Source organism: Triticum aestivum, chromosome 2D (assembly GCF_018294505.1).
Source record: "Triticum aestivum cultivar Chinese Spring chromosome 2D, IWGSC CS RefSeq v2.1, whole genome shotgun sequence".
Taxonomy (NCBI): domain Eukaryota; kingdom Viridiplantae; phylum Streptophyta; class Magnoliopsida; order Poales; family Poaceae; genus Triticum; species Triticum aestivum.
The window spans coordinates 631076069-631148157 of record NC_057799.1 but is presented as its reverse complement, the minus strand read 5'-3'; the positions used below and the strand labels follow the sequence as shown (position 1 = coordinate 631148157).

The window sequence follows — 72089 nt, the reverse complement described above, 5'->3', positions numbered from 1 at the left end:
AGATGTATGTGACATGGAAGAGTAACCCATGAGCCTAATTCCTTGAGCATTTGCAGTCCAAAGCAAATCTTAAACTATGCACAAATTTAGGGGGAGCTCTTGCTTATCACATACTTCTCAAAGCGACGATGTTTTTCAATCTTATTATCATTTGTCGAAGCTTTGATCTATATGTTGTCATCAATTACCAAAAGGGGGGAGATTGAAAGTGCAACTATCCCTAGGTGGTTTTGGTAATTCATAACAACATATAGCTCATTGAGCTAATGCTATTCCAAGACAAATATTTCAGGAAAGCTCAATGAATGGCATGGCATGGCATGGATGATGAAACTGGATGCCTCAAAATATTAAGGACAAAGGATTGGCTCAAGCTCAAAAGCTCAAGACTCTGCATTTTACATTTTAGTGATCCAAGATCACATTGAGTCTATAGGAAAAGCCAATACTATCAAGGAGGGATGAGATGTTGCTTAATGAGCCTCTTGCTTCAAGTGCTTAGTGATATGCTCCAAAAACCCTCAACTACTTTCTCACATCCACATATGACCTAAACCCAAAGTCCAAATCGGTCCTACCGATTCTTTCTATCCGGCGCCACCGAGTTCAAATGTCATAGTCACTGCCACAAACCATAGGCAAATCAGTCTCACCGATAGGGATCTCGGTCTCACTGAGATGGGATTGTAATCTCTCTGTTTCCCTTCGTAACGTTTCGGTCTAACCGAAGTGAGCGATCGGTCCCACCGAGATTGCAATGTAAACTCTCTGTTTCCCTTTCGTAACATTTCGGTCTCACCAAAAAGAGCGAATCGGTCCCACCGAGTTTACCTGACAAACTCTCTGGTTAGCTAATTACCAAAATCGGTCTCACCGAGTTTGTGTAATTGGTCTCATCGAGATTACGTTATGCCCTAACCCTAACCATATCGGTCCTACAGAGTTGCATGTCGGTCCCACCGAAATCACTAACGGTCACTAGATTTGCTAAATCGGTCCGACCGAGTTTCTTGATTCGGTCCCACCGAGTTTGGTAAATTGTGTGTAACGGTTAGATTTTGTGTGGAGGCTATATATACCCCTCCACCTCCTCTTCATTCGTGGAGAGAGCCATCAGAACAAACCTACACTTCCAACTTACCAGTTCTGAGAGAGAACCACCTACTCATGTGTTGAGAACAAGATATTCCATTCCTGCCAGATGAATCTTGATCTCTAGCCTTCCCCAAGTTGCTTTCCACTCAAATCTTCTTTCCACCAGATCCAAATCTTATGAGAGAGAGTTGAGTGTTGGGGAGACTATCATTTGAAGCACAAGAGCAAGGAGTTCATCATCAACGCACCATTTGTTACTTCTTGGAGAGTGGTGTCTCCTAGATTGGCTAGGTGTCACTTGGGAGCCTCCGACAAGATTGTGGAGTTGAACCAATGAGTTTGTAAGGGCAAGGAGATCGCCTACTTCGTGAAGATCTACCGCTAGTGAGGCAAGTCCTTCGTGGGCGACAGCCATGGTGGGATAGACAAGGTTGCTTCTTCGTGGACCCTTCGTGGTGTTGGAAATATGCCCTAGAGGCAATAATAAATGTTTATTATTATATTTCTTTGTTCATGATAATAGTCTATTATTCATGCTATAATTGTATTGTCCGAAAATCGTAATACATGTGTGAATACATAGACCACAACTTGTCCCTAGTAAGCCTCTAGTTGACTAGCTCGTTGATCAACAGATAGTCATGATTTCCTGACTATGGACATTGGATGTCATTGATAACGGGATCACATCATTAGGAGAATGATGTGATGGACAAGACCCAACTTAAGCATAGCATAAAAGATCGTGTAGTTTCGTTTGCTAGAGCTTTTCCAATGTCAAGTATCTTTTCCTTAGACCATGAGATCGTGCAACTCCCGGATACCGTAGGAGTGCTTTGGGTGTGCCAAACGTCACAACGTAACTGGGTGACTATAAAGGTGCATTACGGGTATCTCCGAAAGTGTCTGTTGGGTTGGCACGGATCGAGACTGGGATTTGTCACTCCGTGTGACGGAGAGGTATCTCTGGGCCCACTCGGTAATGCATCATCATAATGAGCTCAATGTGACTAAGGCGTTGGTCATGGGATCATGCATTGCGGTACGAGTAAAGAGACTTGCCGGTAACGAGATTGAACAAGGTATTGGGATACCGACGATCGAATCTCGGGCAAGTAACATACCGTTTGACAAAGGGAATTGCATACGGATTGATTGAATCCTCGACACCGTGGTTCATCCGATAATTTCATCGTGGAGCATGTGGGAGCCAACATGGGTATCCAGATCCCGCTGTTGGTTATTGACCGGAGAGGCGTCTCGGTCATGTCTGCATGTCTCTGTCACGGCCGGATTTTTGGGATATAAATTCCCAGAAAAACGGCCTGTGTGCTCACCAGCCCCAGGATTACTGTTAGCTGATGAGGTACCAACTTGATACAAGAATTCCAAGCAAGGAACAAAAATATGTAGTACAAGACCATTTAGGCCTGGGAGTACAACACTTGGTTTCTAATGGTTGAGGGCGGAAGCGGTTGGAAACATCTGCGTCTATGGGGCTCCATTTCCCACAAGAACAGCTGACCAGTCTCCTATCTTCGCGAGGCTGCAAACGTCAACAGCGTAGGTTCCGAGGTTGTCACCGCGATGCTTAACTCCAAGCAAGGAATCTGGCCAAGACAATAGCCAGGGACAAGCCAGTGAGTACGTTTGAATGTACTCGCAAACATTAAGAACACGGGTATAATATATCAAACATACTCCAGGTTTAATAGATGATCATACATCCGTCACGAAATATACAAAAAAAATCATGATGCACACATATGGATAAAAATATACCAAAATAAAATACTGGGTGCCAAACGAGTGTCTGAATGACTCCTCGAGCGGAAAAATGCAGAATAGTAATACTGGTGCCAAACGAGTGTCTGAATGACTCCTCGAGCGGTAAATGCAGAAATAATAATACTGGTGCCAAACGAGTGTCTGAATGACTCCTCGAGCGGAAAATGCAGAAATAATAATACTGGTGCCAAACGAGTGTCTGAATGACTCCTCGAGCGGAAAACGCAGAAATAATAATGCCGCAGTCGGGCGTCTGAGCGACACCACATAAAGGGCTTATAAAAGAATAATCACAGTGAATATCCAGGAGGTAGAACCATCCCAGGGATACTCAATAATATACGTAATATAAATGGTTAGTCCAAAACAATAAAGATCATAATCCAAGGGTGCCATAATCATAAACAAAATTTAGTACAATCGTTTCTCCATCCGAAAACCGATAATTTAGTCAAGCCGTATCTCCATCCGAATTCCGTTACTAAGCTCTAATTAAATCGTTCTCCATCCGAATGCCGTTACAGAGACTCAACTCGGGTTGTGGCCTTTACTTAAGAACAGGACTATCTGACAGGATATATCCTCTGCAGAGGGAGTACCATTTTCCACGAGTAACGGGATTACTCAGTCCCTCGGGACTAATTCCGTCTACGGTCTTTTGATTGAAAACACGCCTGACCTGCACACACCAGCTTAACTCACCAGTGTCTGGAATCACCCACGACACCTGCCAAGCAAAACTCTAAGTGGGGAGGCTACAACCTCGACGTAGCATGGGATCACAAAATTTATACCGCGCGCAAACTGGGGAAGCTATCCCCTTCGGCTACAACCGAAACACCCATGCCCCCGGACCGAATGACAGGCTTTAATCCGTGGCCACGGGACCTTCATCACGGCCTCTCTGTACGGTGTGTGCTTTGGAAAGGGGTTGACAACCTACTGAACCATACCCTGTCCCCTGCAGGGACAAGTGGTGGTACCGACAAAGGAAGCTACTGAACAAGACTCGGTCTACAACCGACTCAGGTGATCCAAGTATCCACCAACAATATTACCACTAGTGAAATAAATCACCACTCCTCGAGCCTCACCATGCTATGCCGGGCATACTCGTCTCAACGAGGGATTAGGGACAAGCTCGTGTCTACCCAAGACCACGACTTTCCCGCTTCCTACCGGTGTGCAAGAGAAGCTCACGAGGGCGATACAAATCCTTAGGGTATCCATTGCTGGCCACAAACAATCTCCAAAGTGCACTCATGCACGAGACTACATCGATACATAAACTGTCACATCTACTCCAAGTCAAAAGGTGCTGTGATCGCATCAAAACACCACAACAAATATTATGCCAGAGTTCAGAAATGCTTGCCTTCAAGAGTATGCAAAGGATGCACTTTATTGGAAGCTTTCCTTTTTCTCCAAAAATCCTATTTTGCAAAATACACAAATACAAATATTTCAAACACAGTACCAAAACCTGTCTCAAATATTTTTGAAATAAATCTTAAAATAAACTAGATGAAATTTGAGAGAGGTAGGAAAAAGAATCAACTCATTTGGAGTTTTATTTTAAAAGTTATAGCCAGTCAAAGTTTGGTCAACTCTGTTTTTAAATAAAACCAGAAAAAAAAGGAAAACGTTTCAGCAGAAATACGCTTTCGCAGCAGAGGAAACGCACTCGGGGGTTTTGCGCCTCCACTTAAACAGAGAGAGGGCGCTGCGTGGGTCACTGACAGTGGGTCCAGAGGGCCCACTGGTCAGGTTCGACCGTTCCTTCCCTCCTTCTCTTCTCTTCTGCCCGACGGGAGCGGGGCTCCGGCGATCGCCGGCGACGGACGGCGGCTCCTCGAGGGCATCTGCGGGCGGGAATGGAACGGCAAGACCGAGGCGGTCCTCGGGGTGGTTGATGGGTCGGCGGAGGTGGAAGGAGTCGCCGGCGGCGAGCTCCGCGGCGGAGGAAAGCTGCGGTGGTGAAGTGCTTTTTGTGCTCCGGTGGTCTCTGATCGAAGATGAGTAGCTGGGCAGCTCCGCAAGGACCAGAGGGAGCGACTGGTGGTGCTGGTTGGGCGAGAGGGTGGCCGGTTGCGACGAATCGCACCGGAGCTTGGCGGCGGCCGGGCTGGCCGGAGTTGAGGGAGACGGCCACTACTGTTCGATTCACTACGCGGGAAGCTCTACGAGGAGTGTCTGAAGTCGCGTGAGTGCTCGGAGGGGCTCGGGGACCCTTTATATAGCGTGACGAGGCTGGCTCCGCGGTGGCAGCAGATAAGATCGCCGGCGACCGCTTTCCTGTAGTTGCAGGGCATCGTGGCGGCGACGAACGCGTTCCGACGAGCGGGAGGATAAGCACGGCCTGTGCTCCGGGGCAGCTGTCGTGCGCTGGTGGCTTGGGCGGCGCCGAACATGGCAGAGGCCACTGCCGACGCCGGCGTGCCGCCAGGGCGCGGCCAGCGGCGCAGCAGGGCGCCAGAGAGATCGTGGAGCAGGGGGGCGACTAGTGCGTGGCTCAGCGATGCAGAGGGAGCCAGGGTCGGGTCGCGTCGCGTGCGGCAGTGCGGCGTGTCGGCGTAGTGCGCGCGCGTGCAAAACGTGCGCTCTGGGCGCGCCCAGAGCACGCACGGCACCTGTTCGACGCAATGCCAGCGCGCTCTAGAGCTCGAGGGTGGAGCTGGCACTGCACAGGACGGAGGTAGGGGTAGCAAGGCACTCAGTGGACAAGGTGGGTAGGTCAGGGGTTCAAGTCCATAGTGCAAACCAGAGAGCTTGCCAAAAGTGGCTGTGCACACCAGGTGTTCGACAGAATGCCAGATGCACATAGGCAACTCTTGGAGTGGCCAAAAACTCCAGATCAGTGCCTCCTTAGACACAGGAGATGGTGGTAGGGTCAGTTTGGCAAAAACAGAAAGTTGATAGTGCAAGCTTTGCAAAACTCCAGTTCTGGACAGAAAACAGAAGGGTTTAGGGCATGCACTTCAAAACCTCCAATGAGCCCAATCTCTTGGACTTAAGAGTTTGGTAGGGAGGGCTACAAGTAGGAGAAAGCTCAGGGTCACTAGAGCAAGGAAAAATATGGTTGCAGTACAAATCACCAATTTGGACCAGAAAGCAAAAGAGGTTGATCCACTCAAATTTTCCAAAGAACATCATTGGGTTTTTGCTTGAAGATGAGTTGTATGCATCCACTGTCATCTCCAAATACTTGGAAGAATTTTTGAAGAAATATTTAAATGGGTTGCAGTGCAAAAGTGCCTACTGGACCAGATTGGAAAAATTGGTGTAGAGCTCAAAATCTCCAATGGCCAGAAGGTATCTTTGCATAAAAGTGATGTGGAAACATCACATGACATCCCCAAATTTTGGTGGAATTTTTAAAAGCATTTGTCAAGTGGTTGTAGTGCAAATAGGCCCCAAATGCAAAAGGAATCATTTTAAAGAGATAAAGCTTTTTGAATAAATAAATCTTGCAACATTTGAATCCACTGATAAATAATGGTTTTATAAAAGAGAGTAAACAAATCCAACAATACCTTTGAAGGTTTCTCCCACTAGAGGCAAAAATCCAAAATCACAAAAGGTAAAACTTGACAATTTGGAAAAGTTTTATTTCCTGGCAACATTTTAATAAATAAAACGAGGCCAAAATTTTGGGGTGTCACAACACTACCCCCCTTAAGAAAAATCTCGTCCTCGAGATTTGTTAAAAGCTGTTTTGGACAAGAATTGTTTTTGAAATAAAATTGCTTTTATCAATGAAATCCTCTAGTTGCACAAAAACCAAAAGGCTACAGTGAGAGGGCAATAAGTGGGGTAAAACCACAGTGTGCTACACTGGCGCAGCGTGGAAAAATCCACGGTTAGGGAAAACGAGATATTTCTACTGGATACAGTAATTTAGAATAAATTCTAAATTACTAAAATACGCTGGTCGCACCCGGGAGCACCGTGCTCTCTCTGGCTGACAGGTGGGCCCAGGGCCCACTGTCGGCCTCTTCTCCTTCCTCTGGCTCTCTCTTCTCCCTCGCGCGTTCTCCCGCGCTTCCTCCACCGGCGATGCCTAGCTCGTAGGGCATCAAGGCCGTACCGGGGTAGTGCGCGGCGTGCGTGCTGCCGGTGCAGCGTGCACTCACCTCGCGGGCCAGGGCGCTGTCGGTACTGCTCGCGGGCTTGCCTCCGAACACCGGCGGTCGAGCGACGAGTGGCGCTGGTGGACCTCGCCCACCGTACACCGATCTCGGGCTATAAAACGATCGCGGTGCTCCTCTCTTCTTCCTCACACCCGGCCTCGCTCCTACTCCTCCTTCCTTCTTCTCCATAGCTGCTGTCAGGAGCTCGAGCCGAGGCTCCAATGGCGGAGGCAATGCCGGACTGGTATGTGGTCCTGGTGTGTGGGGGCTTGGCGGTGCTGCTGGGGTTCTCCGTGCTCCTGTGCGCGATGATCCTGGACGATCGTCGTGATGCTGCCGCACGAGTGTTAGCTCTTCGCGGTGGCGGCGATCATGTGGATTAGGCGCGGCATCGGGGCTGACTGCCGTCGGAGTGCTGGGGCAGCTCGCGCCCGAATGAACACTCACAAATCTCTCTTACCGAGACTGTGGTGCCCTCGAGTGTGGTTAGATAGGCGCAAAAATGTGTTCAAGGATTTGTAACAGTGCTCGAGGTCGAGGGGTTGCTGCTGAGAGTCTGCCGCTACGATGTAGCGCGAATAAAAATCTATGTTGTGAAAATATATACGCAGCAGTGACTCGGAGAAAGAAATCCCCTCGAAAAACATGTTGCGAGAGAAGAAATAATTAAAACAAAACTAACAGCCGTAACACTGCTCACAAAACAGGAACTAAAGAAAAATCGGATCCGTCGCACAAAGATTTTACGGACATGCTGCATCACATAAATACAAGTACTGGGACAATAAATACATCGGAGGCGTTTACATGGAAAACGGTAAAGCGACAGGGTCCTGAGAAAACGCCTCTGGCACCGGGGCACACTCCTCTTCTATCGGGGGAAGCGGGTTGACCAGTCGATGAATGCGTCCTTCTTGGTCAGGCCTCAGTGGTCTGCCAATAGCGATCCGAGGATTTAAATCAGCGAGGCTCTGGAGATAACCCATTACTCGCTGAGTTAAACGCTCCTGAGCGATGACGTACTGGGCAAGGTTGGCTAGTACTGGATCTCTCTCAATGCGCCCACCGGGAAAAGATGCAACTTCTCCGGGTGCTGCACGACTCGGAAAATAATAGTATCCTCGCTCGCTGGCATAGGGTACTGCGAATCGAAGACGAGCGATCGCCTCGTACGCAGCAGCTTCTATAGCCATATGCGGAGTCGGCATGGATTTCCCCACGAAGGAGACTTCCGTGGGATCTTGGTTTGGGTAGGCGGGAGGGATGTGCACCACTGCCCAATATTTCGAGGTGGATGGAGTGATCCTCGATTTGAGCAGCTCGTACTGGGGTGGACGGGTGGCACTCATAGTACTGCAGGTAAAGTCCCACAATAATTTGACAAAACTGCCGGGGGTTGCGTCTGGGGTTCTCAGATAAATACTGGGGGTCGACATGGCAAGGAATGGCTGTGAGCGCTGCGCACAAAGGTGAGGGGTGCTCGGCAAGGTCGCGAAGTGGCCTTTATATAGCACCGGGGCTGGGATTTCTACCGGGGTGAAGGGTAACTGATTGCCGATCCTGTACTCGGGTCAAAGCCACAGATATACCCATCACATAAATGGGACGCATTACTGTGGGAGCCGACGGGGTTGGTCTAGGTAGTTGCGCCCGAAAAATAAAAAAATGCAATTGTACGCCAACGTACCCATGCATAGCTACTACTCCAAAAATAGGAGCGCTCAAACAGACAGCATGCAATACAAGCGCTACAAGGTCACACATTACAAAGCGTAGGAAAACTAAGGCTCGATACAACTTTGAGCGACTTAGTCTACTTCGTTAATGTCTAAGAGGGCTGGCCTTGCGGACGCCGATGCTTCTCCACGGTTCTCACCGTCAGGATTTGCTGGTTGAGGCTGAGGTGCTGCAGGGTCGGGGAGATGGTGATGACCATCCCGGGGGTTGTTGGCCCAGATCCCGCTGGAATGGGTCTCCAAAAGGCGGCGAAGCGCTTCTGGGGTCACCAAAGTGCTCTGGTGGATGGCTGGAGCAGACCTCGGGGGATCGATCGGGTGTCCGAACAGCACGACTGGGTTGTCGGTGTCGGGCTCCGCTTCTCTCCTCGCCGGGGCTCGGCGAACCAGCTCTCCACGAGCTGCGATCAGATCCAGAGTGACCTGGTCGAACAGTTGCTCTAGTGCGCTTACATAGCGCACCAGATGCAGCAGCGCAGGATCCGTCTCGTGGTCTCCGTTGGCAACTTGGGGCGGCCTACCATACCCGTCACGACTGGGGTAGTAGTAGAACGAGCGACAGTTAACTCTGGGCGACAAGTGCCGGAGTTGAACTATAGCTTCTCGGGCTGCCAGTTGGATGGCTTGTGGCTCAAAGGAAGTTGTCCTTCCAGTGAACCTGTAGGGGCGTTCTGGCGACAGACCCCTACCGTAGATGTGCACAGTGGCCCAGTACTGACGGCTTTCACCGTACATGGGTCCTTGGTACACAACATACTCAGGAGGCTCTTCTAACGCATAGGCACGGCGGGTGAGGTTTGCGAGCATGGTCACAAAACCTCCAAGGTTGGTCGCTGTGGTCTCATTGTGAACAATGGGGCCAGGCATCGTGGCTGGGTTTGGGGGAAAGAGGCTGTGCTGTGCCGTGGCTAGCGTGCCCTTTTTATAGGAAAAGGGGACGGAGTCTTCCTCCGCACGCTTGCGATAGAGACGGGTTGGGTGTCGGTCACTGGCGCGTGATCGACGGGCTAGGCTGATAGGTTGGGCACCGTCCGCCGAAAAGGCGTCGGGTCACTGTGGAGCTACCTTACGCGGGAAGCTTGACCGGGGGTTAGGCCAAGGTCTGATGGTTTGGTTAACCTAAGTTTATCGACCTGGCTAAGATAGGATTAGCCAATGGTCAGCCTGGCTCTGATACCAAGTCTGTCACGACCGGATTTTTGGGATATAAATTCCCAGAAAAACGGCCTGTGTGCTCACCAGCCCCAGGATTACTGTTAGCTGATGAGGTACCAACTTGATACAAGAATTCCAAGCAAGGAACAAAAATATGTAGTACAAGACCATTTAGGCCTGGGAGTACAACACTTGGTTTCTAATGGTTGAGGGCGGAAGCGGTTGGAAACATCTGCGTCTATGGGGCTCCATTTCCCACAAGAACAGCTGACCAGGATAACTCCTATCTTCGCGAGGCTGCAAACGTCAACAGCGTAGGTTCCGAGGTTGTCACCGCGATGCTTAACTCCAAGCAAGGAATCTGGCCAAGACAATAGCCAGGGACAAGCCAGTGAGTACGTTTGAATGTACTCGCAAACATTAAGAACACGGGTATAATATATCAAACATACTCCAGGTTTAATAGATGATCATACATTCGTCACGAAATATACAAAAAAAATCATGATGCACACATATGGATAAAAATATACCAAAATAAAATACTGGGTGCCAAACGAGTGTCTGAATGACTCCTCGAGCGGAAAAATGCAGAATAGTAATACTGGTGCCAAACGAGTGTCTGAATGACTCCTCGAGCGGTAAATGCAGAAATAATAATACTGGTGCCAAACGAGTGTCTGAATGACTCCTCGAGCGGAAAGTGCAGAAATAATAATACTGGTGCCAAACGAGTGTCTGAATGACTCCTCGAGCGGAAAATGCAGAAATAATAATACTGGTGCCAAACGAGTGTCTGAATGACTCCTCGAGCGGAAAACGCATAAATAATAATGCCGCAGTCGGGCGTCTGAGCGACACCACATAAAGGGCTTATAAAAGAATAATCACAGTGAATATCCAGGAGGTAGAACCATCCCAGGGATACTCAATAATATACGTAATATAAATGGTTAGTCCAAAACAATAAAGATCATAATCCAAGGGTGCCATAATCATAAACAAAATTTAGTACAATCGTTTCTCCATCCGAAAACCGATAATTTAGTCAAGCCGTATCTCCATCCGAATTCCGTTACTAAGCTCTAATTAAATCGTTCTCCATCCGAATGCCGTTACAGAGACTCAACTCGGGTTGTGGCCTTTACTTAAGAACAGGACTATCTGACAGGATATATCCTCTGCAGAGGGAGTACCATTTTCCACGAGTAACGGGATTACTCAGTCCCTCGGGACTAATTCCGTCTACGGTCTTTTGATTGAAAACACGCCTGACCTGCACACACCAGCTTAACTCACCAGTGTCTGGAATCACCCACGACACCTGCCAAGCAAAACTCTAAGTGGGGAGGCTACAACCTCGACGTAGCATGGGATCACAAAATTTATACCGCGCGCAAACTGGGGAAGCTATCCCCTTCGGCTACAACCGAAACACCCATGCCCCCGGACCGAATGACAGGCTTTAATCCGTGGCCACGGGACCTTCATCACGGCCTCTCTGTACGGTGTGTGCTTTGGAAAGGGGTTGACAACCTACTGAACCATACCCTGTCCCCTGCAGGGACAAGTGGTGGTACCGACAAAGGAAGCTACTGAACAAGACTCGGTCTACAACCGACTCAGGTGATCCAAGTATCCACCAACAATATTACCACTAGTGAAATAAATCACCACTCCTCGAGCCTCACCATGCTATGCCGGGCATACTCGTCTCAACGAGGGATTAGGGACAAGCTCGTGTCTACCCAAGACCACGACTTTCCCGCTTCCTACCGGTGTGCAAGAGAAGCTCACGAGGGCGATACAAATCCTTAGGGTATCCATTGCTGGCCACAAACAATCTCCAAAGTGCACTCATGCACGAGACTACATCGATACATAAACTGTCACATCTACTCCAAGTCAAAAGGTGCTGTGATCGCATCAAAACACCACAACAAATATTATGCCAGAGTTCAGAAATGCTTGCCTTCAAGAGTATGCAAAGGATGCACTTTATTGGAAGCTTTCCTTTTTCTCCAAAAATCCTATTTTGCAAAATACACAAATACAAATATTTCAAACACAGTACCAAAACCTGTCTCAAATATTTTTGAAATAAATCTTAAAATAAACTAGATGAAATTTGAGAGAGGTAGGAAAAAGAATCAACTCATTTGGAGTTTTATTTTAAAAGTTATAGCCAGTCAAAGTTTGGTCAACTCTGTTTTTAAATAAAACCAGAAAAAAAGGAAAACGTTTCAGCAGAAATACGCTTTCGCAGCAGAGGAAACGCACTCGGGGGTTTTGCGCCTCCACTTAAACAGAGAGAGGGCGCTGCGTGGGTCACTGACAGTGGGTCCAGAGGGCCCACTGGTCAGGTTCGACCGTTCCTTCCCTCCTTCTCTTCTCTTCTGCCCGACGGGAGCGGGGCTCCGGCGATCGCCGGCGACGGACGGCGGCTCCTCGAGGGCATCTGCGGGCGGGAATGGAACGGCAAGACCGAGGCGGTCCTCGGGGTGGTTGATGGGTCGGCGGAGGTGGAAGGAGTCGCCGGCGGCGAGCTCCGCGGCGGAGGAAAGCTGCGGTGGTGAAGTGCTTTTTGTGCTCCGGTGGTCTCTGATCGAAGATGAGTAGCTGGGCAGCTCCGCAAGGACCAGAGGGAGCGACTGGTGGTGCTGGTTGGGCGAGAGGGTGGCCGGTTGCGACGAATCGCACCGGAGCTTGGCGGCGGCCGGGCTGGCCGGAGTTGAGGGAGACGGCCACTACTGTTCGATTCACTACGCGGGAAGCTCTACGAGGAGTGTCTGAAGTCGCGTGAGTGCTCGGAGGGGCTCGGGGACCCTTTATATAGCGTGACGAGGCTGGCTCCGCGGTGGCAGCAGATAAGATCGCCGGCGACCGCTTTCCTGTAGTTGCAGGGCATCGTGGCGGCGACGAACGCGTTCCGACGAGCGGGAGGATAAGCACGGCCTGTGCTCCGGGGCAGCTGTCGTGCGCTGGTGGCTTGGGCGGCGCCGAACATGGCAGAGGCCACTGCCGACGCCGGCGTGCCGCCAGGGCGCGGCCAGCGGCGCAGCAGGGCGCCAGAGAGATCGTGGAGCAGGGGGGCGACTAGTGCGTGGCTCAGCGATGCAGAGGGAGCCAGGGTCGGGTCGCGTCGCGTGCGGCAGTGCGGCGTGTCGGCGTAGTGCGCGCGCGTGCAAAACGTGCGCTCTGGGCGCGCCCAGAGCACGCACGGCACCTGTTCGACGCAATGCCAGCGCGCTCTAGAGCTCGAGGGTGGAGCTGGCACTGCACAGGACGGAGGTAGGGGTAGCAAGGCACTCAGTGGACAAGGTGGGTAGGTCAGGGGTTCAAGTCCATAGTGCAAACCAGAGAGCTTGCCAAAAGTGGCTGTGCACACCAGGTGTTCGACAGAATGCCAGATGCACATAGGCAACTCTTGGAGTGGCCAAAAACTCCAGATCAGTGCCTCCTTAGACACAGGAGATGGTGGTAGGGTCAGTTTGGCAAAAACAGAAAGTTGATAGTGCAAGCTTTGCAAAACTCCAGTTCTGGACAGAAAACAGAAGGGTTTAGGGCATGCACTTCAAAACCTCCAATGAGCCCAATCTCTTGGACTTAAGAGTTTGGTAGGGAGGGCTACAAGTAGGAGAAAGCTCAGGGTCACTAGAGCAAGGAAAAATATGGTTGCAGTACAAATCACCAATTTGGACCAGAAAGCAAAAGAGGTTGATCCACTCAAATTTTCCAAAGAACATCATTGGGTTTTTGCTTGAAGATGAGTTGTATGCATCCACTGTCATCTCCAAATACTTGGAAGAATTTTTGAAGAAATATTTAAATGGGTTGCAGTGCAAAAGTGCCTACTGGACCAGATTGGAAAAATTGGTGTAGAGCTCAAAATCTCCAATGGCCAGAAGGTATCTTTGCATAAAAGTGATGTGGAAACATCACATGACATCCCCAAATTTTGGTGGAATTTTTAAAAGCATTTGTCAAGTGGTTGTAGTGCAAATAGGCCCCAAATGCAAAAGGAATCATTTTAAAGAGATAAAGCTTTTTGAATAAATAAATCTTGCAACATTTGAATCCACTGATAAATAATGGTTTTATAAAAGAGAGTAAACAAATCCAACAATACCTTTGAAGGTTTCTCCCACTAGAGGCAAAAATCCAAAATCACAAAAGGTAAAACTTGACAATTTGGAAAAGTTTTATTTCCTGGCAACATTTTAATAAATAAAATGAGGCCAAAATTTTGGGGTGTCACAGTCTCCCGAACCCGTAGGGTCTACACACTTAAGGTCCGGTGACGCTAGGGTTGTAGAGATATATGTATGCGGAAACCCGAAAGTTGTTCGGAGTCCCGGATGAGATCCCGGACGTCACGAGAGGTTCCGAAATGATCCGGAGGTGAAGAATTATATATAGGAAGTCAAGTTTCGGCCACCGGGAGAGTTTCGGGGGTTACCGGTATTGTACCGGGACCACCGGAAGGGTCCCGGGGGTCCACCGGGTGGGGCCACCTGTCCCGGAGGGCCCCGTGGGCTGAAAGTGGAAGGGAACCAGCCCCTAGTGGGCTGGGGCGCCCCCCTTGGGCCTCCCCCCATGCGCCTAGGGTTGGAAACCCTAGGGGGGGAGTTTCCCCCTTGCCTTGGGGGGCAAGGCACCCTTCCCCCCACTTGGCCGCCGCCCCCCCTTGAGATCCCATCTCTTGGGGCTGGCGCACCCTCCCAGGGGCCTATATAAAGGGGGGAGGGAGGGCAGCATACTACAGCCTTTGGCGCCTCCCTCCTCCCCTGCAACACCTCTCTCTCTCTCTCGCAGAAGCTCGGCGAAGCCCTGCCGGAGACCCGCTACATCCACCACCACGCCGTCGTGCTGTTGGATCTCCATCAACCTCTCCTCCCCCCTTGCTGGATCAAGAAGGAGGAGACGTCGCTGCACCGTACGTGTGTTGAACGCGGAGGTGCCGTACGTTCGACACTCGGTCATCGGTGATTTGGATCACGGCAAGTACGACTCCGTCATCCACGTTCATTGGAATGCTTCCGCTCGCGATCTACAAGGGTATGTAGATGCACTCCTTTCCCCTCGTTGCTAGTAGACTCCATAGATGCATCTTGGTGAGCGTAGGAAAATTTTAAAATTATGCTACGATTCCCAACACGTGGGTGGAGCCCTCCGTGGACTCGCGCAACCGTTACCCTTCGTGGGTTGAAGTCTCCATCAACGTGGATGTACGATAGCACCACCTATCGGAACCACGACAAAAACATCCGTGTCTCCAATTGCGTTTGAATCCTCCAAACCCTTCCCTTTACATTCTTGCAAGTTGCATGCTTTAAATTCCGTTGCTCATATACTCTTTGCATGCTTGCTTGAATTGTGTGAAGATTGCTTGACTTGTGCAAAGATAGCTAAAATCTGCCAAAATATAAAATTGGGAAAAGGTTAAGTTTTTAATTGGTCAAGTAGTCTAATCACCCCCCCTCTAGACATACTTCATGGTCTTACACTCCTCAAGTTTAAAGGAAATCCCTTTGATCGGGTGTCAATTCACTGACGAATGAACAACCCCCTCCCACCTTGGTCAGATTGGATCAAGCCTTCTGTACAGTTGAATGAGAGCTGAAATTCCAAGGTGCCAAATTGCTTCCGCAATCGTTCGCAATGTTTGATCTTTGTCTGCTATTGTTGGTGGTTTGAGGGTGCAGTTCAAGGTTGCAAACGAGTTAATTCTTCGACTGGTCAGTGATTTAAAAAACGTTAAAATTGTATATAGAAAAATGTTGACAATGTATTAAAAAAAATTTAAGCATTTGAAAATGTTAAATGTGTATAAAAATCATTCTCATGTAAAAAAATATACAATGTGTGTGAAAACAATTAATCATGCATTTAGTAAATGTCAATCAAGCATTTAAAAAAAGTTAAACAAGTATTTAAAAAATGTTAGTCAAGCATTTTAAAAATGTTAAATGTGTATAGAAAAATCATAATTACATATTACAAAAATAGTAGCTTTGTATTTAAAAAAATTTAATCAAGCATTTTAAAAATGTTAGAATGTGTTTTGAGAAAATGTTGACCATGTTTTAAGAAAATGTTAATCTTAACTTTAAAATTCATCAATCAAGCATTTGAAAAATGTTAAAAATCTGTAAACAAAAAATGTTGACCATGTATTAGAAATATATTAAACTTGTATCTAAAAAATAACAAACATGTATTAAAAGAATGTTCTTGACGTATACATTATTAAAACCAAAAGAAAAAAGAAAAATAAAACAACCAATGAAAACTGAAAATACAAAAGAAATCAAAGAAAGAAGAGAAAAAAACGAAGAAACAAGTGTAAAAATAATGGAAAACAATGAAACTGGCAAATAAAGAAAAGAAAATCAAAAAACCATTGAAAACCAAGAAAGACATTAAAAATCAAAAGATAGAAAGATAGAAAGAAAAATGGCTGACAGGCATGAAAGAAACAAATGGGAAACAAAAGAAAAACAAAAGAAAAAACAGAAAAAACGAAGTACGACAATGGAACAAAGGAAACCAAAGATTCTTTGAAGAAGAAACCAGAAAACCAAAAAAGAGAGGAAAAAACGCAGATGAAGATATCAGCGAATGATCTACAAACGAACGAAACGAGTACATGCTATTGGGACAGACCATACACGCGCAATGTGCAGGAAAAGATTCAATGAGACGGATGCCGAAATCACTAATTAAATGGTATTCTTTAGAAAGCCACCCCACCTCTCCAGGTTGCGACACGTCAAGTCACTTGTCGCAACCTGAGAATTCTCCTTTTCTTTTGTAGATTCACTTATTCAAAACTTTTTATCCCTTTAATCATGCGTCCAAATTTTAAACTGTTTTCACCGTTGGAATCCTCGTGTCGAGATCTTCGAAACTACATTCCATGTTGATACAAGCTTTTTTTCATGAAATAACCAAAAAAAAAAGCACATTTTTTTTTCATTTTTCCCTTTTCTGGAGGGGCACGCGAAAGCAAATCTGTGCTATCATGAGAAGTAAAATATGTGCCTCTCCTGAAAGCAAAAAACACATTTTTCTCTTTTCCGAGAGGCACATCGCGGTAGAAATATACATGTTTTTTCTTTTCTTCGAGAGCCATTGTCCCTCTCGTTGGGCAAATCTGTGCCTCCGCAATAAGTAAATCTGTGCTTTTCGCGGAAACAAAAAAACACGCTTTTCGTGCATTTTTTCTGAAAATTGTTTTTGTTCATTACCCATGGAAAACCGGGTAAAAACCGAAAAGTCAAAAGAAGAGAAAAAAATCATTTAAAACTTGAAAACACGTATAGAAAAAGAAAACCGAAAGAAGCACCCAGCACACGACGCATAATGGCGGCGCGCTCTCAAGCCCACAAAAAACGACCCTTGCGGAAGTGCTTCTTGATTAGTTGCTCCCGACAAATGCAAGTCTGGCTACCTGCGAGATGTATATCATTCCCGGAATCTTAGCAGGAGAAAAAGAAAATCAGGCCGCCTTTTTTATTCCCGGAATCTTGCGAGGTCGACAACGGCCCATGGCCGGACCGCACACGGCCCGTGACGCCATTTTTACACAAACCACCCCGGATTCTTACGAAACTCTTCCCTCCATTCAAACCGACCTCGCAAGGCGCATCGCAGTCCAGGCTATAAAACCGCGAAAGCCCGAGCCGCCAGGTACCCAGGCGCAAAAGAGCCATCCTCCTCCTCCTCTGCCGCTCCCCACGTCCCACCCCCCAACAGGCTAGGGTTTCTCCAATGGCGATGGCGGCGGCGGCGGGCTCTTCCAGGCGCGTGCGGATGGACGACGACGAGCTTACCTTCGAGACCTCGGCGGGGCTGGAGGTCGTGGGGAGCTTCGACGCCATGGGCATCCGCGAGGACCTGCTCCGCGGCATCTACGGCTACGGCTTCGAGAAGCCCTCCGCCATCCAGCAGCGCGCCGTCGTCCCCATCATCGCCGGCCGCGACGTCATCGCCCAGGCCCAGTCCGGCACCGGCAAAACCTCCATGGTCTCCCTCTCCGTCTGCCAGCTCGTCGACACCAACATCCACGAGTAAGCCATTGCCCATCCCCCCCCCCCCCCCCCCCCCCTCCCTCTGCTACCCTCGCTCTCGCTGGATCGCCTTGGATTGCCATCGGCCGCTGCCACAACTCGTCTCAGTCGCCTAGATTCGTTCGTGCCGTGTGCGGGACCGCCCGTGTTCTGGATTTTGTGGTGGCATGTGTGATTTTGCAGTAGATTTGTGGGTGGAATCTGTTAAAAACATCTGCATACTAATAAACTGTTATTATACTGTATTATATTAGAGTTTCTTTATAACTGTTATTATATCATAGTTTCTTTATTTTTAGTTCTGTTAAACTGTAATATTCAAATCTCCCGGTACTGTTCTTACACTTTACTTTACACCTGGATAGTGTTGTTATTACAACTTAGAATTCTTGTTAAAATGTATTTTTTCTAAGATCAAAGCTCACTGTAATGTTCTTGTTAGAATGTATTTTTCTAAGATCAAAGCTCACGGTAATGTTCTTACACCCTGGTTTAGACTTGGTTATCACAGTAATGTGGAGTAGTTTATTTTGTATTTTTAGTTATGCTAAATTTTAATTTTCAAAGACTACCTGCACTGTTATTACACTGGTCTGTTATTGCAACTAGCTTTATTTTATTTTTAGTTCTGTTAAAATATAATTTTCTAAGCTGCAGTTCTTACACTGTGGTTCCACTTGGATTTTATTGTTATTGCAACCTAGTTTTATTGTATTTTTAGTTCTTTCTAACTGTAATTTTCAAACATCCAATTACTTTGTTCTTTAAATGCTAAAATGATGTTGTACCTGCAGTTTGGGTAACTGCTATTTTAGTTGATTTTACTGTAGTTTCAAAAAAATTGAGTGCTCCATTTGTAATTTCTCTTTGTTGTTTTTTTGTCCTTCCTCACTGTAAGACCTGCTGCAGTTAGATTGTGTATCTGTTCTTCCTAGGTTAAAAACGCAAATGCTCCTGTATTGGGTCAATTTCAGGTTGCATCAATCAATTGTCTTCTAAGTTCTAACTACATCATCTCCCCCCTTGCAACTTCATTTTTTTTGTCACTGTAGAACTGCTGAAAATTCCTACATTTTCATCATTTGTTTGTAGTAATTTGATGTAAAAGTGCACAAGAGCTTGCTACTGTTAAACAACATAGTGTCCTGTGTATATGCCTTCCAACATATGTTTGTAGGAATTTCTTATTCTTTAGAACTGTAATTGCTTGTTTATTACTCTGTAACTTTAACATTTCCTACCATCAGTGATTCTTTCAACATGAAAGAAGATGCAGAGGAATGATTTGTTTTTCAGGGAGTTGAAGGGAGGCTAACTCCAGGTGGATGTTTTCTTTCAGGTAACTCTCCTAACTTGTGGTTGTTTTGTCTGATGCAATAGCTTAAATTTGTTTGTCTCCTCCGCGATCAATTCGCTTGATTTGCTTTCCTGATGTCGCTTTTCTTAAGGATGCGCATATCTCTTGGCATAGGTCTGGGCTTTCCTTGTTATATGGGTGAACATTGTGGTTCCCCATCTGTGCTAGCGCCACCACATATTTGTTTTCTTATGCATTTACCAGTGTGTTACTGTGCGATTCACCATTGTTTACCTCTGTAGGGCACTAGCTTTGGTAATGTATATATAAAACACCTGCTAAGGAAGTGAAAGCTCAACTTAATATTGGGTACAATTTTGATGATGCAGGGTGCAAGCATTGATACTGTCACCAACTAGGGAACTGGCCACACAAACAGAGAGGGTGATGCAAGCTGTTGGGAACCACATGAGTGTCTCTGTGCATGCCTGTGTCGGTGGCAAAAGTATCGGTGAGGATATTAGGAAGCTTGAGGCTGGAGTGCATGTTGTTTCAGGAACCCCAGGGAGAGTATGTGATATGATCAAGAGAAGGACGTTGCGCACAAGAGCCATCAAGCTCCTAGTCCTGGTTAGTTTGCCATTGCCATACTGCATTTGTTTGTTTTTTGTTTGCTCTAAGTTTTTCAAGTGTTAATATTCTTTCATATTAGGATGAAGCTGATGAGATGTTGACCAGAGGTTTTAAGGATCAGATTTATGATGTCTACAGATACCCCCCCCCCCCCCCCCCCCCCCAGAACTTCAGGTTGGTCATTGAAGTTAAACCTTTCTCAAACTTCTCTTTTGTCTAGTTTATCAGTCTGTTCTGTCATCGTGCTGATGTGTTTTTACTACCTAATTCAAGTTGTCACCTGCTTGTATTTGTCTCTTTCACCTTTGGACTTGACTTTTTCCTTGTGCAATACCCATGTCTTGCATCTGTACTATAATCATCTTGCCAGTAGCTAGCCATGAATGTTTTTTTTTAACTATAGGGACAGATTTGTGTGCTCCTCGATTTATTGTTCCTTTCTGCCGTTGTTCATTTTTTTCAGCTTGTTATTGGTTGAGCATTTGTAACATTCTCTGCAGGTTGTCTTGATCTCTGCAACTCTGCCCCATGACATCTTGGAGATAACTAGCAAGTTCATGACTGATCCAGTCAGGGTCCTTGTGAAGCGTGATGAGTTGACCCTAGAGGTAAATGTCACCACTTGTTTTGCTTTAGTGTATTTTGTCTTATTTAGCACTTACATTTTTCATGTCATGTTTGTAGGGCATCAAACAATTCTTTGTTGCTGTTGAGAAGGAGGAATGGAAGTTTGATACGCTGTGCGATCTTTATGATACACTGACCATCACCCAAGCTGTCATTTTCTGCAATACTAAGAGAAAGGTAATGCGTAGCTCAGTTGATTGCTGTTGGTTACACTATGTTTTGTAGCGATGTGCTTCTTTGACTCCAAAAAGTGTATAAAATCTTGTCCAGATTTGTTAACCATGTCCAGTTGACATAATTGACGGTTCACAGCTTGCTAAACGATAGTTGTTCCCTTTTGGCCAGGTGGATTGGCTTACTGAAAGGATGCGCACCAACAACTTTACCGTATCAGCTATGCATGGTGACATGCCTCAAAAGGAAAGGGATGCGATTATGAGTGAGTTCAGGAGTGGCACGACCGGTGTTCTGATCACAACAGATGTTTGGGCTCGAGGGCTGGATGTTCAGCAGGCAAGTCTTGTTGCCCAGTTTTAGCTTTTTCATTTGTTGTTACCCTTAAGCACGCTGTTGAATGATTCTTATTTTGGTTACTGACTGAATGAATTTGCCTTTGTTCAGGTCTCTCTTGTCATTAATTATGATCTCCCAAATAATCGTGAGCTTTACATCCATCGCATCGGTCGCTCTGGGCGGTTTGGGCGCAAGGTAAAGTTACACACCCCTGTGCAGAACTTGAGTCAGCCCTCTTCTCCTATGTACCGTCGCTTAAAGCAATAAAACTAACAAGTAGTAATCTGGCGATATGTAATGAAGGTTATTTTTGTTTAAACTATGGAAAGTGAACATGTAGCGTGTGACTCTTCTGAAACAAATAAATGTTTGCTCTCTGCATCCCAAATGCTGCCGACTCAGTTTATGTGCTGGAGCAAAATGATTTTGATTGCACAATTAGTACTCTTGTTGCTTGACATATGTTTTTGAAAATGATGTGCAGGGTGTGGCGATCAACTTTGTGCGCAAGGATGACATCCGTATCCTGAGGGACATTGAGCAGTACTACAGCACGCAGATTGACGAGATGCCGATGAACGTGGCCGATCTGATCTGAGCACTGGACCGGAGCGGTGATGTTTGGCCATGACGTATTGCTGCCGCTGCTACTTGGTTCCGTTTGTTGCTTATGGGCGGGTAGTGAACATGGAGTGTTTTATATTCTTTCTTCGAGAACCAGACGACATGGCAGACACTCTGCTTATTTGAATCTCGTATTTTAATTAGGATTTGGCTTTTACTACACTATAATGTTTTGGCGCTGATGATATAATGCCACGATCCTGTTACTTTCTTAAACCCGTTTGATTGGGTTCCACCTGCATGTTGTGCTTTTTTTTTTGTTGAACATGCATTTTGCAAAGTTCTAATCTACTCCTATAAAAGCATGGAAGGACAGATCCAACTCATAATCTAGAAAGTCTAATCACAAAATCTAAAGGTCCAAGACCTTTCAATGTTGAGCGCGTAGCACCACGGTAAATTACAGACGCTGCCACCGCAGAGAAGATTGCCTAAGCTCCCCGGTTGGAGCGCCTACTCCTACCTACCACAACGCCGCCTGGGAGCCAGCGGCGGTAGAATCGGGGAGCTCCTATAGGCCGCTCGCTGCGGCAAAGTGCTGGCGCTTTGCACAGGAGAGGCTAGCGTGGGCCGGCCCATTTACAGTGGCATGCGGCGGTGCGTTCCCGAGATGAAAAAATAAAAACATTTTTCGAATTCTCGTACAAATTTTGTAAAACAGGAACATTTTGATGATGTGAACAAATTTGAAAAAGGGGAACATTTCTTGAATTTGTGAACAGAAAATAAAAATGTTTACTTTTTAAAACTTCCAGAACATTTTTTGAATTTGTGAACAAAAATGAAAAACATGAACTATTATTGAATTTGTGAACAAATTAGGAAAGCAGGAACATTTTCTTCAATTCCCAAACAATTTTTTAATCTTGAGAACAAATTTTGAAGCAGAGAACAAACTTGAAAAATCCTGAATAAATTTGGAAGTGTGAACAATTTTTTTGAAGTACGAACTTTTCTTGAATTTTAAGAACATATTTTGAAACGAATAACAATTTTGAAAAATCCCGAACAAATTTGGAAGCGCGAACATTTTTTTAATATGTGAACAAAAAATTGAAATCCGGTACATTTTCTGAATTTTGAAAGTTTTGTACTTTCTTGTGTAACAAGAACAGATTTTGAATTTTGAGAACATTTTTTGGAAACACGAACAAAATTTAAATTTTTCAATTTTTTTTAAAAAAGAGAAGAAAAGAAAAAGAAATAAAAATGAAAATCGTAAACATTTTGTAAAACTGCGAACAAGTTCTGAGAAAGAAAAATAAACTTGAAAAAGAAAAAGAAACAAAAAACAAAAAACGAAAAAAATAAAAAAAAACAGAAACGAAAAAAGAGAAATGAGAAAACAATGAAAGCCGGAAAAGAACCAGAAAAAAACGATATAGGAAAAAACCCGGTTCAGGGAACCTTCTAGAAGGTTTCCAAAACCGGTTGGACGCATTATGTATAAGTGGGCCGGCCCAGGTTTGTCGCTCGCTGCGCTGCCCTGTGCCGTAGCCCGACATTTTGCTGCAGCGAGCGGCGAATAGGGATTTCTGTAGAATCGGCTCCGGGGTGGTCGGGCATCCACATGTCGCCCCCAAGCGCCGATATCGGCCCATTCCTGGCCGCGTTTCGGCCCACTTTCGGTGAAAAATGGTCCGGTATCGGCGCGAATCGGCCCATATTCGGCGTAGTTTTTGTGTCACATGCATCATAGCAAACTAATACAAATCAAAATAGTTCAACAAATAGTACAACAACAAATAGTTCAATACAAATTATATAGTTCAAGAAATAAAAACTCATATTTCATCACACGTTGAGCTAGGCGTCGCCCTTGATCCTCCATAGGTGCTCCACCAGATCTTGCTGCAGTTGTTGATGCACCTGTGAGTCTCGGATCTCTTGACGCATATTTGAGGTAGGCAGTCCAGGTTGCCGGTAGCTGGTGATCAACTTCGGCTAGAGGTCCCTGCCTGTAGTATGGTTCAGTGTCAAACATTGGCTCTTCCTGCTCGCTCTCGATGATTATGTTGTGCAAGATGACACATCAAGTCATGATCTCCCACATTTGATCTTTCGACCCGGTCTGAGCAGGGTACCGGACAACAGCAAATCGAGATTGGAGCACACCAAATGCCCGCTCGACATCCTTCCTGCAAGCCTCCTGCACCTTGGCAAACTGGGACTTCTTGCCTCCTGGCACAGCGTTTCAGATAGTCTTCACAAATGTAGACCATTTCGGATAGATGCCATCTGTTAAGTAGTACCCCTTGTTGCAGTGCCGCCCATTGACCTCGAAGTTCACCGGAGGAGAATGACCTTCAATAAGCTTGGCAAAGACAGGGGAGCACTGCAGCACGTTGATGTCATTGTGAGTTCCTGGCATACCAAAGAAGGAGTGCCAAATCCAGAGGTCCTATGTGGCCACCGCCTCAAGTACCACACTGAAACCGCCTTTGGCGCCTTTGTACATCCCCTGCCAAGAAAATGGGCAGTTCTTCCATTTCCAATGCATGCAGTCGATGCTTCCAAGCATCCCAGGAAATCCTCTTGCTGCATTCTGTGCTAGGATCCGAGCAGTGTCTTCCGCATTGGGTGTTCGCAAGTATTGCGGTCCAAACACTGCCACCACTGCCCTGCAGATCTTGTAGAAACACTCAATTGTCGTGGACTCGGCCATGCGCCCATAGTCGTCGAGTGAATCACCGGGAGCTTGATACGTCTCCAACGTATCTATAATTTTTTATTATTCCATGCTATATTATATTCTGTTTTGGATGTTTAATGGGCTTTATCACACACTTTTATATTATTTTTGGGACTAACCTATTAACCGGAGGCCTAGCCCAAATTGCTGTTTTTTTGCCTATATCAGTGTTTCGCAGAAAAAGAATATCAAACGGAGTCCAAATGGAATGAAACCTTCGGGAGCGTTATTTTTGGAAAAAACGTGATCCAGAGGACTTGGAGTGGACGTCAAGAAACGAACGAGGGAGCCACGAGGCAGGGGGCGCGCCTACCCCCCCTGGGCGCGCCCTCCACCCTCGTGGGCCCCTCGTAGCTCCACCGACCTACTTCTTCCTCCTATATATACCTACGTACCCCGAAGACATCCAGGAGCACCACGAAACCCTATTTCCACCTCGGCAACCTTCTGTACCCGTGAGATCCCATCTTGGGGCCTTTTCCGGCGCTCCGCCAGAGGGGGCATTGATCACGGAGGGCTTCTTCATCAACACCATGGCCTCTCCGATGATGTGTGAGTAGTTTATCTCAGACCTTCGGGTCCATAGTTATTAGCTAGATGGCTTCTTATCTCTCTTTGGACCGCAATACAAAGTTCTCCTCGTTTCTCTTGTAGATCTATTCGATGTAATCTTCTTTTGCGGTGTGTTTGTCGAGGTCCGATGAATTGTGGGTTTATGATCAAGATTATGTATGAACAATATTTGAATCTCCTCTGAATTCTTTTATGTATGATTGGTTATCTTTGCAAGTCTCTTTGAATTATCAGTTTGGTTTGGCCTACTAGATTGATCTTTCTTGCAATGGGAAAAGTGCTTAGCTTTGGGTTCAATCTTGCGGTGCTTGATCCCAGTAACAGTAGGGGAAACGACACGTATTGTATTGTTGCCATCGAGGATAAAAATATGGGGTTTATATCATATTGCTTGAGTTTATCCCTCTACATCATGTCATCTTGCTTAAAGCGTTACTCCGTTCTTATGAACTTAATACTCTGGATGCATGCTGGATAGCGGTCGATGTGTGGAGTAATAGTTGTAGATGCAGAATTGTTTCGGTCTACTTGTCTCGGACGTGACGCCTATATACATGATCATGCCTAGATATTCTCATAACTATGCTCAATTCTATCAATTGCTCGACAGTAATTTGTTCACCCACCGTAATACTTATGCTATCTTGAGAGAAGCCACTAGTGAAACCTATGGCCCCCGGGTCTATTCTCCATCATATTAATCTTCCGTCAACTAGCTATTTCTATCGCCGTTTATTTTGCTTTCTTTTCTTTTACTCTTTATCATAAAAATACCAAAAATATTATCTTATCATCTCTATCAGATCTCACTTTTGCAAGTGGCCGTGAAGGGATTGACAACCCCTTTATCGCGTTGGTTGCAAGGTTCTTATTTGTTTGTGTAGGTGCAAGGGACTTGAGGATGGCCTCCTACTGGATTGATAGCTTGGTTCTCAAAAACTGAGGGAAATACTTACGCTTTGCTGCATCACCCTTTCCTCTTCAAGGGAAAACCAACGCAGTGCTCAAGAAGGATTTCTGGCGCCGTTGCCGGGGAGGCCTACACCAAGTCAAGTCAAGATTTGACTCCCGACAACGAGCCATTTCTGGCGCCGTTGCCGGGGAGTCTACGCACAAGTCAAGACATACCAAGTACCCATCACAAACTCTTATCCCTCGCATTACATTATTTGCCATTTGCCTCTCATTTTCCTCTCCCCCACTTCACCCTTGCCGTTTTATTCGCCTTCTTCCCGTATGCCTTTCTGTTTGTGTTTCCACGTGCCTTCTATTTGCTTGCTAAAAATCTATTGATATGGATCCACTTAAAGTGTTCTACTTGGATCATCTTCGATCCTTATGCGCTCGTGCTGAAACCCCAACTAGCCTAGTTGATGGGAAATCTTTAGATGAGCATGCTCATTTTGTGCGTCACCGTTTGTCTGAAAAAGGGAGACTCATATGGAATCAAATAAACAGATTGATGTGTTATGCTTGGAATCTTTGTGAAATTTGTGATATTACTTGTTGCTCTAAGAACCCTAAAAAACACCTTCCCTACCTATGTGAGTTTAATGAAAATGAAATCTTATCTTCTTATGCAAAGGGTGTTTATAGTTACTACGATATCGAACAAATTGAAGAATTTGTCGCTTTTAAGGGTGCTTATGAAGTCGCTTCTTTGATTGAAAAGTATGATATTACTCTTTACGAATCTGAAAATTTTGAAATACTTGAATATTGCTATGAAAACTATGCTCTTAATGTCTATGTCAAAGAATTTATTGAAAGAATGACCGTTGCTTCTAAAGAAAATAATGATTTGCATGAACCTATAGATAATTATGATTCCGGTGATTTGATTGAAATATCCCTTGATGAACATGATGCTTTTTGTGGCCATGATGCCAATATTTATGAAGATGAATTTGCTATAGTTCCTTATGTTAAACAGGAGATCGTTGCTATTGCACCCATACTTGATAGCTCCTTGAATAAAAAGCATGATTGCAATGATTTTACTATAAATTCTCTTGATGTCAATGGTGCTAATAATATGCAAAACCCTAAGCTTGGGGATGCTAAGATTGCTATGTCTACTACTTGTTGCAATGATCATGATTGGGGTGATTCTTCTTATGATCTTGAAAATTTATTTATGTTGGGAAACATAGTAATTTCAAAAATTTCCTACGCACACGCAAGATCATGGTGATGCATAGCAACGAGAGGGGAGAGTGTTGTCCACGTACCCTCGTAGACCGAAAGCGGAAGCGTTATTACAACGCGGTTGATGTAGTCGTACGTCTTCACGATCCGACCGATCAAGTACCGAACGCACGGCACCTCCGAGTTCTACACACGTTCAGCTCGATGACGTCCCTCGGACTCCGATCCAGCCGAGTGTTGAGGGAGAGTTTCGTCAGCACGACGGTGTGGTGGCGATGATGATGTTCCACCGACGCAGGGCTTCGCCTAAGCTCCGCAACGGTATTATCGAGGTGTAATATGGTGGAGGGGGGCACCGCACACGGCTAAAATATCGTATATCAATTGTGTGTCTATGGGGTGCCCCCCTTCCCCCGTATATAAAGGAGCAAGGGGAAGAGGGCCGGCCAAGGGGAGATGGCGCGCCCAAGGGGGGAGTCCTACTCCCACCGGGAGTAGGACTCCTCCTTTCCTTGTGGGAGTAGGAGAAGGGAAGGGGGAAGGAGAAAGAAGGAAGGGGGCGCCCCCCCTCCCTAGTCCAATTCGGACTAGCCCATGGGGAGGGGTGTGGCCACCCTTTGGGGTCTTTCCCTCCTTTCCCGTATGGCCCATTAAGGCCCAATACGAATTCCCGTAACTCTCCGGTACTCCAAAAAATACCCGAATCACTCGGAACCTTTCCGAAGTCTGAATATAGTCGTCCAATATATCGATCTTTATGTCTCGGCCATTTCGAGACTCCTCGTCATGTCCCCGATCTCATCCGGGACTCCGAACTCCTTCGGTACATCAAAACTCAATAAAACTGTCATCGTAACGTTAAGCGTGCGGACCCTACGGGTTCGAGAACTATGTAGACATGACCGAGACACCTCTCCGGTCAATAACCAATAGCGGGACCTGGATGCCCATATTGGCTCCCACATATTCTACGAAGATCTTTATCGGTCAGACCGCATAACAACATACATTGTTCCCTTTGTCATCGGTATGTTACTTGCCCGAGATTCGATCATCGGTATCTCGATACCTAGTTCAATCTCGTTACCGGCAAGTCTCTTTACTCGTTCCGTAATACATCATCCCGCAACTAACTCATTAGTCACAATGCTTGCAAGGCTTATAGTGATGTGTATTACTGAGTGGGCCCAGAGATACCTCTCCGACAATCGGAGTGACAAATCCTAATCTCGAAATACGCCAACCCAACAAGTACCTTTGGAGACACCTGTAGAGCACCTTTATAATCACCCATTTACGTTGTGACGTTTGATAGCACACAAAGTGTTCCTCCGGTAAACGGGAGTTGCATAATCTCATAGTCATAGGAACATGTATAAGTCATGAAGAAAGCAATAGCAACATACTAAACGATCGGGTGCTAAGCTAACGGAATGGGTCAAGTCAATCACGTCATTCTCCTAATGAGGTGATCCCATTAATCAAATGACAACTCATGTCTATGGCTAGGAAACATAACCATCTTTGATTAACGAGCTAGTCAAGTAGAGGCATACTAGTGACACTCTGTTTGTCTATGTATTCACACATGTATTATGTTTCCGGTTAATACAATTCTAGCATGAATAATAAACATTTATCATGATATAAGGAAATATATAATACTTTACTATTGCCTCTAGGGCATATTTCCTTCAATTTAAGCCCCATGATAAATATGAGATTGATAATAGTGTTTGCAATATTATTGAAAGTGGATTTGGAAGAGTGTCAACTTTAGATCCCACTATTTTGGAAGACTGTCAACTTCGCATGCATGTGGATCATGTTGAGAATATGTTATGTGATAGCTATTTTGTTGAATTTGCTTATGATCCCACATGTAATTATTATGAGAGAGGAAAATATGGTGTTAGAAATTTTCATGATAATAAATTACCTCTCGTTATGTTGAGATTGCTATTGTTTCTTTCCGCTTCCTTGCATATGCTAGTTTTTGCTTGCTATGATAATTTGTTTGCCTATAAGATGCCTATGCATAGGAATTATGTTAGACTTAGATGTGTTCGTCACGTGTTTTATGATTCTCTCTTTGTGTTTCAATTATTATCTTCATGTGAGCATCATTGAAATCTCAATGCCTAGCTAGGGGCGTTAAACGATAGCGCTTGTTGGGAGGCAACCCAATTTTTTTTTTTTGCTTTTTGCTTCTGTTTAGGAATAAATATTTGATCTAGCCTCTGGTTAGATGTGTTTTTATGTTTTAATTAGTGTTTGTGCCAAGTGAAACCTATATGATCTTCTTGGATGATAGTTATTTGATCTTGCTGAAAATTCCAGAAACTTTCTGTTCACGAAAACAATTGTTAAAAATCACCAGAACGAGATAAAATACTGATTCCAATTGCAGAAGATCAATAAACAAATTATCTAGGTCTTCCTATTTTGGTAGATTTTTATAAGTTCCACAAGTTTGCATTTGATACAGATTACTACAGACTGTTCTGTTTTTGACAGATTCTGTTTTTCGTGTGTTGTTTGCTTATTTTGATGAATCTATGGTCAGTAAAAGAGTTTATAAACCATAGAGAAGTTGGAATAAAGTAGGTTTAACACCAATATAAATAAAGAATGAGTTCAATACAGTACCTTGAAGTGGTGTTTTGTTTTCTTTCGCTAACGGAGCTCACGAGATTTTCTGTTAAGTTTTGTGTTGTGAAGTTTTCAAGTTTTGGGTAAGGATTTGATGGATTATGGAAGAAGGAGTGGCAAGAGCCTAAGCTTGGGGATTCCCAAGGCACCCCAAGATAAATCTAAGGACACCAAAAAGCCAAAGCTTGGGGATGCCCCGGAAGGCATCCCCTCCTTCGTCTTCGTCCATCGGTAACTTTACTTGGAGCTATATTTTTATTCACCACATGATATGTGTTTTGCTTGGAGCGTCTTGCATGATTTGAGTCTTTGATTTTTATTTTACCACAATCATCCTTTCTGTACACACCTTTTGAGAGAGACACACATGATTCGGAATTTTTTAGAATACTCTATGTGCTTCACTTATATCTTTTGAGCTATATAGTTTTTGCTCTAGTGCTTCACTTATATCTTTTAGCACGGTGGTGGTTATGTTTTATAGAAACTATTGTTCTCTCATGATTAACTTATATCATTTTTGAGAGTCCTACAAAACAGCATGGTAATTTGCTTAAATTGTGAAATTAGTCCTAATATGATAGGCATCCTAAACGATAGCGCTTGTTGGGAGGCAACCCAATTTTATTTTAGTTTTTCGCTTTTTGATTCTTTTTAGGAATAAATCTTTGATCCAGCCTCTGGTTAGATTTGTCTTTGTGTTTTAATTAGTGTTTGTGCCAAGTAAAACCTATAGGATCCTCTTGGATGATAGTTATTTGATCTTGCTGAAAATTCCAGAAACTTTCTGTTCACGAAATGTTTTGTTAAAAATCACCAGAACGTGATAAAATACTGATTCCAATTGCAGAATATCAATAAACAAATTATATAGGTCCTCCTATTTTGGTAGAGTTTTCTAAGTTTCACAAGTTTGCGTTAGTTACAGATTACTACAGACCATTCTGTTTTTGACAGATTCTGTTTTTCGTGTGTTGTTTGCTTATGTTGATGAGTCTATGGTTAGTAAAAGAGTTTATAAACCATATAGAAGTTGGAATACAGTAGGTTTAACACCAATATAAATAAATAATGAGTTAAATACAGTACCTTGAAGTGGTGTTTTGTTTTCTTTCGCTAACGGAGCTCACGAGATTTTCTGTTAAGTTTTGGGTTGTGAAGTATTCAAGTTTTGGGTAAGGATTTGATGGATTATGGAACAAGGAGTGGCAAGAGCCTAAGCTTGGGGATTCCCAAGGCACCCCAAGGTAAATTTAAGGACACCAAAAAGCCAAAGCTTGGGGATGCCCTGGAAGGCATCCCCTCCTTCGTCTTCGTCCATCGGTAACTTTACTTGGAGCTATATTTTTATTCACCACATGATATGTGTTTTGCTTGGAGTGTCTTGTATGGTTTGTGTCTTTTCTTTTTAGTTTACCACAATCATCCTTGCTGTACACACCTTTTGAGAGAGACACACATGATTCAGAATTTGTTAGAATACTCTATGTGCTTCACTTATATCTTTTGAGCTATATAGTTTTTGCTCTAGTGCTTCACTTATATCTTTTAGAGCACGGTGGTGTTTTTGTTTTATAGAAACTATTGTTCTCTCATGCTTAACTTATATTATTTTGAGAGTCCTACAAAACAGCATGGTAATTTGCTTAAATTGTGAAATTAGTCCTAATATGATAGGCATCCAAGATTAGTAAAAACTTTCTTATAAGTGCGTTGAATACTAAGGAAAGTTTGATGCTTGATGATTGTTTTGAGAAATGGAGGTAGTAATATTAAAGTTGTGCTAGTTGAGTAATTGTGAATTTGAGAAATACTTGTTCTAAAGTTTGTGATTCCCGTAGCATGCACGTATGGTGAACCGTTATGTGATGAAGTCGGAGCATGATTTATTTATTGATTGTCTTCCTTATGAGTGGCGGTCGGGGACGAGCAATGGTCTTTTCCTACCAATCTACCCCCCTAGGAGCATGCGCGTAGTACTTTGTTTCGATAACTAATAGATTCTTGCAATAAGTATGTGAGTTCTTTATGACTAATGTTGAGTCCATGGATTATACGCACTCTCATCCTTCCACCATTGCTAGCCTCTCTAATACCGCACACCTTTCGCCGGTATCATATACCCACCATATACCTTGCTCAAAACAGTCACCATACCTACCTATCATGGCATTTCCATAGCCATTCTGAGATATATTGCCATGCAACTTACCACCGCTCCTTATATTATGACACGCTTCGTCATTGTCATATTGCTTTGCATGATAATGTAGTTGACATCGTATTTGTGGCAAAGCCACCGTTCATAATTTTCATACATGTCACTCTTGATTCGTTACATTTCCCGGTACTCCGCCGGAGGCATTCACATAGAGTCATACTTTGTTCTAAGTATTGAGTTGTAATTCTTGAGTTGTAAGAAAATAAAAGTGTGATGATCATCATTATTAGAGCATTGTCCCAAGTGAGGAAAGGATGATGGAGACTATGATTCCCCCACCAGTCGGGATGAGACTCCGGACGAAAAAAAGAAGAAAAAAAAGAGGCCAAAAGAAAAAAAAGAAAAAGGCCCAAAAAAATGAGAGAAAAAGAGAGAAACAATGTTACTATCCTTTTTCCACACTTGTGCTTCAAAGTAGCACCATGATCTTCATGATAGAGAGTCTCCTATGTTGTCACTTTCATATACTAGTGGGAATTTTACATTATAGAACTTGGCTTGTATATTCCAATGATGGGCTTCCTCAAAATGCCCTAGGTCTTCGTGAGCAAGCGAGTTGGATGCACACCCACTTAGTTTCTTTTGTTGAGCTTTCATACACTTATAGCTCTAGTGCATCTGTTGCATGACAATCCCTACTCACTCACATCGATATCTATTGATGGGCATCTCCATAGCCCGTTGATACGCCTAGTTGATGTGAGACTATCTTCTCCATTTTGTCTTCTCCACAACCACCATTCTATTCCACATATAGTGCTATGTCCATGGCTCACGGTCATGTATTGCGTGAAGATTGAAAAGGTTTGAGAACATCAAAAGTATGAAACAAATACTTTGTGTGATGAAGATAGAACATAGCCAGACTATATGATTTTGTAGGGATAACTTTCTTTGGCCATGTTACTTTGAGAATACATAATTGCTTAGTTAGTATGCTTGAAGTATTATTACTTTTATGCCAATATTAAAATTTTATCTTGAATATTTCGGATCTGAATATTCATACCACAAATAAGAGAATTACATTGAAAATTATGCTAAGTAGCATTCCACATCAAAAAATTCTATTTTTATCATTTACCTACTCGAGGACGAGCAGGAATTAAGCCTGGGGATGCTTGATACGTCTCCAACGTATCTATAATTTTTGATTGTTACATGCTATACTATATTCTGTTTTGGATGTTTAATGGGCTTTATCATACACTTTTATATTCTTTTTGGGACTAACCTATTAACCGGAGGCCCAGCCCAAATTGCTGTTTTTTGCCTATTTCAGTGTTTCGCAGAAAAAGAATATCAAACGGAGTCCAAACGGAATGAAACCTTCGGGAGCGTTATTTTTGGAACAAACATGATCTAGAGGAATTGGAGTGGACGTCAAGAAACGAACGAGGAAGCCACGAGGCAGGGGGGCGCGCCTACCCCCTAGACGCGCCCTCCACCCTTGTGGGCCCCTCGTAGCTCCACCGACCTACTTCTTCCTCCTATATATATCTATGTACCCCGAAAACATCCAGGAGCACCACGAAACCCTATTTCCACCGCCGCAACCTTCTGTACCCGTGAGATCCCATCTTGGGGCCTTTTTCGGCGCTCCGCCGGAGGGGCATTGATCACGAAGGGCTTCTGCATCAACACCATGGCCTCTTCGCTGATGTGTGAATAGTTTACCTCAGACCTTCGGGTCCATAGTTATTAGCTAGATGGATTCTTCTCTCTCTTTGGATCTTAATACAAAGTTCTCCTCGTTTCTCTTGGAGATCTATTCACTGTAATCTTCTTTTGCGGTGTGTTTGTCGAGATCTGATGAATTGTGGGTTTATGATCAAGATTATCTATGAACAATATTTGAATCTCCTCTGAATTCTTTTATGTATGATTGGTTATCTTTGCAAGTCTCTTCGAATTATCAGTTTGGTTTGGCCATCTAGATTGATCTTTCTTGCAATGGGAGAAGTGCTTAGCTTTGGGTTCAATCTTGTGGTGCTCGATCCCAGTGACAGTAGGGGAAACGACACGTATTGTATTGTTGCCATCGAGGATAAAAAGATGGGGTTTATATCATATTGCATGAGTTTATCCCTCTACATCATGTCATCTTTCTTAATGCGTTACTCCGTTCTTATGAACTTAATACTCTAGATGCATGCTGGATAGCGGTCGATGTGTGGAGTAATAGTAGTAGATGCAGAATCGTTTCGGTCTACTTGTCACGAACGTGATGCCTATATACATGATCATACCTAGATATTCTCATAACTATGCTCAATTCTATCAATTGCTCGACAGTAATTTGTTCACCCATCGTAATACTTATACTATCTTGAGAGAAGCCACTAGTGAAACCTCTTCTTGGTACAAGAACATCGTAATACTCGCCGAGGTCGACATCATCCACCGGCTCCGCCACAAGAACATTGTCCCTCTTCTTGGTACGTCGTTAATTGCTCAATGCATGTCTAGTGACTGTACTCCCTCCGTAAACTAATACGTATAAAAGTGTTTAGATCACTACTTTAATTATCTAAATGCTCTTATATTAGTTTACATAGGGAGTACATCTTAATTATTAGACACCTGTATATGTTTCACAGTCTTTAAACAACATATGTTTATCGGATTTGAGAGGGCCCCACCTTGTCATATATTTCCTAGGACTAAAATGCCCCTAGATTAAAACACGTCCCCACCTTGTCATTAGTACTTTTGAGTACCTTCGAGTACTTTCATCCGCGTACTTTCGAGCACTACGTATGTATGCGCCGTTAGATCGAGACAAACGAACGGCTCCAAAAAATGCCAACTACTGTAGAAATTGTGGGGGCAGTCTTTAAAAACTTAACCATCTCTATTCCCTGGTTGATGATAGTAGCAGATGATAGTGGCAGGGAATACAGAGATCACATACAAAGCGATCTCTTTGTTCCTTGTTTTTTAATTTGGCACAAAACTTGTTTTATATCTTTGTTTCGGTTGTAGACTGACTATATATGTATACTTGAACCTAGCCACGTGTTTGAAAACTTGGACGAAATAATATCAAGATAGTTTCTCTGCATTCAAAGTTAAGAGCCAGTTTGGAGTTCATAAGAAACAAAGACTTAAGCAAAAACTAATGCGTTAAATGGACTATGCACTATGCCGTTTGAGAAACTTAGCTTCCATCTATTTTTGGTTGCAAACTTAATTTCCATTTGAACTTCAACTGCGAGTAGGTTTTCATCTATTTTAATTTGGTTGGTACATTAAAGTTACGTCCTCCTCTCTAAAATAGATGATGTTCCAGACTTTGGCACTCCCTTCAGCAATAAACGTCCTTGAACATTACGTTTGAAATGCATATATTCACAGAAATTATAAAACGATGCCGTGAAAATATTATTCACCGCAAATCAAATTTATTATTTGAGCTTATAAATCTAAATAAGGCAAATTTTAGTATGATTTCTTTTCATTAAGGGTCAATGACAAAATAGTATCACTGTGTGTAGTTTAGGATATCTATTTTGAAAGAGGGAGGGAATGCTTCATCTATTTTTTTAAATGCATTAATAGCTTTATTTGTGTACAACTATAGTAACCTTAATGCACTGTTAATGGTCGAAATTAGCATCCTGAATATTTTACAAGGTCAAAACGTCAAGTAAGATAGAACAGAGGTAGTGTAATGTTATTTAATTTGGACTGTGGTATAGCATAACTAGATTAATTGTGCATATTTTTTTGTCTTACAATACTTTGAGTAAATGACAATTTTTACCACTTAAAATACATGTTGTGGCACTAGTTATTCCATTTTTTAACACGGTACAAACGCAGGCACTCATAAATACGCGTATACACTCACCCCTATGAACACACGCAGATTCATGACAAACGTCGGCTGGGGAGTTCCTCCTGAGCGAATGATTCGTTCGCTACGGGATGCAGGATGAGGGAACCCTCCTTGTTTCCCATTCCGCGTTCATTGTAGCTGCGTTTTCAAGCTAACACAATCCGGCCCAAATGGCCCAGAAAATATTAGGGAGGCGGGCAGAAAAAAGGTTAGGCCTAGTTAACTTATTTTTTTGCATAAAAATTGTGAAATAAAACATTTTCTAATACAGAAAAGGCATAGAAACATAAATTTATAATTTCCATGATAAAAAAATGCACGCCATTAATAATAAAATTTCCATGAAATAATTGATAAAAAAATCCCAAAGCTTGCCATGTTTGGAAGACAAAAATGTTATGAATTTGTCATGGGATCACGAGAAAAATTACAAAAATTTGTCATGTGTACAAAACAAACTTGACATGTGATATTTTTTTACAGAAAATTGTGTAAAAATTGCCATGTGACAAGTTCAAAAAATTATAAGTATGCCATGTACATTTTTTTAAAATTTCCACTTACCTATAACAAAAAATTGCATATTTGTGCCACCAAGTAGAAAAAAAAGAGGAACTGGGATTCGATCCCAGGTTGGTTAGGAGAGCGTTTGCGCCGCTTTTGTATCTAGCGAACGAGTTTCGGTTCTGACGTGGCAAGACACTTTGCGCCAAGATATGTGCATGTGATCCGACGGCAGGCAGAGCATTCGCTGGAACATGCTAGAAATCTGACATTCGGCCAATATCAATTCCATAAAAAAATTGTCATATTTTACCCTTAACTTCATATTAGTGACACAGCTTACCATTTTGACACAACATGATCCATTTATTTTTTTAGGTGTGTGAGTCATATTTAACCCCAAATAACACTGGTGACCATATTTGTTACATGGTTCTTTTAGGGCTTTATTCAAATCTGCAGTATTTAAATATGCTTATCAATAGTAATATTATATATACTGTGACGTAACGATTTTCAGGTTGGTCTTACGAGAATGGAGAGCTGCTGCTGATATACGAGTACATGCCCAATGGCAGCGCAGACAAGCACCTGTTCCACGAAAAGCAGCAGCACCGTGGCCACCAACAGCCAGTTCTGCCCTGGGAGAGACGCTATGACATTGTGAAGGACGTGGCCGCCGGTTTGCACTACGTCCACCACGAGTACGAGCGCACGGTGCTCCACCGCGACATCAAGGCCAGCAACATCATGCTGGACTCGGCATTCCGCGGCCGCCTCGGCGACTTCGGCCTCGCGCGAGTCGTCGCCTTCGACAAGGACTCCTTCACCGACGTCGGCGTCGCGGGCACCTGGGGCTTCATCGCGCCGGAGTACCCCGTGAGCCACAAGGCCACCCGGCAGACCGACGTCTATGCGTTCGGGCAGGGCCGTCTCCAGAAATTTGGGGGCCCGGGACGAAAATCAAAATAGGGCCCTATTTTTTTAAACCATATATAACTGAAGAACTAATGCAAGTAAAGCATACTCCCACTTAATTATTTAACTTCAAATATATCTTATTGTTGCAATATTTAGGAAATATATCAAATACTAACGGTAAAATAGTAAATATGGTACTGAAGGAATACACTTATAAACTGACCTCATTTTCTACCAAAAAGCAGCATTCTTCTAGTATTTCTTGATATGAAATCTTCGATCAAATCTTCATAATTAATCTTCTCCAAGACATCATTTTCAAGTGCTATTGTTGCCAATCCATTCAGTCTTTCTTGTGTCATTGTAGAACGCAAGTAGGATTTCAACAACTTGAGTTTAGAAAAGCTCCTTTCCGCAGATGCAACTGTCACAGGAATGGTTAACAAAATTCTGTATGCGATAACAGCATTAGGATAGATTAAGGAACGCTTCTTCAAAAAGTTCAAAATATCAAGTGGGCCCATAGATTTCTGAAGTGAGCCCTGCAGAAAAAGTAGCTCGGAACACAATTCAAGTCCGTCAATATCTTTATGTTCTCCACTCTTAAGTGCATCTTCAAGATTAACACACGCAGCCAATAAACTCTTGCCATCCAAGGATCGCAGTCTATCTGAAGTAAACAAGAAACCAAATATTTTTTCATACCCCTCGTACTGTTCAAATCTCGTGTTAAGTGAAACTATAGCTTGATCAACAATATGCAGAAAATAATTGACCCTAAATGACTCCTCTGCTGATTGTGAAACAATAGATGAATCATCTGCACCCTCACCAATTTGCCTTTTTCTCTTGATTTTACGCTTGGTGCGGAACTCTGGATTAATATCCATCTCCTTTGCAATTTCTTTTGCAGCTTCCAATGCTTTTGGAAAGCCAGATTCTCTATACTTAGTGAAGAAAGAAATCAAGCCCTTTACAGACTCAATAGCAATATCAATAAGCATATCCTTTGACTGCAACTCTTTGCTGATCAAATTAACAGCTGATAATATTTCATACCATATGATTATTGACACTAAGAATTCAAAGTCACAAAGATTATTTTCTGCCAATGATTGAGCTTCACTACTTGTCGATGGATCTTTATCAATTTCAGCCACTTGTAGTAGAGCCTCCCTTATTTCTGGTAGTTGAATCCTTATAGCCTTAACACTATCAACACGACTCTCCCACCTAGTAGATGACAATGACTTGAGAGTCACTCCTGATATGTTATTTTTGAGAATTTGCCATCTTTTAGTAGAGTTAGCAAATGTTGTGTAGATGCGTTGGATAACTCCAAAAAAAATCAGATGCTTTACGACAAGACTTTGCCATATCACATATTGTCAAATTCAGACTATGACAACCACAAGCTGAATAAAAAGCTCTCCGATTTATTTTCAAGACTTTACTTTGTACCCCTTTATGTATTCCCTTCATATTTGACCCATTATCATATCCTTGCCCTCTCAGATTGTCAATATCAAGGTCAAGAGTTTTCAATTCATTTTTTAGAGCATCAAACAATCCTTGCCCAGTGGTATCATTCACATCCAAAAAACCTAAGAATGATTCTTCAATGCAAAAAGAACCTGAAGATGCATCAACATACCTAATTATCAAAGACATCTGCTCTTGGTGGCTTGCATCGGGAGTACAGTCAAGTAAAACGGAGAAATACTTTGCTTCTTTTACCTTCTTAACGATTTCAGACCTGATTGCAGCAGCGAGCAAATTTATTAGTTCATTCTGGATGGAAGGACCAAGATAATGATCACGGATTTTATCACTTGTGATGCGGTCGACATGTTCTTTTATAACTGGGTCAAATTCTGCCAACATTTGAACCAATCCTAAGAAATTTCCATTACTATCTTGGTACACCTTGCTATTACTGCCACGAAATGCTATATTATGTTCCGCAAGAAATTTCACAATCAAAAGAATCCTGAGCAAAACTTTTCTCCAATGCTCCCTTTCCTTTTCAAGTTCTTGCTGAGCAACTTTATCAATTGTTTGATTCTTCTCCAACCTGAGGCGCAAATCATACCAACTACTCATATTTGTGACATGTTCTCTACCATTTTCATGCTCTTTGAGTCTACTGATAAGATGATGCCAGTCACTGAAGCCATCATTTGCTAACTGACCTCTCACATGTCCCTTCCTTAATAATTTGCAGCAAAAACAAAATACTTTGTCAAGCTCTTTGCTGTACACAAGCCACTCTCTATCACACTTTTCTCCATTCGAGAGAACTCTAGTGTACGCTAGTGCAGAAAACCTTCTACCAAATTTGTCTGTAGGACCATGCTCAATAGACAAGTCTCTTTTAGGACCTTTTTGCACCAAAATATCAATCATTGTAGGATCAAGTGCATCCCATGTTCTTGGATCAAATATATCAGGTTGAACAGAATTATTTGTGTTATCAGCAACATTAGCATCATCACCTTCAGCAGCAATATTAGCACCTTCATCGACATGATTAGAATCATCACCTTCAGCAGCAATATTAGCACCTTCATCAACATGATTAGAATCATCACCTTCGTCAACATTGTTAATATCCTCACCTTCATCAGTTTCACCAATGTGAGCCTCAGCCTCTTCTGGATCACCACTAGGTGCATCATCAATATTAGCATCTACAGTTTGGTTTTCAGAATTGGGTTGAGGTTCTTTCACAACAAATTTATCGAGAGCGCCCTTTTGTTTTCGAGTATCTTCTTTTACTTTTTGTTTCTTCCTTCGCTTTGAAGCACCAGAATCATACCTCCTTCCTGGATGCATGATTCTTTCTGTTTAATAAGACAAACATATCTGAATCAATTCAAACTCTGAGAATTATAGCTATAAGAAAATACAAAAGGACTTCACCCAGATGTAAGATTTTGAATTTTTCCTTTAACAAAAAAGTAGCCTACAACCTACTGTCTACACTGACAAAATAAATTAGGGCTTGGACGCTTTGTCTACAACTACAAGAACCAGTGCGTGACAAGAATCAAGATTCAAGAACTTACCCTGGCAAGGGAAGGGATCAAGGGATTATGTGCGCTGGGGCATGGCCGGTCGGCGGCCGCGTATCGCGTACAGGGCGTCGCCCCCTGCCTGCTCGATGCGTCTGTGGCTCAGCCGCCGTCGACCAGACACTCAGCCGCCGTCTATCCCTGCTGCCCTTTCGACTGCGTGCGATGGAATCGGGACAGGAGTTACGGAAGGAAAACGGGCTGCAGAAGCTAGGTGCGTTCGTGCCTGGGATCGCTAGAATGGGCTGCCTGAGATTGCGTTTTTGGCTGGGCCTTATACATATTACTTGCTGGACTGGGGCCCCCAAAATTTTGGGCCCCCGTGCGGTCGGCCAATTTGGCCTTCCTCATCAACGGGGCTGCGTTCGGGGTGCTGGTCCTCGAGGTCGTCACCGGCAGGAGGTCGCTCGGCAAAGCAGACGCCGAGTTCCCGCTGCTCGTCGACTGGGTCTGGTGGCTCCATCAAGAGGGGAGGCTGCTCGAAGCGGTGGACGCCGAGCTCCGCTCGTCGGAGGCGGAGTTCGACGCCGGCGATGCCGCCCGGGCTGCAGGTTGTCACGAAGACGGCACCGCTGCCGGACGTGCCGCTGGTGAAGCCCGCGTTTGTGTGGCCGCCGGAGGGGGCGTTACTGGACGACGACGTGGATGATGGTTTTGCGGGGACGAGCCGTGATGATTCTCGTTACTGGGAGGAGGAGACCATGCCGAGCTTCATGTCATCGGAGATCACCAAGCGCAGGGCTCGGAATGTTGATCAGCACAAAGACGCGGGGGAGATAGAGAGTTATGTGTAATCCAATCTGTAGATTTTTTTATAAAGGAGGAATCTGTAGATAATTGGGCATATCTAATCTAATTATCTATATATGCCTATTATTATAGTAGCCATCAGCCATTGATCTATGAAATCAAGGCCACTTTGTCGTAGTCGATGAAGCTCCGGTGTAGATTCCTACCATCTCCTTTGGGGTCGCGAGGTTACGGGTTTCTCGTCTTGCGGGACTGTGAGGTTAGATGTCAGTTGATTCATCTATTCAAGGGTTCAACGGGGACGACTACGGCTTCAAGGCGTTGCTCCTTTAGGGGCACGTGCATGAAGACTTCCCCATGTCATCGACAAAGTCGAGCAGACTCCGATAGGGGAGCGACGATAGCGACGCTTAGGCTGTTCGTTCTAGCAACAATAGTGGTCGTTTGGTGTGCTAGAGATTTCGGCGTAGTTTTTATTGTGTTTGAGGTGCTTTATACTTGTGATGAACTTTGGACATAAAATTTATTGGACTAACATATTAATCCAGTGCGCAATGTTATGTTTTGTTTTACGTTGTTTTTGTATCCTTCAGGAAAATACCTAGAAAAAGTCTCAAAAAAATCAACAAGAAAGAGTTTCGGCATATTGAAGACCAGAAAGACCCTGGGGACTTGAAGCCACACCTGGTAGGCCCCAACCAAACGTTAATGAACTCTTGTTAAAATTCATAAATGTTTTTTAAAATTCAATGACATTTTTAAATTTTTGAACATTTTATAAACCAATTTTTTTTTCTAAATTCATGACCCGGTTAGTGCAATTTGCAAAACTGAAGTTAGATGGTCCTGTTTCAAAATCTTCAAATGCCGACTCGATTAGTGCAATTTGCAGGAACAGTGGAGGATCGTACTTGGGAGCTTCAGCTCTTGTTTTTGCAGGAGTCACTGGCTCGACCACCCTGAAGGCATTAGCATGTCGTGTTTCACGCATCGTCATTGGCTCAGACTACAAAAAAATGATTGCAAACATGAAGGAAGGAAACGGTGGGAAGCATGGCCATATCATGCGGAAAATCAAGATCATGTCTTCAGAGTTTCAGGATTGCTCTTTTCTTCTAAAAGGAAGGGCTGAATACTGAGGCTCATAGCCTCGCTAAGCACGTGCTATGTCTTTCTGCATGTCGCCATCTTTGGCTTCTACAACCCCTAGATATCAATTGTATTTCTCTAAACATTATTGAGCAATAAAATGGAGCGTGGGTTAGCCTTTGTTTTTACTGTTTTTTGGTTATTTGTATTGGGTGTACTTCTTTCTGTTTCTTTTATTCCATTGATTTTCCTTTTTGGTTTTTCCTTTCCCTTTTTAGTTTCCCTTTTTGTTTTTTGTTTCCTTTTCAGTTGTTCTTTATATTAAAAACTATAGTTCACATTATTTTAAATACATGCACATTTGTTTAGTTCGTGAGCATATTTAAAATTTCAAAAACATTTGAAAATTATGAAATAATTTTAAAAATGCATATTTTGTAATTCGATAACATTTTTTAATTTTATTATCTTGAAAAACATAAACAATTTTTAGTTTTACGAACTATTTCCAAATTTGAGGACATTTCCCTGACATGGACATTTTTAGAATTATAGAAAAAAATCGATGGCATTGTTTAAAAATTTGGAAACATTTGAAAAAAATATCACTTATGGCTTTTTTTAAGGAAACTTATGGCTTACAAAAAGCTGTTTTTACTGCAACTAAAATATTTTTGAGAAAACCGGCAGAAATCCCAACGTATGTAAAGAAAATCATACAGTGCGTTCGGCCGTCGTTTTGAGGCAGATAATGGAGTGGGCACGATCTGAACCCAGGGCATCTGCACCCACTTTTCAAAAAATGCATTTAAGCATGTTTTAAAATCTAAAAAAATCAAAAGAAAATTTAATGCATACATGTTCGCAAATGTGTGTGCGCGGCGCAAAGTTTTGTGAAAAGAATGTCTTTTTGTTTTGTCTCCGCAAAAAAAACAAATTTCAGTGCTTCTAAATAGCGTTTCACGACACATTTTTTTGTCTTTTTTGCACAGGCCACAAATTTTTTTTTTATTTTTTCGTGAAACTTTATGCATGCACATAGAACATGGAGAGATACCCATGCCACTTTTTCAGGTCTTTTTAGCATTTAAAAATGTGTTTTTCAAAATGGGTCCATATGTATCCGGATTCATCCATGCACTTTCCTAGGTAACGTCGCTTGTTTTCCCAACACTTGCACATAGGCCGCCGCCGCCGCGGGAAGATGGCCTTGCCGGCCATCCCCGACGAGCTCCTGGTGGAGATCCTCCTCCGCCTTCCAACCCCAGAAGACCTCATCCGCGCCTTCAGCGCCTACGTCTCCTTCCGTCGCCTCGTCGCCGACCGCTCCGTCCTCCGGCGCTTCCGCAAGATCCATCCCCCGCCCCTCCTCGGCTTCCTCGACCCGCGGCATCACCGGCGCCGCTTCAAATCCGCCGTCCCGCCTCACCCCTTCGCGCCGGCGGCCAGCGCTGCCGACTTCTCCTTCGCCTTCCTCCCCGCCCCTGCGTCGGACTGGTCCGTACGGGAAGTCCGCGACGGCCGCGTCCTCCTCGACAGACCCAGTCGTCACGACGCCGCTGAGAGGCTCGGAGCCGTCGTCAAGGAGATGGTGGTGTGCGATCCCTTGCACCGGCAGTATCTCCTGCTTCCCCCGATCCCCGATGACCTAGTCCCTTCGCTTGTGGCCGCACTCCTGATTGAAGGGCCATGCTTCGCCGACTCCTTCCTCGCCCCTTCCTGTGGCGACGAGGAGGCAGCGGCTGCCACGGAGGAGACGTCATTCAGAGTGGTCTGTACGCTGCTGCTCCAATCTAAGCCGGTGACCTTCGTCTTCTCTTCCGGCACAGGGCAATGGCGAACCGTTCCATCACGGACTTGGAACGAGATGTTACCTGGCTTCGTGTTATCCAGAACAACGTATTTGTCGCGCTATTACGCCCATGGCTGCTTCTACTGGGTTTCGTAATCGAATGAGAAAATGCCCGTGCTTGACATCCGGAGGATGGAGTTCTCCATGGCCGAGCAACCATCCTATGTCATAGATTTCGGTGTCGGTTTGGCCATTGCCTAGGCAGGCCAAGGCACCACTTTGATGTTCGTGCCTAAACCTGACACATCTCCTCGTATTTACACCGTTTGGCGAAAGGATGGCGGGAATTCCGCCGGCTTTCAGATGGAGGAGAAGACAATCTCTATGAATTCTGGGTTCACCCTCAGAGCAAGTATAATAGAGCTGAGTCAGCGGGCTATAAGGAATAAACTAGTATATTTCTGCTTAGTTGGAGGAAAGAGAAGAGGAGAGAGAAGGTAAGCGGGCTCTTCGTGAAGAGCCAGCTCTAGCACGTGCTCCTAGGCACTTTGTGAGAATGAAAGGTGGGCCACATAATAAAAAAGTAGTACACTCTTTTGATGTACTATTATACATGTTGGCTATAAGATGGGCTGTAGATGACATGGCACTGGCTTATAGCCAGTAGCTGGCTATACTATTAACCATGCTCTCATGGGTGCAGTGGGGAGGCACCTGCTCCTGTTTCATTCGGGAAGCTCGTCGGTCATGGCAGGTTGTTTCACATGGGACGTCGATCGACACATCCCAGGTTGAGAGGGTGTGTGATTCGTTGCCGCTACAGTCACACATATACTACAACTTCCCACCGTCGTTATTATCGTCACCGACAGTGTCAGGTGGTAAACTTTCCGTTGCATCCGAGTTACCTCCTTCCCTTGATAGTTATTACTAGTTATCACGATCACACAACTTGTCTGATGCTTGCCAGTTCAGTATTGTGATCATGGTTATAGGTTACAAGGTTCAGTGGGTGTTGCCTTTTCTGTGCCTGTGGGAAAGCTGATCAAGCTAATTGTTACTGTTATTTATTTGTTTGCCTATTTCTATTTGCCATTTGAAGGTAATTATTAGACAAGTGAAAGAAATGATCTTGCAATCTAGGAATGGCATTTTGGTGGCATCATGAAGTTGTGATCGTCACACAACCATGGTCACCTGATGGTTACTTCACATGGAACCTAGCTGCAGACTAATAGTTGCACACCATACAAGAGAGTATTGGCTCATCCTCAGTGAAAAATGCGAGGCGATCGAAAATCAGCAGTAGCTTATGTCCATTAATGGTGTATCCTTGTGCAATGCAGGCACACCCTATGCTGACGTCCGAGCAGCGGTTGCCCGAGCTCCAAACACTGTGCCGGTGCCTGGACTACAAGAAGCTGGTCCTGGAGGCATGCAAGGACCCGTCCGAGCAGCGGTTGCCCGAGCTCCGAACCCCTTATTCGTCGTCAACAACGATGGCGATGCTGAGGCAGGTCGTGGTGGGGCGAGGAGAAGGGGGCGCTGGGGCTGGGGCTGGACCTGCGGAGGGTGCAGGGCCAGGTAGCCGAGGGACCAGAGTAGGCGTCTAGGATGTGGCACGCTGGTTACGAACTAGATGGAGACAGGGAGTGACTTGATCCTTTTTGTGAAGCTTGCTTGTTTGATTTGTGCCGTGAGCAAGAGTGGCAGCTGGGACTGCAAAGGTTTCACCATTGTTACCTGGCAACAGGTACCGCACTGTCGATTTTGTTGTGGTCTCGACCTCGCTAGCTGCACTGCGTGGCTGTGGGTCGTGACGCGAACGCGACACGATGGTGTGTATAAGATCACAATCTGACGCGTTTGTCTGTGTTGTCAGGCTGTAATGGATGTGCTGCTTTGTTTCTGAATTATTTGCTCTCTTCAGTTCATACATTGTGCAACTCTCAACCTCCACGTAGAGGAGAGGGCTGGACCTGATGCTGGGAAGCAACCGACGACAGTAACACCAACTTCATCTCATACATTGCAAAAGCTCGACTGTTGCTGCCTCCTGCAGGAAAGCAAGACCCTTGGCCGCTCCGGTGCCGATCTTGAGCATAAGAAGAACATAAGAACTGAATCGGGTTATATGAAGAACCGGAGTCAATGTGTTTCTTTCAGATTTCATTGTTGCACCCAATGGAGGTCGAAGTAAGGGAGGGTATATTCCCTTGGTTTTCAGACATGTTTTTACTATGAATGAACATTGCTAGTACAGTCTTGTTATCTGGTTGTTGTTTGCAGTTTTCATCTGCTGCTCACAAAGTCTGGCACGAGCATGGAAACTGACTGCACGCAGAAACAGAATAAGAAACGATCCTGTAGTAGTAGCATCCTTGCTCCAGTACTCGATGTCTGAAACAGCCAATACATACAGAAGAAAGGCGAAAAGGCAAAAAAGAAAAAAATGTAGGAGAAAACCCTCCTCAGATTACAAGTTGTGCTAGAGTAAAAAATCTTTGCTCCGGCCTAGTTCTGCTTCTTCTTGCAAAAGCACCAAACGCCGATGAGCCAGAACAAGGGCCGGCAACACTTCTCACCTAAAATATCTGCTTTCTGTTATTCGTTCATGGAAGGAATCGGAAGAAACCACCGACGTAAGCTAGGGGCAGAAACAGGTACCATTTCATCGTCCCTCGCCCAACCTCTTCAGCAGCTTCCCAATGTCGTAGCAGATCTCAATTTTGTCGTCTTTGATCTGCTGCCGGAGGGAGCGGCTCGTCTCGCCGGCCGCCAGATAGGTCCGCAGGAGGGACTCGTATGCTTTGCCGTCCATGCACCCGAGCGCCCTCAGGCAGTTGCAGAACCTCTCAGCGCCTTGCACATCCTTCTGCTCTTCAAAGTACTTGGAGAACTTCGGGATCTTATCAGGATCCAGCTTCCCTGCTTTCTTGGGGAGCTTCGTCACATTCTCCACCCAGTTCAGCGCTGATTTCATGTCCCCTGTCCCCATGTAGTGATCGAGAAACAACTCGCATGTTTTAGAGTCAAAACATGCACCCATTTCCTTGGCCTTCTCCCACAACTGTTCTGCTTCCTTGGCCATGCCATTCTTCAGGTGGGCTCGAGTCATCACATTAGTCAGCTTCACGTCGTAGCACTCATGATTAGACTCCCATTCCTCAAAGACCTGCTTCATGTAATCGGCGTCATTGAGCTTAAGAAGAGCCTGCAGCATGCTGAAGTAGCTCGTGTTAGTCACTTTTGGGAAAGTGTCCTTAACCACGCCCCACACCCTCTTGACCTCGCTCAGATTGCCTACGGAAGCATACAGACTCATGAGAAAGTCAAAAGGCTGTCTGCCATCACGATCTTGAACAAGGCCCTCAAGTTTCTTCAGAGCAGACTCTGCTTTTTCAACCAAACCAGCGCTCTGGTAGATGGAAGCCAGTGTGCTGTATGCAGACCACCCTAGAACCCCACCCTTTTCTTCCATTTCTTTTAGAACTTGTTCAACGTCATCTATCTTGTTCAATGCCGCACAGCTGGTCATCAGAATGCAGCACGTCAGGTTATCCGGTTTAACATTCTTCTCCTTCATCTCCTCAAACAGGCTACAAACCTTCTTATGCTGGCCTAACTTCATGTATAGGGACATGAGATTGTTGATGGGCAGAGTGCTGGATGAGATTCCAAGCTCATCCATCTTGCGGTAAAGGTCTGTTGCTTTCTCTTCCTTCTTCGATGAGCAATAACAGTTCAGAAGTGCACCATAGGTTCGATGGTTCTTGGCTGGATCAGGAAGGCCATCGAAATATTTTTCAGCTGCCTCGATGCCACGCACTTTGTAGATGAGATCCAAACGTATTGCATGGTTAGTGTACGACATGTTCATACCCTTTGTATGAACCATCCAATCCATCAACTGCCACAAGAAAAGACAAATCCTTGCATAAGTACAACAGACGTAATTAAACACCAATGGCAGAAGTACAAACAGAAGGTATGAAAGAAGATGAGTTGAGAACTCCAGCCATACTACAAGTAAATTTTTTCTGGCCTTGAAGACAACTGTGCTGTGCACATAGTTGTGATAACATACTATTACAGATATTGAAATATGGAACATTGAACATATCAAATCTCCTCCCTACTCTGCTTGATAACATATTATTTTATACACACATCAGAAAACACTGAAACAGAACAAGCATTCAAAGGGTCAGCACTCAGCAGACTGGTTTGACGCTTCTGTGGTGTGATGTGCTGCAGAAATGCTCATAGAATCTAGTTCGAAGGATGTTTAAAAGCTCTATCAAAATATTTCTATTACCGCTAAGAAAAGAGGTTATCAATGCTGCTAAAGCATTTGCTAATATAGCCTGCAAAATTATTTCTGGGGTGTACATATGTAGGCTGTGTTTGGTTGGTGCCCACATTAGCGCTGCCAAACCTCTGGCAGCCCATTCATATTTCAATTCTTGCTTGGCTCGTTGCAAAAGTTTGGGATGTCTATGAGTGCCCACCCATTCCCCTCACAATTTCCTAAAAACAATTGACCAAGTGAGGGCACAGGATTCGTTGGCGAAAAATCTGCATTGAGGCATCAACCAAACATACCCGTAATACAGAGCTCTGCTTTTGAAAGTCAATTTCAGAGGAAACAGTATAGTTCCATCATGAATCCGGAAAATCCTTGCATCCAAGGGCGCCGAATGAACCGCGCAAAGCTAAGATTTCACAAAGATTACTTCTATTCCATTCGCACAATCTAATCATAAATCAGCTGGAGGAGGCAAAGCCGAATCACTTCATCTACTCACTCCGTTCTAAATTAATTGAGCACATCGCAGAAAAACACTGCAAAAAACCATCTTTCTGGTACCAATCCGGTCCTAAGCAGAGCACCATTAACCAACAAGCAGAGAAGGCGACAGAGCGTGCTGGGGCGTCAAAGGTGAGGGGGATATAGTCATTCGTACCTCGAGGGCCTGGGAATGGCGCTTGTACTTGCGGAGCTCCTTGACGTAGCGCTCGAGATCCACGGAGCGCGTCTCCCGGCCCTCCCGCAGCCACTTGTTCATCACCGCGGAGACGCTCCCCTCCCCGGCGTTCCCCAGCGCCGACAGTCGCCGGTACAGCGGGCGCGAGTCCTTGGTCCCCGCCGCCGCCGCCTTCTTCGCGCCCTCCGCATCCGGCGCCGCCTCTGCCGCCTTCTTCGCGCCCTCCGCATCCGGCGCCGCCTCTGCCGCCTCCTTCGCGTCCTGGGGGGCGACGGCGCGCGCCGCCCGCTTCCTGACGGGGCGTGCCGCCGCCTTCTTCGTGTTCTTCGCGGCGGGGGCCGGCGCCTCCCGTGCCACCTCGGCGGCGGTGGAGAGGAGGCGGCGGAGGAGGCGGGCGCCGGCGGAGGGGGTGAGCGCCGCCATGGGTTTAGGGTTTTGGCCTTTTGGGGGTTCCGACTCTGAGAGAGGACGGGTGGAGCCGGCGACGATGAAGCACCGGGCGCCGGTTTGTTGTGAACCCGTGCCGCCGTGCGGTCGCAAAAGAAATGGGGATTTTTTGTTTGGAAAAGCTCGTGTGCAACCGATCGATCTTTTTTTTTTTTACGTCCACCGCGTCCTACGCTTGCCACGCGTCTTGATTAGGCCCGCACACCACATCTCTCCTTCATCCTTATCTTCGTGAAACGTTGGTCACTGATGTGTTTGTGTAGCTACTCCCATTTCTGCAACTGATCACCTGTTTCAGAAAGCAAACCGCAACAAATGGTATGTTGTAGATCGACTAGAAGGTAACTCCGTCGGCGTTGGCCTCCCAGATCATGGTGGAGCAACTAGGGTGTCCGAACCCGAGCGGTGGCCGTCGCGCCGAGGTACTAGCAGGGAAGAGCCTCGTCCAATGAACCCAGTAGGGACTGAGAGAACGACACAGCCTTCCCTGGCAGACGACACGCATCCCCCTTGCCGTCTCCGCCGCGGCGCAAGCCCGGCAGGAGGTTTCCATCGCCGGCAACGAAGCGGGTGCAGGACCAGCGTCGCGACACCTCCGGCTCGGCCTCGCGCCACGGAAGCCGCGCATAACCGACATGTCGTGCGGCCGCATGCTGACAAATTTCGGCAACAACGGCAAAGTTGAAAAACGAAGACGACAATGGCACTAGTGCTGCTGGTGCAACATCTTTCATTATAAAAAAAATCCGCAACATCATCCATATTGCAAAAGCCTTTTCTGCGACATCATCTATGTCGCAAAGCTGGAAAAAAAATCTGCGACACAACCTCTGTTGTAAATATTTTCATGCAACATAATCTCTGTTGTAAAAGTTCTTCAACACTGCCTTTTGTTGCAATAGTGAGGACGAGGTTGGGTCATTGGATATCGTCAGATCTGGCGGCGGCGGATCTTTTTAGCCGACGCGTTTTTAGAACTTTTTTTTGAGATTTTTCCAGAACAGAAAATGTTGATAGTGTAGCCCAATAATTGTATTGGATTGGATTAATTAATAGTGTAGCCCAATGATATAATAAACTTGTTAAAAAGAATCCGCAGCATGACATGGCTCAAGTGATAGGGTGCAAGGGTGTTGGCGACTGTCTGCAACATGTGTTGCCCGGTTCCCTCTTGTTAGGGTTTCCTCTTTCTCTCGCTCGCATTGAGACCTCCAATCCCTTCCTCCCTCTAGCCGCTTGGATTTCGACCGGGCCGTCCCAGGGGCGCTCTTTGCAGCGCTTCCCGGCCTTGGTGGGTTTCCTCGGAGATATGAGAGTTAGGGTTTCTTCAAAGCCCATGAACAGTTATCTCTTCTCGGGCGGGGGAGGCATGGCGGCAAAATCTTCGACTTCTGTGGTGAAGGAACAATTCGATCTAGATGCAATGATGGAGTTGGGTTTGACGGAGGACGATCTCTAGATGATGTCGTGGAAAAGGAGGATCAAAACCTGACTAAGGCTACTCGTTTGATGGCCATCGCTCGGGCCAACACGGACATGCATGGAGTATAGTGAATTCTGGCTCTATAAGAATATGCAATCTGCTCGGGATCTTGCTCAAGAGGTTAAATCAGATCTTTGGATGAAAATCTGCACATGATGCCATTCTCATGTCTCGGTGACCGAGAGGAGGTTATGGACAGCGACCTGTGGACGTATAGTTTTTTGTGTCATTCTTGCACCCTGCGATGAGTACACGAAGCTGAGCTCAATTCAACTATTCATATAGACATCTGGATTCAGATCCATAATCTCCTAGATGGTTTCATGGGGCTGCTAAAAAATGCTTGCAAGTAAAGTGGGAGAATTCATATATGTTGTACCAGCATCATGATACGTCTCCAACGTATCTATAATTTATAAAGCATTCATGCTATTATATTATCTGTTTTGGATGTTTACGGGCTTTATTATACACTTTTATATTATTTTTGGGACTAACCTATTAACCGGAGGCCCAACCCATATTGTTGTTTTCTTGCCTATTTAGTGTTTCGAAGAAAAGGAATATCAAACGGAGTCCAAACGGAATGAAACCTTCGGGAGCGTGATATTTGGAACGAACGTGATCCAGGAGACTTGGAGTTGAAGTCAAGGAAGCTTCGAGGTGGCCACGAGGGTGGGCACGCCCCCCCTACTGGGCACGCCCCCTGTCTCGTGGGCCCCTCGTGGCTCCCCTGACTGACTTCTTTTGCCTATATAAGTCCATATACCCTAAAAACATCGGGAACAACAATAGATCGGGAGTTCCTCCGCTGCAAGCCTCTGTAGCCACCAAAAACCTCTCGGGACCCTGTTCCGGCACCCTGCCGGAGGGGGGATCCCTCACCGGTGGCCATCTTCATCATCCCGGCGCTCTCCATGACGAGGAGGGAGTAGTTCACCCTCGGGGCTGAGGGTATGTACCAGTAGCTATGTGTTTGATCTCTCTCTCTCTCTCTCTCTCTCTCTCTCTCTCTCTCTCTCTCGTGTTCTTGATTCGGCACGATCCTGATGTATCGCGAGCTTTGCTACTATAGTTGGATCTTATGATGTTTCTCCCCCCTCTACTCTCTTGTAATGGATTAAGTTTTCCCTTTGAAGTTATCTTATCGGATCGAGTCTTTAAGGATTTGAGAACACTTGATGTATGCCTTGCCGTGCTTATCTGTGGTGACAATGGGATATCACGTGATCCACTTGATGTATGTTTTGGTGATCAACTTGCGGGTTCCGCCCATGAACCTATGCATAGGGGTTGGCACACGTTTTCGTCTTGACTCTCCGGTAGAAACTTTGGGGCACTCTTTGAAGTACTTTGTGTTGGTTGAATAGATGAATCTGAGATTGTGTGATGCATATCGTATAATCATGCCCACTGATACTTGAGGTGACAATGGAGTATCTATGTGACATTAGGGTTTTGGTTGATTTGTGTCTTAAGGTGTTATTCTAGTATGAACTCTATGATAGATTGAACGGAAAGAATAGCTTCGTGTTATTTTACTACGGACTCTTGAATAGATCGAGCAGAAAGAATAACTTTGAGGTGGTTTTGTACCCTACCATAATCTCTTCGTTTGTTCTCCGCTATTAGTGACTTTGGAGTGACTCTTTGTTGCATGTTGAGGGATAGTTATATGATTCAATTATGTTATTATTGTTGAGAGAACTTGCACTAATGAAAGTATGAACCCTAGGCCTTGTTTCGAAGCATTGCAATACCTTTTACGCTCACTTTTACCACTTGCTACCTTGCTGCTTTTATAATTTCATATTACAAATACCTATATCTATCATCCATATTGCACTTGTATCACCATCTCTTCGCCGAACTAGTGCACCTATGCAATTTACCATTGTATTGGGTGTGTTGGGGACACAAGAGACTCTTTGTTATTTGGTTGCAGGGTTGCTTGAGAGAGACCATCTTCATCCTATGCCTCCCACGGATTGATAAACCTTAGGTCATCTACTTGAGGGAAATTTGCTACTGTCCTACAAACCTCTGCACTTGGAGGCCCAACAACGTCTACAAGAAGAAGGTTGTGTAGTAGACATCACATCACAAGATTTCTCTCGGAATTTCTTTCAGGCCCGGGTTAAATTGGATGCGGGGAATGAAGGAAATATGCCCTAGAGGCAATAATAAAGTTGTCATTTATATTTCCTTATATCATGATAAATGTTTATTATTCATGCTAGAATTGTATTAACCGAAAACTTAGTACTCCCTCTGTCTAGGTGAGTAAGTCATTTTAGGTTGTGCACCGTGACCAAGGAGGAGGGAAAAACGAGAGTACTTAATGTTCATTTGCTAATTAATAGCATTGCATGCAATGAACTAACCACTGCATGTCGTGTTTGGTAGTCTCAAGTCATTAAAAGCATGCACACCCCACATCTCTTATTGGTTGATATGTCAAGAAACAAGAAACGAGGTAGAATTTAATGCACCGCGCCTAAGTGTTTTGGGAATATTTGGTTTTCGTAAGATGACTTACACACCTAGACGGAGGGAGTACATGTGTGAATACATAGACAAACATAGTGTCACTAGTATGCACTACAAAAAAATACACTTCCGTGATGATACGTGTTTGTCACAGTAGGTCGCGTTTTTTGTCATGCATGTACATCCATGACAAATTTATGACATAATCAAGCTAGTCATACCTGTGCTGTCGTAGAAGTGTTCGATGACATTACCAAAATTATCATCACGGAAGTGTCCACTTCCATGACGTTAAATCGTGTGTCACAGAACTGCTTTCGTCAAGGGTGACCGACACGTGGCATCCACCGTAACGGAACGCCGTTAAGCTATCGGGTCGGGTTTTGGATCCGATAACCCGTTAACAGCCCCGACCAATGGGGATTTTCCGCGTGTAAAATCATCATTGGCTGGAGGAAACACGTGTCGGCTCACTGTTGGGACAGATGTCATCCACTCATTGGACAGAAGGCGCCTATGATACGTCGACACGTGGCACGGCCCAACGGAGGCCCATTCGTGTGAAAAGGCCGGCCCGTTTGACTTGGTCAAAAGGTGGCGGGCCGGCCCATGGAAAGCCTGTTAACGGCCTGTTCGCATATAGCCCATTTACAGCCCGCTAACCCAAGGCCCGTTACGCCCTATCCGAATTAGGCCCAGTAGCGTCATCTGGGTCATCCAATATGATTCCAGCCCGTTTTCACATCTGGCCCATGTATGGCCCATGATGTCTTTCGGCCCATATGAGGCCCTATGTAACTCTTGGCCTATTAACGGCCCATGGTGAAACTGGCCCGCAATGAACAGTGTATCACTTTACACCCACTAACGGCCCGTGGTGAAACTGGCCCGTAATGAACAGTATATCACTTTATACCCATTAAGGGCCCGTTATTCAGTTGGGCCGTTTCCAGCAAATGTTATCTTTCGGCCTTCTCAGAGCCCATTTATTCTTGGGCTCATTTCCAGCATTCGTTTACTTACGGCCCGTTACTGTCATTTTCTGCTTGTGGGCCAAATTCAGCCCGTGGTTACATCGGCCCGTTTGTGGTCCGTTAATACGTTGGGCCGTTTTCATAGCGTTATCAAATACGGCCTATTAACGATGGCCCGTTATGGTCATACGGCCCGTATAAGGCCCATTGATGATACGGCCCGTAGAAGGCCCATTGTTTCTACGGCCCGTAGAAGGCCCATTGTTTCTACGGCCCGTAGAAGGCCTACTGTTTCTACGGCCCGTAGAAGGCCCACTGTTTCTACGGCCCGTAGGAGGCCCAGTGTCACTACAGTAAATATTAGCCCATGGTTATTGTGGCCTAGTTTTAAAAAGAACTGCACTGACTACAAGCAAACAAATAAACAAGACAACAAGGAAATAAATAAGCAAGCAACTTATGCTAGGCTATCACGGCTGTTACACATATTACATCCACTGGGCATCAAAGTTCGCCACCAGTGCAAATATAGGGAACAAAGCAGCATATCATATACACTGGTTGTCAAAGTTGGCGACCAGCGCAAATAAACGCCGCAGCAAAACAAATCCAGAACTGAAACCACTTCAGAAGATCTCAAGAAACAATATCCTGGGTACCCATAATGCTGGCAAGATGCTTAGCAAGCTTATTAACTTTCTCTTGTTTGGCGCTTAAATCCTCCAGCGCTTGCTGTTGCACCAGAAAATATGCATCTGAATTCTGCAGGGACTTCCTCAGTCCTTCAGCTTCCTGTCGCAGCACATCTGATCGATGTCTTTCAACTTGAAGTTGAGACTCAAGAAGACGAACTGATTCAGGCAGCGAGTTCGAAGAGCTTGTGCCAGCAGTAGTGGCCAGTAACTCGAACACTACATCAAGACAGGACTTTTGGGTTCCCTCACTGTCGTCAAGATAGTTTTTATCAGCTTTCTTGGAGACCAACAGGGATGTCTCACTATCTTGAACCTTATCTGCATTACTTCCTTTACCATTGGATAACGCGGTACTGTTCTCCAATATTTTGTCCGCATTCTAAAAGAGAAACAAGCAGACACATCACATGTTTACCATGTTGTATATGAAACTCATTTTGGTAAATGAGTTCAGTAGTAAAGTGGACAGGATAACAGCATGAAACAAACATATATCTATGTGCCATGGTCACTTTATGGTCTATATCATTCTAGTTTTTGTTGCCAAATCAAGATAGAGACACAGTTCAAATAATATTTGTTCAAGACAAAGCAGAATAGACAGAATATAAGTGTGGGTAACTATAGAGCAATAACAACACTTGTAATGTGCATGACATGAGAACATAACTGTTTATTCAATTGAAACTGAAATCAACATAGAGCAGGTTACAACAGCAAACCAGTTAAAGAAACAGGTTTAAAACATACCTGTTGCGCCATTGGAGTTTCAATTCCATCCTTCAAATTTGAAAATAGTTGGTATGAGTAAATACAGTAATGCAAGAGCAAAGGAGTATGAACCATAGCTACAGAACCTGACCTGAGAACAAATCTTCTTCTCCTTTAAGCGTTGAGTTGGGATTCGGAGTGGTGGTCCTCGTGCTTTGGGCACTGCAGTTCCCTTACTAACCGCTCGTGTTTGGGTGCTCTGTGGTGGAGACGGTGCTGTGTCAACTGGAACTGGGTTACTATCTGCCGGGGTTGGGGTTAAAAGGGGTGTAGCTGGTTCTCTGTCCAACTGGGTAGGGGTACAATCTGCGAGAGTCTGGGTTATGTGTGGTGGATCTGGTCCTTGGGCAAGTACAACCGTGGTTCTATCTGCATCAACTGGTAGCACTATCTTTTCTGAAGACCGTGTTGTTACTCCCTTAGATACTGCCATCACGCTCTCCAATTCAAATGGCTGATAAACAAGAAAAGTAATTGAAAGTATAGACATTGTATGATAGACAGGTGCAATGGATAGTGGGGAATAAAAGAGGGCATGAAATAATTCATATTTATGTTGTCTAACCAAACAGGATAGCATGACACAATTTCACATATATGATGGCTAACTAAACAGGATAGCATGACACAATTTCACATTATGATGGCTAACTAAAAAAGATGGAAAGACATAGTTCAAAATATGAGACTATGTAAACAGGATGACATGACATAACTATATAATGTGTTTATTAAATAGGTTGGCATGCCATAATTCACATACATTCATGGATAGAATGCCATAATTCTAAATATGATGACTGTAAACACTAAACAGGATGAGATGATATAACTATATGATGTCTTTATTAAATGGGTTGCCATGCCATAATTCAGATAGATGATGTGTATGTACTATGTAAACATGATGGCATGATATAATTCAAATATATGATTTATATAGTAAGCAAGTAAGCAGATGGCAATCTATATATGATGTAAAAACTAAGCAATGCAAGACAACATGCATGACATGGGTAATATAACCCTGCCAAGTTTGAGCATAGACCTCAGGGGGGAAATAGGACTGGTCATCAGTCTCTGAATCCTCCTCTGAGGAGCTCTCTGTAGCCAGCAAGATGTCTGCTTCAGCAGGTAGCATTGTCTGCTCTGAATACCTTGTTTTCACTCCAGATACTTCCATCACCGCTTCAAATGGCTGATGCACAGGAAGAGTAGTTGAATATACAAACGTTGTCGACAAATGGAACACGTAATACAAAAAAATGATAGCATGATATAATTCACATACATGATGATTGGCTAAACAGCATGGCATTGCATAATTCACATATATAATGCCTTTGCAACAAGATAGCATTGTATAATTCACATATATAATGTCTTGCAACAAGATGGCAATGCATAATTCACATATATGGTAATTAGACACTGAACAGGTGGCATTCACACAAAGCATGTCTAAACTAATCAAATGGCATAGCAATGCGAGACACCATACGCACGATATGAGCAACATAACCCTGCCAAGTTAGAGCATACACCTCGGGGGGGGGGGAATAGGACTGGTCATCTGTCTCTGAATCCTCCTCTGAGGAGCTATCCGTAACCAGCGAGATATGCGCTTCGTCAGATAGCATAGTCTGCTCAGAAGACCTTGTTTTCACTCCAGAATTTGCCATCACCGTGTCAAATGGCTGATGCACACGAAGAGCAGTTGAATGTACTAACATTGTTGACGAATGTAATATGTAACGAAAAAAAGATGGCCTGATATAATTTACATATAAGATGACTGGCTAAGCAGGATGGCATTGCAAAATTCACATATATGATGCCTGGCTAAACAAGGTGGCGTTGCATAATTCACATAAACGATGAATAAACTAAACAGATGGCATTCGCACAAAGGATGTCTAAACTAAGCAGATGACATATTTGATGTATAAAGTAAGCAATGCAAGACACCATATGCATGATATAACCAACATCAGCATGCCAAGTTAGAGCGAAGACCTCAGGGGGTAAATAGGAGTTATCTTCTCCTTCTGAATCCCCCTCAGAACAGATATCTTCCTCTCGATTACAATCCGAAATGCGTGGAGGGGGGCTGCCTTTGCGCCTACCATGGAGCGACGTCTGCATGAAATTATATTGCCACGCAAGGCTCGTCTCTTTTGCTCTACATGTTCAGTTCCATTGTTTACAATAACTGTCATGCATAGGAATAAAACATAGTGAGATTATGTAAGGAGTGCATGCAGAAATCCAGAGTGATGGTAGCAACCTGTGGATAGACCCAAAACCAATAATAGCAGGCAGATAATGGCTTCAGTTAATAAATACAGATAATGGCTTCTTTACTGTTTGTTTCCCACCCAACATGAAACTCATAGTAGACACCGGAGATTAACCAGATAGTAGATAGATACTATTGATAGCGGCCCCGATATGTACCCCACAACCATTTAAAAACTCAAGTTTGACCATTAGTTTGGAGCTGACTCAGAGTCTAATCGGTGAACAGGACGATAAAGTAGCATGTAATATTAAGCGATGCATAACGTAAGCAGACACGAAAGAGTGCGACCTCTCTTGCGGACCCGTGTAGTCCTCGAGGTCATCTGCTCGGTTGATGATGGTAATGCAGTTTTCATGGCTGCCAGCGGCGGGGAAGAAGATCTGAGGCGGCGAAAGACAGTCTGGAGGCCGGATCCCTGCTCTGCTGGACCCTTCTGTCGTTGGAGCAGCTGAGCTGGGGTGGACGACGGCGCAGCAGGACCGGGACAAACCACGCAAGGTTTTCTTTGACAACTATCTGTAAGAGAAGTAATTCTGTAAGGGCTCGTTTGAATTGGAGGATTCCAACAATGCAGGGATAGGAAATAGACAGGAATAGGATAGGAATGCACGTGCAAAACAGAGAATTTAAAAACACAGGATTTCTGCCAATCTGGGTGTTTGATTCACAACAATTGGAAGATCACAGGATGCAAAGAAGCATGGTGAGATTAAGTCAAACCACAAGAAAATGTACGGTTATAATGCTATTATGCTACTATCTCTTAGTCTTGTGCTTCATGAATAGGAATTTGAAAAGGAGGACAAGTGAAAATTAAAATTCCTACGTTTTTTCTTTCAAGGAGACACTAAAGGAACAAATCCGTGTGCTCAGTGGACAATATATATAACATGTAGAGTAAAAAAGAGATGCAACAAGTGTACAACCTCTTTGGCGAAGCCATGTCGATCTCAGCGTGATTGGGTTGGCCGGTGAGGATGCTCCGGCTGACTTTGCTGTCGGAGGAGGGGAAGAAGATCTTAGGCGTCTGGAGATGGAGCCCGAGGTACTGCTCCGCTGTGATGGAGGGTTTCGTCGTTGGAGCAGCTCCGGTGAGTTGTACGACGCCGAGGCTGAAGCAGGACAAGAGAGACAACGAACAACGTTAACCTGAGTGGAATTCTAATAGCATCTCCAATACATGACGTAAAATACATAACCACAAAGTGCTAGATGTAAAATACATCAGCCGCTCATCTCTGAACTTAACTGTCGAAACTGAACTTAACTGTCGAAACTGAACCTAACTGTCCAAACTGAATTTTGCTGTCGAAACTGAATTTTGCTGTCGAAACTGAACGCACTAGCAAGGTGAGGCTACACGTCGGTCGACTGACTTTTTCATCTCTGGTCAGTCGATTTTGCAGCCGTTGGATACGAAATCAAGGGCCTGCGGTTCATCTTCAACCTCCACCCCCCTGAGCCGCCAGCCACCACCGGCCAAACAGCAGCCCCCCGCCGCCCGCGGCCGGCGGTGCGCCGCCCCGCCCGCCCCGAAAACACTCCCCACCGCCGGTCCGCCGCCGCCCCGGCCATCCCTCTAGCCCCCCCCCCGTGCCGAGCTTTTTCTCCGGCGATCCCCACGCCACCGCCCCGCCAACGCCCCGCCACCGCCGGCGACCACCGCCCCCATCCTGAACCCTAAGATAGATAGTGGGGTACCTCTCCGGCGAGCCCCCCTCCCCGCTGCGGCTGGTTCTTCCTTCACCCCGGCGAGCCCACCCCTTGGAAATCGACTGACCCAAAAGTCGATTCAGTCGACTGAAGTGTAGCCAAATCGGAGCAGCATCGCAAGCAAGAGCAAGAGCGAGAGCAGCAGCGCGAGCAAGAGCAATAGCAAGAGCAGACCAGGCAGGGGACCGAGAGCAAGAGCAGAGCAGCAGCGCGAGCGAGAGCTAAAGCAGCAGCAGCTCCTACTGATGTGGACGTCGCCGCCGAGGGAGCGACGCCGTGGAGGAAGTGGCCGGCGACGCCGCCGTGGATGGAGCCGCGCCGTGTCGGCTCGGGACCGAGCGCCGGCAGCACCGTGAGATCGAATCAAGAAGAAAATGCGGCGATTAGTGTACAACCTCTTTGGTGGCGCCGATTAGGCCGCAGCTTCATCCGAGGAAACGGTGATGATGATGCTCTTCCGGTGGTGCAGGTGAAGACGGCGGTGTGGGAATGGAGGTGGCGCGAAAGACGAGGGGAACGTCGGGGCAGCTCCTTGGAGGTGGAGGACGGGGTGGCTGAACCGGCGGGACGATGAGATCGACGACGGATCCTCATCCGGTACGGTGGATGAGGGACGTCGAGGTGTTGCTGTGGACGACGTCGTCGGGGAAGAAGCTCCGGCTGGGTGGCGGACGGAGCAGGGTGTGGGGTTTCGTCGCGGGTTTTCGCGGCCTCGGTGTACGAATGGGTGGGCGGATGGGATGGCAGTGGGGAACCATGGCTTAGAGACGCGCTTGTCCGAAATGTGGGGTAAGTTACGAAAGTACCCCCCACCGATTTGAGGCGGTTCTTTCGGTTCAGGGGTACCACGGGCATTTCGCGTGTCGGGATTTCACAGGAGGTGGGAGTTTTCGCGCGCGTTGTAATTTCGGAATAGCAAGGCGCGGGTTGAGATGGAGGGAGTTGTCGGAGCACAACGAGACAAAGATATATCTTAAATATTTCGGGCTAACAAGGCGCGGGTTGAAATTTCCGGACAAGCCTAACGTGTACTGTACCAAATCAATGCGCACTACAAATGTCATTCAAAACTTTGAATTCATGTTATGTTCAATTAAAATATTTCGCTACGTGTATAATGCATGCAACCTACTACTCAAATGAACGTTTTAGTGCATTCCAAACGTATATACTACCGCTTCAATATGAACTAAATTTGAATAAGATCTACAGTAATGATTGTTGTGAAGTCAAAGCATTTGAATTCGTTTCTCTGTTTTAATAAGATCTACAATCATCATTATTGTCAAGTTAAACCATCGTTTGTGTATTATCTTCACAGCACACCACATGATCAGTATCGAGTTACATATGAACTATGTGTACTATATGAACTCGAACTAGATTTTTTGAATCCACTTTATTTTGATTTCAAATCACATTACATTTCTAGCTCTAGCTAGATCTTCATAATCTAAACCATGTCTCATATGTATAATGTGTTTATCACATTATGTATGGTGCCCCGCCCCCTACGCCTACAAGTATTTAGATGTGAGTTGCAAACACCACACATTACCACAAATTCAAATAAAATGTGAGAATGTTCGATATATAGTATTGTTTAGATTGCTCGATATTTAGTTGTAAGCTGCAAACGCCGCACATTATCACAAATTCAAATAAAATGTGAGATTGTTTGATGTATAGTATGGTTTAGATTGTTCGGCATTTAGCTGTGAGTTGCAAACGCCATGCATTATCACATTATGGTATAACATGTGCACAGCACGTGTATCACCGCTATATTCATGCATGCAATGTTTAAAACACTATGATCTCCTATTCAAATATATGAATCCGCTTTCATATCAAATTATGATCTTTGTTAGTCTCTTACACCCACACAATCCTCTAACCTTTGTAGCTACCACTAACTTTCTCTCGTGCATGCACACGCCCTCCTCGCCCTCCCCCTCCCTCGGCATTCTATCCACCGGGCACATTCATTTTTTCCTTTAGGTCGTTCTCCCAGAGTCTCCACAACTCCTTTCCGACACACACCGATCGATAAACCTCTCCAGCGATGCCTGCCTACAGCATACACACACAGCTTCAATCTCCTCCTTTATGTGTCCTTGCCTCGTGTCTCTCATATGGTCAGACACACGTGTAAACTCTCACCCCTCTTTTAATCGATCTCACAACCGCACACTCCTCCCCCTATCCAGCTAGTAGTTGGGCCTCTCGCACCACCTCCTAGCTCCATTCTCTCTGTCTATCCGTCTCGCTGGGCCTTATTTGCCTCTAACAAATGGACGTACACCGACCGATCTCTCGCTATACATATAGCCAGCTAGGTCCTTATAACTCGTTTTTACCCACACATCGATCGATCTACCTCATTAGTTGTGTCTCTCCCTTCCTCCGACAAACAACAATTGATCTACCGATCTAGTTAGGTTTGCTTACCAAACACATGGTTCCCCTTCATCATCCATGGATGCGTCCCGACAGATCTATCACGCACAGGCACACACAGAAACACATCCCCACTCTTATTGATAACATTGCAGTTCCACCCTCAGTTTGTCTAGTAGGCCTCTCCCAACATCTCCGAGAAGCAACTCCATCACCCATCCAGCACTCTACCCCTCTCCCTCCCTCTCCCTCCCTCTCTCTCTCCTCTCTCTCTCTGTCCCATCATATTTCCCGTCCTTCAGTTATGTATGGATGTCGACCGATCTCCCTCATGACATAGCTGGGTCTCTCCTTCTCAACACATATACGAGTCGTTCTACCTCTATAGTTAGGCCTCTGCCTACCCCTCCCCCCACCCCCTCCCCCCCACACACACCGATACATCAAGCGCTCTAGTCATGTCTCCCTGCCACACACAAACTTGACATGTGCCCTCTAACGTTCCGGTAGGCCAGTCGCCCTATATCTTTGACTTGCACACACACACGCAATTTCGATGGCTCTCTTCATCGATCTCGCACCCACCCGTACTTGATCCTCTCTTCGACTCTATCGATAGCTATGACCCCTCCCTCTCTTCTCGTGGATTGCCCGACCCTCTATGTATGATATGGATAGGCCTCCATTTCACACACATTGCATGCAAAATTTTGTTTGAGATGTCATCGACACATATTCCCACAAATAATTCACGAAATCAACCCCCACCCCACCCCCACCCCCACCACAAAACAAAAAACACTCACGAACGCGGTTTGTATCTCTCACACACACCCACGTAGGTGGGGGACGTGCACGAAGAGAAGAGGTGCATGCACGGCGCACGTACTCCCGTCTCTTTCCCAACCACACCCGCGCGGGTACACGGTGGAGCTCATTTCTGTACGAAAAAGGCAGCCCACGTGGTAATTTGGCACGTGTACTGGTTGTCCACTTGGTGGAGGGAGGATCGTCTACCACGGGTGAACAAACAAATTGCGACTTGACGCGTTATGTTAAATTAAAAAAAGAGGCAAACCATGTGGGGCCTACCTTAGAGGCAAGGCTCTATACACTGGAGTACTTTTGATGTGTCCGTCAACTCGCAGAACGAGGAGAAGCTTGCTTAGTACGCCGTCTCCCCCGCCCACGGGCGCGGTGGCTCGCAGGATGAGGTGAAGCTTGCTCCTCCCTCGCCCATGCGCGCGGTGGCTCGCAGGACGAGGAGAAAAATTTACTACTCCCTCCGTTTACTCCTCGTCCCTACTACCTTGGTTATAGAGATTATATCATATTGTTTGGAATATATATGTCCTTAGTAGATTTCAATATGAACTACTAGTACATACTCCAAACACTGATGTATATAGACGTATTTTAGAGTGTACATTCACTCATTTTGCTCCGTATGTAGTAGCACTCTCCCTCGCCCCTCGACCCTCGCCCACGTGGTGGACGTGCAGCAATTCATTCGGTCTCATATAGCCAGAACGATATATACTGCACTACCATTATTGCTCGACTTCCCGAAGAGGCGAAGAGCCAATCGCAAGGTTAATATTTTGGAGATGCCAAGCGCAAGGTTATAGGAGAACGAGTAGTAGGTGCCGCGTCATTTATAAATAATTTTTTTCTTCAGTGGCACGTACGCAATATGATAGGTTCATATGGAGAGAAAAGGAAACCGCTCCACTATATACATAGTCAGGACGGGCCAGCCTACACGGTTGCTTGCTGGGGTTGCTCTCTTCACACTCTCTCGCACAAAACGACTGTGGCCACATCTCTAACATCCCGGCGGATCACGTCCGCTTGGGGAAGGGGTGGATGCTTAGTGTAGATGCGGTGGCCGTCGCCGACGGCGAAAACCCACTGTCGGCACGTCCCGATCAGGGGTCCCCGCCGTTCTCTCTCACAAAGCCGGTGAGGTTGCCTTCGTCCCTTGCTCACTGCCGCGACGTGGGCAGTTGCCGCCTCCCGCCGCCCTCCTCAAGGTCGAGCTACGTCCCTCAGGTACAACTCCCTTTACAGCCGGCTTGCACCACTGCTCCAGCTGCCCACATCACTCCCTGTGGATATTTCTCTACTTCTTTGCCCCGCACATACCTGATACCTCTACTGGCTTCTACGTACTGTATTTGTGATGAGTTTATGTCTCATCAACTAGTCCTAGTAATCTTATTCTAATCACGCTTCTTCAATTTCTTTGCCACAGGGATGCTCATCTCGATTTTGGTGAAACTGCACAAAATGATCCGATGGTCAAAAGGTTGCAAACTTCATTTATTAGGAAGCTCGAACGTTGCCAGCAAATTGAAGCCTGGTCAGGGTTCACGGTTCAAGGGCTAGGGACTGCATGGATCGTTTTTTTCTTTAGCTGCCTCTGTTCCAAAATAAGTGTCAACTTTAGTAGTAGTACAACTTTGTACTAAAGTTTGCACAAAGTTGAGACACTTATTTTGGAACGGAGGGAGTACATATTTGCTATGATCTGTCAATCATTGAGATGCAATAGCATGCATGTTAGTCTCCTTTGTATTTGATGAAATGTTGCAACGGGCAACCTTGGACGCAAGATACATGTAACAGGAGCTGGAAGCTTCATAGCATTGTACAAATTTATCTCGCTGATAAATTACAGTACGTACTAGTACTATACTAGTACTTCCTCCGTTCCTAAATATAAGTCTTTGTAGAGATTTCACCATTAACCACATGCGGATGTATATAGATGCATTTTAAGTGTAGATTCATTCATTTTGTTCCGTATGTAGTTCACCTAGTGGAATCTCTACAAAGACTTATCTACTAGTAATAGCTAGCCCCCACTACTAGGAATTCTCTATCCTCTCCTTGAGCCACATCATCAAAATTGACGTAGCCGTTAGATGAAGTAAATCAGTCATAATAGCCGTCTGATCTAGACGTTGAGAGGCTCAGCACTAAGCCACATGCAAGCATGCAGAAATACCGTGGCACATGCATGTGAGTGGGTTTTAAATCACATCAACATGTCTGCATGCAAGCATGCACCGGTAGCATGCATGTAAGTGAGCTTTTAAGTCCCATTAACATGTCAAAAAGAAAAATATAATCCCATTATGCAGTAGGAGTTGGCTGATCTTTTTTCCTTATGTGGGATGATCTAAATGATGATGGGAGTTTATTTAGTTTGGCTACCACATTTGTCATGCGGTTATAGATTTTTTTTAGTTCTATGAAATCGATAATTTTGCGCAGAGAGATATACCGCTGTTCCGCGGCAACGAGCGGGGACTCATCTAGTAATATTTAGGAACGGAGGGAGTACTATGTAAAGAGTTAGGTGTCGCACGGTGATAGTGTGAGGTGGGCCATGTAATCACTGAGCCTGCGTGTTTTCACTGCTCTTGCACTCCTCCGCTGTAAGAATGGAGAAAATTGTAATCTACTACCTCCTTTCGCCGAAAGCGTGGGACATCCAGCAGTCCTACCACCTCAGTAATAAAGACCAATGAGCCGTCAAATCACATAGACCCAGCAGTAAGTTGGACGGACGAAGCAACCATCACTCTTGCGCCAGTGAGAGGTCGCGTCCGCTCTGCCCGGGCATGAATGCGGCACCGATTCTTTGGAGCGGCGCTGACCGTTTCGGGCGGGAAGCGCGCGCGGGCGGTGGAGGGGCTTTGGGTGGGCCAGGCTGGTCAGGAGCGGGCGTGGCAGCTGTCCGCATGTCCCTACCGGACACGCCCGGAAACGAGAGGATGCACCGACTCTCGCGGCTAAAATCGTACACTACACACCATATCTCTGTAGGAGTAGGTCGATCTGTCGCACTCTCTAACACACACATGCTGTTAAACACACACACGCACACGCACGCACCTTGGTCCCGTTGCACCTTCTAACGTGACTTATTACACCTAGACGGAGGGAGTAGTAAGTATACGAGATACGGTGGCACACTGACTTAAGTCGAATACAAGTGCCCAAAATTTGTGTGCATGTTATAATAAGGATTCACTTAAAATAGTACGTGAGCGAACAGAGGGATCAATTGGACAGTGTTCCCGAGCAGTAGCGAGATGTGTGAGGTAGTAAGATACACCGCTGGCGCTTTTAATTTTTCTTATTAATTTGTTTGTTTCACCCTCTGACTGGTGGGACCCAACGTACTACGTGGAGAGAGGTAAGGTGACTAAGGCTGCATTATTTCTGCACCACTGTGGATAGTCTTACCACCAAAGCCACATGACACGATTATGATTGAAATCCTAATGACTCCCACACACACACAAAAAAACACGGCATGCCTGTCACACGAATGCAGGAATGTATAAAAGGTTATTTTCCTCTCGTTGAACATAACGGGAGGGTTGTGTAGCTGGTTAGCCTGTTCGCTCATCAAACTTGAGGTCTCGGGTTCGATAACTACACTTGAGCATAATTTTTGCCAGGAGGATTCTTTGACTGGTCAAAATGTTTTCTAGGGTTTGCACGCTTCACACTCTCTCTCCAGTATATATATACACGCTGGAGCCTCAGCGCTTGTAGTTGCTCTCTTCACACTCTCTCGCCCTCTCCCGCTGGATCCTCAGCGCTTGTAGTTGCTCTCTTCACACTCTCTCGCCCTCTCCAGATCTAAACAAGACTTCGTTGGCCTCTCTCTCCCCTCACTGCTGCTCAAAGAGCCGGCAGGATCCGTCCGCCGGGAAGGGAAGGAGGCTTAACGCTGTCGCCGTCGGCGAGGGAGGGAATCCACTACCGGCGCTGCTGTTCACTTTCCACCCAGCGGCGGCGCGGGAGGGCCTCCGACCCCTTCTTCTTCGCCGCCGTCCCGTCGCCCACCGAACCACGCCCCAAGAACCTTAAGGTATAATTTACTTACTCCACATGCATTGCTCTAGCTGCATGTATACCATGAATCTAGGACGTGGTTCAAAGAGGAAAGGAGTGGGGGAAAGTAGTGGGAAAAGTTGTATATAGCATGAATCTAGGACGTGGTTCAAAGAGGAAATGAAGGGGGAAAGTTGTATAGCATGAATCTAGGACGTGGTTCAAAGAGGAAAGGAATGGGGGAAAGTAGTGGGGAAAGTTGTATCGCATAAATCTAGGACGTGGTTCAAAGAGGAAAGGAAGGGGCGAAAGTACTAGTTCAAAAAGGAAAGGAAGGGACAAGGCTGTAGAGTTTGAGCAGGACTAGATTTGCTGCGCTCACATAGGGAAAGGTGTCTAAAGATAACAAAACTGGGACCAACACAAATATGCTCCTTGGTTGTTTGTTCTTTGTTGCAACAGACTGTGCATGACCACAGTACATCGGTAGATGCACATGGTGCTGGTGCGTCCACTGTCCCGTGCAACTCATTAGCTGTTGTTAATCTAAGGCCCTGTTTGGTTAAAAACTCCCTAGTCCCTACCTGCTTGGTTCCAGGGACTAAACATGGACTAGAGGTTATTAAATGACATGCTAAAAGACCATGTTACCCCTAGTAATGAACTAATAGAAACAAGGTGCGATGCGTGGCAGGGGCAACTGTTGGAAAAAGTCCCAAAAAGACTCCCTCGGGGTCTTCTTTCTTTAGTCCCAAATGCCCACTTTTAGTCCCTAAAAGTCCCTCCTGTTTGGTTTAGATGGGACTGACACGGAGTTTTTTTAGTCCCTACACCAAAATGTCCCTGTAAACAAACACCCTCTAATAATGCCGCTTGGAAAATTGATGCAATGCCACAGTTAAAAGCAAATTACATGTTTAACGAATTTTATTGTTAATATAATCTCTATGTTAATATTAATCAATGCCACCGTTTGAGAAATGCTACTGTCTTGCTTTCTTTCCCATTTAGATAAGGTAGATGCTTCTTTTTGTTGGCTTCTGTGTCATCCACCGTTATTGACCACTAATTGTTTCCTTTGCACCTCTGTGTAAACAGGGTTATCTACTTCACCTCGTTGCCATTGTGACCTTTTGTTGCACTGCACAAAACACTTTTGTTTTAAGAGTGTTTTGTGCAGTTCAACCAAAATGTCACACCGACAATGTTGCTTGATTGCTTGATCTTAGTGGAACTGCACAAGAGGAGATCTTACTTCCTATCCGTTAAGGCGAATTTGGTTCAGATCTTCTTCTTGTGAGTTGTTTGAATTCCGCATCATGAGAGGTCAGTACTAGCCTTCTTTCACATGATTCTGCAGTGTGCTTTCATATGTTGTGCTACTTGTACGATAATGTTGCTTGATTTTAGTGAACTGCACAAATGGAGACAAGACTTCCAATCTGTATGTGCACCGTAATATCCCATTGAGGTAAGATAAGGATATTTCACAACTGCTGGCCTGTATTTTGCCACTTTCATCAGAAAATTAAGTTTAGTACTATACTTGTGCTCCCTAATTGACATGCCAAATCTTACATTGAAGGCGAAGCTTGTCTGTTATTGAACCAAGTGATGACGGGGAAGAACAAGCGGAAGAAAAACAAAAATCAACTCCCGGTGCTGTAATGAAGCACTGGAACTGTGATGACACAAGTGATGATATAGTTTTGCATCTTAATTTATTGCTATGGCTGGAACGAGCAATTGTTTTGCCACTGATTTGATGCCATTACGTAATTATCTCTACTTGTGCAAACAGGGATCTTCTTTGAAGATACCATATATTTTAGTGGAACTGCACAAGAAGATGTTGGAAACATTAAACTAATCGAGGAGTATATAGTAAGCATGGCCACCCCCGTAGATAGCAACAGATGGTTCCCGAGAAGTGCTTCATCTGTATGCTCTACACAATCAGCCTCCTGACAAAGGTTGGTACTCGCCCACTGATTTCATCCATATGATTGAGCTTTGTCATCTCTATTGGTGTTGTGCTACTGTTTAGATACTGTCATGAAAAAGTGGTATTGTCCTTGAGAAGTGCTTCATCTGTGCTGTTTTAAATATTTCCTTTCCTTTTTTTGAGCAAACAGGGATGCTAGCATTTAGTAGTCCTCTTGTCTTTGCACAACAGGATCATCTTCCTCTGAAGAAGAATATGGAGTACGTGAAGTGACTAGTTCCGATTATGCCAGGATGAAGAAGCCCTGTCTATCTTCTCATCAGAAGGAGCAGTTGAAGGATGGTTACATTACTCCCCACAAGACCAAACTAACTTCAGCTCAGAAGGACTGACAAATCTCCATTTTTTTGCTGTGATGCGCGAGTACAATGTTGTTCTAGGATTCTTTCTGGTGAGTTCCATTTTTCTAAAAGTGTGCTCTACATGGACCATGTATGTGCCTGTTGAAACTGTCAATTCATAGTACAGTTTGCTTTATACTAATCACTTTTTTGTATTTGTGCAAACAGGGGTGCTCAGCTTGATTTCAATGGGAACTGCACAAAATGTTCATGAATACATCGAATCATTCATTTCCACCACAAGAAAGGAGGTGCCATAAGTTCAAGGCGTTGCAACATATAAGGGCGAAATCATACAAGCTACGCGCGAATTTGGTTGATTTTGGTGGAACTGCACAAAAAGAACAGCTGGTTTATTTAGCACGAGGTGCCATGTCAATGTCCGAACTGATGGCAAACCCTGCCCATTCCACAATCGTAGGCATTTGATATTTTGGAATGGGACAACCTTGTCAAATTTTGCTCATTGATTTTAGCAAGATATGCGTTTGATATTTTCGAATGGGACGCCCTTTGCTGTCAGCAGCGGCGATCAATTTTTTCTTTATTCTTTAGTTGTGAAGTAAATATTGCCTCTGACATGTGAGTCGCTGAGATGCATAATCATCGATTGTTTTGAATGTTCTCTATGAATTGCCAGGCCTGTGTGTTTGATTGCAATGTACAGAAACGCTAAAAAGCTGCTCAAACTCTTTGTACTCCTTCTGTTCCTTTTTACTTCGCACATTGTGAAAGTGCATACTTTTTTGTATAAGATTGGTCAAAGTAGAGATACTTTGACTGCAGACAAAACTTGTATGCAGACTAGAAAGGACCGGAGGGAGTACATGTGAAACTGCTGCAAACGTGGTGATCACCCTGGGAATAATGCTAGTACGTATTGTTTTGCATGTTCATCCAATGCCAGTGATACAGGAATTCGAACTGATCGAAATAAATTCATTCATACACAGTCGGATTTCATATAAACATGCCGGATTTCATTACATTTCATACATTCTTCAACTAAAAAGGGGTGTTTGTGGCCGCATGCATCTCCTAGATGCAGAGGCCGGGGGTCATCCTCCTTTTTGAAAAAAACTAAAAAGGGGTGCACTGGAGGTATAATTAATTAACCGAAGCTACCCAGCTGTGTCCCGCCGAGCCGAACAGAAGCTTCAGTGACTTAACTGCAGGTGCAGTTGCATAACTGACGTGTGGCCTGTTGGGCCCACGTGTCAGTCAGCCAACTGCACCAGCAGTTAAGTAGAAGCAGCGTTCTTCTCCAGCGCAGCTCTCCGACTCCACGTCGCCGCCAAGAAGCTAACCGGCCGTCAATGGTCAACCCGCCTAGCTTGGCTTCAACCGGAGGGTAGCAGTGGTGGCCTTACTTGGACCCGAGCGGCGGCGACCTACCGTGTTCTACTCTTCCTCGTTTTCTGTGTGGCGCGGCCTCGTTGGCAGCGGGGCGGGGCCTCGGCAGAGCCGGCGATGCCTCTGTCTCGTTGCCGGCGGGCGGCGCCTCAGCGGAGCGGTGGAAATCCTCCCCACGTTGCCGGCACGGTGGGGCCTCGGCTGAGCCGGCGATGTCCTCTGCCTCGTTGTTGGTGGGGCGGGGCCTCGGCGGAGCCGGCGGTGTCCTCTGCCTCGTTGTTGGCGCCGCGGGGCCTCGGCGGAGTCGGCGGTGTGCTCTGCCTCGTTGTTGGCGCCGCGGGGTGTCGACGGAGCAGGGCGTCGTCGACGCCAGCGGAGCGAGGACTCGTCGGAGCCGGCATTGTCCTCTGCCTCGTCCTCGGTCTCGCCAAACAGCACCTCGCCCGCTTCATCGCCCTCTTTGCTAGCCTCTTTGTAGGCGGCCGGCGGAGGGACGGACGTGTGACGCCGGAGTAGCTGCCCCGGCAACCGCGTATCATTAATGTGTGTGGCAGATGGACGGACAGACGGCACTTGTGTCGTTTGAAGGCAGAGCATTCGCCTGCACCGGGAAGCGGGGCGGCCGGCGCTGACTGTTTCGGGCAAAAAGCGCGCTCGGGCGAGGAGATCACTTTACTTGGATAGGATGACAATGGGGACCCACCAGGTCCATAGCCTCACGTACGCAAGTGCCTCCTTATTATATATATATAAATATAATTTATTTTGCTTCCTCCTGGTTTCCTGACATCACGGTCCCACACCATTGTCTACCTATGTACTCCCTCATTTCCGGTTTATAGGGCTTATCTCAAAATTTTAGTTTTTCCATTTTATAAGGCTCAATTTGGTTGTTTTCCATCACATGTTCAGATTCCAAGGTGCATTAAATCATTGCATGCAAGTATTAAGAGAAAATTGACCAATGCATGTACTTTATGCATGCATGCATTGCAATTAATGCATTGATAAACATAATTTTTTGAGGATAACAAGAGCATTAATTAGGTGCTTTTGCAAAACTAGAAAAAGTATTCCACCACTCGCCATTTACCTTGATTGGTGAGATTTTTGAATTGAGCATTATAAACCGGAAAGGAGGGAGTAGTCAATAAACGAGAGAATTGCACAAGAAGCGGCCGACAGCTGGGACCAAGCAGCTCGAGCAGTATTTGTGTTTTTGAGGTGTGAGCACAGCAGAGTTTTTTGATGTTTACCCCAGATATTAATTTTTCTCCTCTGAACAACAACGAAAACATCGCTGCAGGTATTAACTGTTGGAAATATGCCCTAGAGGCAATAATAAA

At 45.1% G+C, this 72089-nt stretch overlaps 2 protein-coding genes and 2 pseudogenes across 3 annotated transcripts; 2 read left to right on the top strand and 2 right to left on the bottom strand.

Annotated features, from left to right (window-relative positions):
• Positions 1–17604: 17604 nt before the first annotated feature.
• LOC123055162 (eukaryotic initiation factor 4A-III homolog B) lies at positions 17605–21886 on the top strand. Its single transcript, XM_044479130.1, has 8 exons — positions 17605–17976; positions 19663–19903; positions 19986–20056; positions 20397–20514; positions 20591–20710; positions 20879–21046; positions 21155–21241; positions 21531–21886. The coding sequence occupies exons 1-8, from the start codon at positions 17678–17680 to the stop codon at positions 21642–21644; spliced, it is 1218 nt and encodes a 405-aa protein (XP_044335065.1). The 5' UTR covers positions 17605–17677; the 3' UTR covers positions 21645–21886.
• A 13672-nt stretch (positions 21887–35558) lies between these two features.
• LOC123056108 (probable L-type lectin-domain containing receptor kinase S.7) lies at positions 35559–41090 on the top strand (annotated as a pseudogene).
• LOC123055161 (zinc finger MYM-type protein 1-like) lies at positions 37319–40486 on the bottom strand (annotated as a pseudogene).
• A 5185-nt stretch (positions 41091–46275) lies between the features above and the next one.
• LOC123055160 (pentatricopeptide repeat-containing protein At4g01990, mitochondrial) lies at positions 46276–49446 on the bottom strand. 2 transcript variants are annotated; one of them, XM_044479128.1, is made up of 3 exons: positions 48895–49446; positions 46595–47837; positions 46276–46512 (listed from the first exon to the last, which is right to left on the bottom strand). In XM_044479128.1, exons 1-2 carry the CDS (start codon positions 49336–49338, stop codon positions 46599–46601), a joined length of 1683 nt encoding a protein of 560 aa, XP_044335063.1. In that variant the 5' UTR covers positions 49339–49446; the 3' UTR covers positions 46276–46512; positions 46595–46598. The 2 variants fall into 2 exon arrangements, with proteins under 2 accessions (XP_044335063.1, XP_044335062.1); XM_044479127.1 differs by having other exon boundaries at positions 46276–47837.
• Between the last annotated feature and the right edge of the window lie 22643 nt (positions 49447–72089).

Bases quoted from the DNA above. Each gene is read 5' to 3' on its own strand.
- LOC123055162 (XM_044479130.1), top strand. From the start codon at position 17,678: ATGGCGATGGCGGCGGCGGCGGGCTCTTCCAGGCGCGTGCGGATGGAC. The intron at 17,977-19,662 runs GTAAGCCATTGC...TTGATGATGCAG, and splicing joins GTCGACACCAACATCCACGA to GGTGCAAGCATTGATACTGT. The intron at 20,711-20,878 runs GTAATGCGTAGC...CCTTTTGGCCAG, and splicing joins TCTGCAATACTAAGAGAAAG to GTGGATTGGCTTACTGAAAG.
- LOC123055160 (XM_044479127.1), bottom strand. From the start codon at position 49,338: ATGGCGGCGCTCACCCCCTCCGCCGGCGCCCGCCTCCTCCGCCGCCTC. The intron at 47,838-48,894 runs GTACGAATGACT...TTCTTGTGGCAG, and splicing joins GCCATTCCCAGGCCCTCGAG to TTGATGGATTGGATGGTTCA.